Below are 72,089 nucleotides of genomic sequence, written 5' to 3'. Positions count from 1 at the left end.
ATGCAACAAGTGGTATGCCACATGGATCAGTGCTGGAGCCTCAACTTCTTACAATTTATATAAATGACTTGGATGATGGGAGCGACAGCTAAATTTGCTGATGACACAAATGTAGGTAGGGAAGTAAGTTGTTAAGAGGGCATACAATGGGACATAGATAAAGTGAATGGGTAAAGATCAGGCTCAACTGGAATTAAAAGAACACAGGAGTTATTCCCATTGTCCTGTGACATTTATCCCTTAGTTGACAACACAAAAACAAATATTTGGTCGTTATTAAATTTGTGGGAGCTTACTATGTGTAAATTGGCTGCTGTATTTCCTACATTGCAAAAATTAATACATTCCAAATGTAATTTGTTACCTGTTAGGCACTTTGATACATCCATATAAAGGTTCGCACAAACATTGGACTGCAAGTCTTTATTCCCTCGTGAGGAGAGATTAAATAGACAAGGCCTTATTCCATTGAGTTTAGAAGAATGAGACAAGATCTCATTGAAATATACAAAACTCTTAAAGCATCAGACAGGGTAGGTGCTGAGAAAATATTTCTCTACGATGGCATATCCAGCTTCTTGAATGTCACCGAGGCAAATAGAGAGTATTCTATCACTCTACTGACTTCTGCCTTGTAGGTGATGGACAAGTTTAGAAACTCAGGAAATGAATTATTTGATTAGGATTCCTAACATCTGACATTCACAGAAGAGGTCAGCATCTGGAAGATGAAAAATTTCTTCACTCAAAGAGTTGTAAATATTTGGCATTCTCTAACACAGAGAGACATAGATGTACAATCTTTGAAAATATTCAACACAGATAAGAGAATGATGTGATATGGAGTTAGTTCAAGAAGGTGATTTTAGGTTGATGACTGGCCATGATCTTAAATTGTGGTACAGGCCAGAGGGATCAAATGGCATGTTCTTCCTTCTGTATTTAGCTTTAAGACAGCTTTTCTCTTTGATAAAGCTTTTGGACACGTAAATTTAATTGTTTGGTCTGTGGTTGATCTTCGTCCATTTATACTTTGCCGAAAGGCCGGGGAAAGTTTTTTGGTGTTAATAGCGCTATGTAAATGTAAGTTGTTGTTCCACACTGTTAACCTGTTTTAACCTGAGCTACAGTATATTATCATGGCTATCAATTAATTATGCTTGAAGAATCAAAATTGTTTAACATTACAAAATGGGAAGTGTTATCAGTCTTTCAAGGGTCAAATCATGTGGAAATTGATAAATTCACGTACTTGATTGGACATGTCATGGATCTCGTCTTATTTTGTTTTAACTCCCAAATACAGAAGAACACATTAGGGAAAATACCCCAATCTTGCAAGAAATGCTTACAGAAGTACATTTCCTTCTAGTGGACTTGCCTTGTCACAGGCTAAGGTAGCAATCACCTTGCACAGTTAGGTATCCTGTTGTGCAAGCCAGAAAAAAATATTTGGACCAGTTTCATTTTCTTAAGGTGGTTTGCGAAGAAATTTGCAGTGTTTCTTGCCCTTGTTTATATCTGTTTATTTCCATTCTCCCGGAGATTGCATAGCTCACTCTGGGTGGGGTGATTTATGCCACTGCGTCATAAGGTTCCAGGTTCAAGTCCCACTCCAGGAGTTTTTTTATATTCGTTAACGGGATATGGGTATCATTGACTCAGCCAGCATTTATTGCCCATCCTTTGTTGCCCTTTTGGATGGTGAAGAGCTGCCTTCTTGCACAACTACAATCCATTTACTGTAGGAATCCCTGTTAGGGGAGGATTTTCAGGATTTTGACCCAGTGACACTGAAGGAACATTGATATATTTCCAAGCCAGGTTGGTGAGTGGCTTGGAGGGGAATTTGCCAGTGATGGTTTTCCCATAATCTGCTGCCCTTGTCCTTTAAGATGGTGGAGGTTGGGGATTTGGAAGAAGCTATCTAAAAAGTCTTGATGAATTTATGCAGTGCATTTCATAGAATGTACACACTGCTGCTACTGAGTGTCAGTGGTGGAAGGAGTGGATGCAGTGCCAATCAAGTGGGCTGAATTGTTCTAGATGACGTTGAGCTTTTTCAGTGTTGTTGGAGGTGCACTCACTCAGACAAGTGGCAAGTATTCCATCACACTACTGATTTGTGCCTGTAGACAATGGACAGGTTCGGAGACTCAGGATATGAGTTACTTTCCCAACCTCTGACCTGCTAGGACTTGTATTTCTTTGGCAGTCCTTTGGTATTGAGGATGATTTGCTTCCACTACATTCGATTAGTTCTAAGATGGCAATAATCTCAACGTGTGATTTGCATCCTGCCTCATACAGGGCAGTCAGTCCTTGAAGGTTGGGTGAAGTTGTTAAGGGACATGTGCACTCCCTCCAATATATTGCCTTCACTTCTGGATGCTCCCAAAGAATTGTCTCCATTAACCTTGTCCATTTAGTTTGGTCACGAGCCAGGAATTCTCATGAGTTGACAGAGATGTTTGACTACTTTTGTCCTCAAAGCATCCCTAAATTATTTACGTTTCTTTTTGGAATTATTTGGAAAAAAAAGGTTCTAAATAGAGCAGTTGCTGCGGCTGTGGTGTCACATATACAAGTGGCATTTGTGCCACCCTGGAGCTGGTTGAGAGTGATTAGTCGTATAATTCTGTTGGACTTCTTTTGGAAGATCTTGGAGAGGCAGCCTGCTTTGAGGTACCTTTTGAAGGTTGTCCAAGCTGTAGAAGAATAAAGGAGCACAGGGATTATTGCGCCTGGTAAACAGCTCAGATATGAGATCTCGGTCCTCAAATTCTCTTTCCCTCAGTCAGCCAAATGTTTAACTGCCACATAACTGTCAATATGTTTTCGATGAGAGACTTTTAACATATGAAAAATAGTCCATGTTTGCCAGAATCTCAAGTTGATTTGAATCGAAGTGGATTGGAAGGTTGTGCTGTGAGAGCTGGTTGCAAGGGGACTTCAGTTTTCTGTGGAGATCATGACTATATTGAGAAAAGAGACAAGTCTGATTGCAGTAATCTCCATGGAGCGTCCCTGCTGTCTGCCACAGTGCAGACCAGTGTAAGGACCTTCCTCAATTGCTTTCTGCCAGTAGCTGAAGAATTCCTTCCAGAGTTGTAATGTGGTTTTCATCCAGCAAGAGGAACTGCAGGTTTGATTGCCACTGTGTGACAAATCTACGAAAAACACAAGGAATAGCACCAACCGGTGATCATGACCTTTTGCAACCTCACAAAAGCCTTCAACGGTGAAGGTTTATAGAGTCATATATCGCAGAAGAGGCCTTTTGTTCCATCAAGTTTGGGGCAGCATGATGGCACAGGGACCCAGGTTTGATTCCAACCTCAGATGACTGCCTGTGAGAAGTATGCACATTCTCCCCATGTCTGCATGGGTTTCCGCCAGGTGCTCCAGTTTCCTCCCACAGTCCAAAGATGTGCTAAATTACTCAGTGTTCAGGGATGTGTAGATCAGGTATGTTAACCATGGGAAATGCAGGGTTACAAGAATAGGGTAAGGGGATTGGGGCATCCCCCAATCTCTTCAGTGGGTTGGTGTGGACTTGTTGGGCCAAATGGTCTGTTCCCATGTTGTGGAGATTCTATATTTAAAAAAAAGTAGTCTGCACCAACCAATCCACACTAATCCCAAATTCCAGCACTTGGCCAATAACCTTGAATGTTTCAAGTACTCATCCACTACCTTTTAAAGATTGAGGTTTTCCACCTTCACTACCCTCCCACGCAGTGCATTCCAGATTTTCACCACCTTTGGAGAGGAAACAATTTTTCCTCAAACACCCTCTAAACCTCCTGCCCTTCATCTAAAAATTATGCTCCCTTATGATTGACCCTTAAACGAACAGGAGCAGCTAGAAACATAGAAAATAGGAGCAGGAATAGGCCATTTGGCCCTTCAAGCCTGCTCCACTATCCAACTCAAAAGCCTAACCTTGTTTTTCCCCGTTATCCTTTGATCCCTTTAGCCCACATTTCTATGTCCAACTCCCTCTTGAAATTGTATGATGTTTTGACCTTAACTGCTTTCTGTGTCAGTGAGTACCACAGGCTGACCACCTCTGGGTGAAGAAATTTCTCGTCTCAGTTCTAAAAAATGGTTGATCCCAGAAACCTTAACTGTGACCCCTGGTTCTGGACTCCCCTGCGATCGGAAACATCCTTCCTGCACCTACACAGTCTAGTGCTGTTCGAATTTTATCGTTTCTACGAGATCCCCCTCATTCTCTGAACTCCAGCAAATATCACCCTAACCAATTCAACCTCTCCTCATACGTTATTCTTGCCATTCTCGGAATCAACGTGGTAAGCATTTGCTGCACTCCCTCTAATAGCAAGAGCACCCTTCGTTAGACAATGAGACCAAAACTGCACACAATATTCCAGGTGAGGTTTCACCAAGACCCTGTATAAGACATCTGTGCTCCTGTACTGGAATCCTCTCGCTGTGAAGATCAACTTACCTTTTGCCTTCTTCACCGCCTGCACGTTTACCTTCAGCGACTGGTGTACAAGGACACCCGGGTCCCTTTGCACATTTCCGTCTCTCAATTTATAGTCATTCAGATAATAATCTGCCTGCCAATTTTTGCTATCTGCCATTATGCTACATCTGCCATACATTTGCCCATTCACTCAACATGTCCAAATCACACTAAAGCATCTCTACATCCTCCCCACAGCTCACCCTCCCACCAATATTTATGTCATCTGCAAGTTTGAAGATGTTACATTTAGTTCCCTCATCCAAATCATTAATAAAAATTGTGAATAGTTGAGTCCTAGCATTAATCTGTGATACCCCACTACTCACTACCTTGCCATTCAGCAAAAGACACATTTATTCCGATTCTGTTTCCTCTCAGCCAGTTTTCTCTCCATCTCAAAATGTTATCTTCAATCCTGTGCCTTGATTTTACAAAGTAATCTCGTATGTGAAATTTGTCAGAAGCCTCTGAAACAACTGACCTGAGGATTGGGAGTTGTTTAGAACTCAAAGGAGGACAAAAAGATTGAGTAAGAAAGGGAAACTAGAGTACGAGCGTAAGCTTCTAAAAAGCCTCTGAAAGTCAAAATAAACCACATCCAATGACCTTCCCAAGCCATCAACTCTACTCGTTACATCCTCAAAGAATTTCATTAGATTTTTCAAGCACGATTTGCATTCATAAATCCATGATTGTTCTGTCTGATCCTGCCACTGATTTCCAAATACTCAACTACAAATGTGTTCTGGCATTTTCCCACTACCGACATCAGTCTGCTTGGACTATAACTCTTGGTTTTCTCTCAGTCTCGCATCTTATATAGAGGGGTTATGTTAGCTACTCTCCAATCTGTAGGAACTGTTCCAGTCTATTGAATCTTGGAACATGATCACCAATGCATTCATTATTCTGAGGGCTACTTTCTTATGTACACTTGGATGTAGACAATTGGGCCTGGGAATTTACCAGCCTTTAATTCCATCAATTTCGCCCAGGCCATTTCCTCACCAATATTGATTTTCTTTACTTCCACACTCTGACTAAACCCTGTGTTACTCAACATTTCTGGTGTTATTTGCATTCTCCTTTGAGAACACAGAACAAATATATGTATTTCAAATTCCCCAGTTTCTGACTGTAAGGGACCTATGTTTGTTTTCACCAATCTTTTTCTCATCACATACCTGTAGAAAATTTTGCAGTCAGTTACGTTCCCTGAAAGCTTACTCTCGTACTTTATTTTTCCCTTTCTTAATCAATCCTTTGTCCTCCTTTACTGAATTGTAAATTACTCCCACTCCTCAGGGCAGTGGTTTTTTTTTCTGGTCAACTTGTATGCTTCTTCCTTGGATCTAATGCTATCTCTAATTTCTCTTGTAAACCATAGTTTAGCCACCTTTCCTGTTTTACTTTCATGCCAGACAGGAATTAACAATTCTTGCAGTTCATCCACGTGCTTTTTGAACATTTGCTATTGCCTTTCCACTGTCATCCCTTTATGTTCCCCAATCTATCGTAGCCAACTTATTCCTCATACCATCATAACGTCCGCTATTTAGATTCAGGACCTTAGTTTCAAAATCAACATCACTGTCAGTCTTGATGAGGATTTCTATCATACCATGGTCACTCATCCCTGAGGGGCTTCACACAACTAGATTGCCAATTATTCCTCTCTCACTGCACAATACTCACTCTAGGATGAAGTCAGAAGTCAATGACACCAGGTTATAGCCCAACAGGTTCATTCGAAATCCTGATTTCAAATAAACCTGTTAGAATATAACCTGGTGTCATGTGACTTCTGACTTTGTCCGACCCCAGCATCTCCATATCATTCTAGAGCGACCTGTTCTCTCATTTGTTCCTGAACGTACTGGTCCAAAAAACCATCCTTACATACTCCAGGAATTCCCCCTCTACAGTATTGTTATGAATTTGATTTGCCCAATCTATCTGCAGATTAAAGTCACCCATAATTACATGTTCCTTTACTCCATGTGTCTTTAATTTTCTATTTAATGCCATTGTCTATCACCCCAACAGTTGGGGGGGGGGTCCTTATACAAACCCATGATTGTTCTTTGCCCCATGGTATTTCTCAGCTCTACCCATTCAGATTCCAAATCATCCTTCCTCACTGTTGCGTTAATTTTCTCTTTAACCATCAAATGCAATTCCACCACCTTCTTTTTGGGTGACCTTCCTAAGTACTGAATACCCCTTGATATTAAGTTCCCATTTATGGTCACCCTGCGGCATGTCTCCAAAATTCCAACCATATCATACCTGTTTTCATCAATTTGTGCGATTAATTCATCCACTTTATTGCAAATGTTCTGCACATTAAACACACAAATCATTAAGGTTTGTCTTTTTAATGTTACTTGTCCCGTTCCCATTATTTTTCACTGTGTCCTTGTTTGATCCTGGTCCTTGACTTCTTTGCCTATCACTTTTCTTATTCCCCTTTATCTTTTGTTCTTGTCCTTGATTCTCCTTTAGTCTAACAACTTGCATAGGCCCATGTCCTCATTACTTTATACACTGCAATCACATGCTTCCTCAGCTTTCTCTGCTTCAAAGAAATCAACGCAAAACTTTCCAGCCATTCTTCACAGCTAAATTGCTCAATCCCAGGCAACATACTGGTGAATCTCATCTTGTAAACTCCAGTGTAATCACATCCTTCCAAAAGTAAGCCGACCTGAACCGCACAGTTTTCTACCTGTGGCCTAGTCAAAGTTTTGTACAGCTCCAACATAACCTTCTTGCTCTTACAATCTTAAAGTCATACAGTCCCTACAGTGTGGAAACAGGCCATTCAGCCCAACAAGTTCATACCACCCCTCCGAAGAGCATCCCACCCAGGCCCCTTCCCCTATTCCTGTATTTCCCATGTCTAACCCACCTAACCTAAACATCCCTGGACACTACAGGCAATTTAGCATAGCCAATCCACCTACCCTGTACATCTTTGGACTGTGGGAGGAAACCAACGCAGACACGGGGAGAACGTGCAAACTCCACAGAGTCGCCTGAGGGTGGAATCGAATCCGGGTCCCTGGCACTGTGAGGCAGCGGTGCTAACCACTGAGCCACCGTGCCGCCCATGACTGAGAAAAGCAAGTGTCCCTATTAACCTGGTTCTGCTATCTTCAAGGATCTGTGGATAAGCATCAACATGTCTCTGTTCCTAGGGTGTTCCTTTCATTGAGTACTCACTTATCTTGTTACTTCTTCCATTACCTCACTTTTCAGGATTAAATTCCATCTGTCACTTATCTGACCACCCATCTATATCTTCCTGTAACCCAAAACCACCTTCTTCACTATTAACATCTTGCTAAACTTAGTTATCAGCAAACATACTTATCATCCTCCAAGCCCCCACCCCTCCCCACATTCTCATCTCTATCATTTATAATATCCTGAGCAATAAGGGAGTCTTCGAGGAAATGATGGGGAAATTACCTCCCAGTTTGTAGCAATTCTGCCAATTCAGAGACAACTCGCTATCAGAGTCAGACTCATGTGGTTTAAGATCTGAAGGAATCCAGAAGAGATTACTAATGGAAGGAAACCTATATTTAAACAAAGTACTGGAAATACCAATTTCAATGGAACTAGCAACCAAGGAAGCTCAACAACTAATCTCAAGCACGAGTTCACAAAATGGCAGCTGCGAGATGAGCACCAATGAAGAGTAAAACTGCAAACAGTGGGAAAACAGGTCACATAGTAGCACGTTTTTAATACAAAAATACTTTCTACAGAAACTGCAGTAATAAAAAGGCACATTGGACAGGCATGTTTGGGGAAGAAATTTTAACAATATACAGAAGTACAGAAACTGAAGAATGGGAAGAAATTTCAAATGGTACAAAAAAGGGGATGAGAAAAGTCCAGACTCAGCCCAAAGTGGAGCTGTTATTAAACATCCTAGCCATTGCTGGCAACACCAACCAATAGTGTCACTCTCTTATTGAATGGCAAACCAGTAAAATTGGAGGCGGATTCTTGATTGATCTGTTTGACACCTCAAACTGTACATCAGAAGCAGCTCATGGCCCTGCAACCTTCAAAAAACTGTACTAAGAACAGATACAGGCGAAGTAGTGCCTTTAAAGAGTTGTATCAGTGTGAATGTTCACTTACACAGTACGTCTGAGGATCTGTCCTTACACGTTGTCGAAGGAAGTTTCCAGCTTTATCGGGAAGAACACTGGAGAAAAATCAAACTTAACTAGGCTAAAAGTCCGCTACTTAAGAAATCTCACTATCAAATACTGGAACAATGACAAACTTCATTGCATATAGCAACCAAAATAACACCCCCTCAAATAAGCAAGCTAAGCCTCACAACTCAACTATTACCTGATTAATTATGGAATTTAGCTACGATTCCAACTAACATTGTTGGTCTGTGGACATCTAGGGTTCAATCCTTGTGCTGTGTGGTTCTCTAGAGTTCTGCTGAAGAATCCTGAAGTTGCATTCTGATAGGATTTTTCCAGCTTGTGAAGTTTCTGATGTGACATTAATGATGACCGTTTCAATTTATTCATCCACAACATTGATTACACTTCTGGAGTCATCAAGTCTGTAACTTGCCTTATCAGGAGTAACTCTTCTGCTCCTTGTCACACAGTATCAAACTGACTGCTTGGAACAGCTTGTCCTGTCATTAACCCCTTCACCTCAGGATATTCTTATTCAGGCAAGCTTAACTGCCCATTTGTCAGAAGACAGCAAGTTATCAAGCAATCGTTACCTCCTCTCACCCAGAGAACAGCTTTGTGTTGCTTTGACTCCTTCTTCCCAGCAATGGTTTATTAGCTTTTCATTTACTTTTAATTCCTTTATAATAATTTCTGCTTGTACCTTTCATCTCAGGAAACTATTTATTCCAGAAAATTATTACTAATTCTTTCAATGGTTAAATTTTGAAGTTTACAGAATCACAACAGGGACCGGGGGAGCATGGAAAAGATCTGTGAAATTGAAAATCTATGGTGAGAATCAAGGTGAGATCAGTGCTTAATGCAATTGGATTAAGGTCAGGGCTGAATTAACTGGTCAAGACAGAAGTCCTTGAAACGATACAAGAATGATAGAACCACATCTAACATACCAGAGATGAAGACAGATGAATTGGTACACATCTGCAATGATTTTAAGGTCACTATTTATCCAGCGTTGTGCTGAACAGAATCATTTACCTTTAAACCGATAATGTATTCATTGGACCACCCTTTTCAGTAAAAAGAGTCATACAACACAAACAGACGAAACAAAAACCAAAAGAACTGCGGATGTTGTAAAATCGGGAACAAAAACAGACATTTCTGGAAAAGCTCAGTAGGTTTGGCACCATCTATGAAGAAAAATCACTGTTTCGTGTCCAGTGACCCTTCCTCAGAACAGATCCTTTGGTCCAAACAGTCCATAACAACTAGTCGCACCTGCCTGCACTTGGCCCATATCCCTCCAAACATTTCTTATTCATGTACTTATCTAAACGTCTTTTAAACATTGTACCCGTACCCACATTCACCACTTCCTCTGGAAGATCATTCCACACACGAACCACTGTGTTAAAAAAAATTGCTCGTCTTTTTTAAAATCTTTCCTCTCACTGTAAAAATGCGCCACTTGGTCGTGAAATTCTCCAACCTAGGGAAAAGACACTGCCATTCACCTTATCTGTACCCTTCATGATTTTTATAAACCTTTGAGGTCAGCCCTCAACCTCCTGTGCTCCAGTGGGAAATGTCCCAGTTTATCCAGTCTCTCCTTATAACTCAAATCCTCCATTTCCCACAACATTCTCATAAATCTGTTCTAAACCTTCTCCAGCTTAATGATATCCTTCCTATAACAGGGTGACCAGGATACACCTCAGAACAGGCTTTACTAATGTCTTGTACAATCTCAACAATGTTCCAACTCTTATAATCAAAAAGTCAGAGCAATGAAGGCAAGTGTGCTTAACCACCCTATGTGTGACACAAATCACAAATAATGTGCCTGATCCCACATCTCTTAGCTCCACAATACGACCTAGGGCACTACCATTAATTATATAAGCCCTGCCCTTTTTTTTTTACAAAAATGCAATACCTCACACTTATCCAAGTTAAACTCCATCTGGCCCCTTCTGCCCATTCACCCAATTGATCAAGATTTTTTTGTAATCTTAGATAACCTTCTTCACTGTCCATTTTTCCACCAGCTTACCAACCATGCCTTTTATATTATCATCTAAATCACTTATATAATGATAAACAAAAAAGTGGACCCAACAGGGATCCCTGCAGAACACCACTGGTCACAGGCCTCCAATCTGAAAAACAACCTTCCCTCACTGTCTCCTGCTGTTAAGCCAATTTTGTATCCAATTGGCAAGCTCACTCTGAATCTCATGTGATTTAACTTTACTAATTAGTCAACCATGCAGAACCTTGTCAAAGGCTTTACTAAAATTCAAGTAAACAACATCTACTGCTTTGCCCTCAATCTTCTTGGTTACTTCCTCAACAAACTCAATCAAGTATGTGAAACATGATTTCTGTTGCACAAAGCTATGCTGACTATTCCTAATCATTCCTTACCTCTCCAAATGCATATAAATCCTATCTTTCAGAATCCTTCAATTTACGCACCACCGAAGTCAGACTCCAGTCTATCATTCCCAGGCTTCTCCTTACATCCCTTCTTGAAGGCACAATTTAGCGACTCTCCAGTCATCCAACACCTCACCCATAATTATAGATGATAGAAATATTTCTGCAGGAGGCTCTGCAATTTCCTAACTTCCCACAATGTCCTGGGATACACTACATTAGGTCCTGGAGATTTATCCACCTTTATATTTTCCAAGATTCCCAGTAAATCCCCTGGCTATGTATACTGTTTCCAAAACATCAACATTTATTCCCAAGTTCTCGAGCCTCTAATTCTTTCTCCATAGTAAAAAGTGATGCAAAGTATTCATTTAGTATCTCTCTCATATCCTCCTTGCCTTCCTGATCTCCCTCTTAAGAATGAACCCACATCCTGTATACTATTCAAGAGATTCATTTGAACCCAGTTGTCTATACCTAATATGATTTTTTTTATTCTTGATTATAACCTCAATTTCTTTATTCATCCATTATTCTCTAATCCCACTAGCCTTACCTTTCACTCTAACAGGAACATAATGATTCTGAACTCTCATTTTTGAAGGTGTCCCACTTACCAGACATCCCCTTACATGTGAATAGTCTACTCCAATCAATTTTTGGAAAGTTCTTGTCTCATCCCATTAGATTTTTCCTTACTCCAATTAAAAACTTGAATTTTAATGGAAGGCTTATCTTTTTCTGTAACTATATCAAAACAAATAGAATTATGATCACTAGACCTAAAGTGTTCCTCTATCACTTCACTTGCCGAGGTCAAGTTTTGCTCCTCCAGTAAGAACATTTACAGTTTGATAAAGAAAACTTTCTTGAACACATTTAAATTCTTCACCATCTAAACCTTTAACACTATGGTAGTTCCAGTCAATGTTTGGAAAAATTAAAATCACCTATTACAACATTATTCATAAACTCAAATCTCTCCACATTTGTTCCTCAATTTCCCTGACTATTGGGGCTCTAAAGTACAATCCCATCAAGGTGATCATTCCTTTTTATTTCTAATTTCAACAATTTTCACTCGATGATTTTTCAGAAATATATTCTCTAGTTACAGCAGTAATGCTATCCTTAATCAAAAACGCCACTTCCCCTCCTCTTTCTCTAGCATCTAAAAGCCGAAACATCAAGCTGCCAGTTATGTCCTCATCTCAGCCAGGTTTACGTAATAGCTATCACGTCCCAATCCCATGTGCCCAAACGTGCTGAGTTCAGACTTACCCAAGACCCTCTGCATTGAAAGAAATGCAATTCAATTCTCCAGAGTTATTTCATTCTTAGACTTGCTCTTACCTGTCTTTTTTATTTAACTTTTCAGATTCAAAACTATCCTCATTGATCGTTCTATTTACACTACTATTTAGGATCCCTCCATTCCCCTCTCCAATAGTTTAGTCAGAATTAGCAAATCTTCACATTAGGACATTTGTCCCTTTCCAGTACAGATGAAACCCATTCATTTTGGATAGATCTTTTTTGCCCCAGAAGAGATTCTAATGATCCAAGAACCTGAATCCCCGAATATTACACTTCTTCAGCCATTGATTTATCTCCTTTGTCCTTTTATTCTTTCCCTTATTCAAGCTTGGCACCAGGAGTAAGCCAGAAATTCACACTTTTCAGGTTCTGCTTTTTACCTAATCTCAATATTCACTCTGTAAAGCTTTAATCTTTCTCTTAACTACGTCATTCCAACCAATGAATACAATTTCCGGTTTTGCACCCTTCCCTTTAACAATAGGCTTCAAATGCTTTGGAGATGTCCTTAATCCTGGCACCAGGAAAGCAACATTCCATCCTAGATTGATACTCACCCACCACAGAATCTCCTGTCTGTGCCCTTGATGGGAGAGTCTCCTATAACAATTATCCTTTTAAATTGTTAAACCCCATCTAACACAAGACTCATTCTTACTGCTCAAGAGCTCACTGCTTCTATTTTCCTCAGAGACTATCCTTTTCAACAGCACCCAAAATGGAATCTGTTTGAGACAGCAATAGCCTGAGGAGACTTCTGAACTACCTTCTTACCTTTCCTGAGTCATCCATTTATCTGACTGATCCTACTGCGTAGTCACTTCTTCAGATCTACTAGCTATCTATAGTTTGTGTCCTCAATGATATAAAGCCTAAAAAGATTACAAGAGCACCTTATATATAAACTACCTTTCCTAAAGAACTAATAACTAAGCTTGCAATATCAAACAAATATTAAATAAAAATCAACCACTTAGCTGAACAATCAAATTTTTTTTAAAAAAATGACTCAATCATTGCAGACAGCTTTCAATCTTCTGATATTAAAAAAGGACTGGCTCCAGAGCTGCCCATGAGTAGGCCTCTCCAAGAGCTCCATAAACAACTGTTTTTAAAAAACTCCTCTCCATAGTTTAAAGAGAAAATCTCTTTACCAATGTTTGAAAAAAAAATCTCTTCTACGCATATAATTTTTGAAAACAAAACTTCATGATTTCAAGAAATCTCTGGTGATGTTTAAAAAACTCCCTTTGGTGATTTTTTAAAAAAATCTATTTAGTGATGCTAGAAAAGTCTTAGTGTACAGTTTTACAGAATAAGAAAACTGAGCTGTCCGTATGTAGGCCTCTCCAAAACTTCTATTAATAGAACTCTTAGGGAAAAAAAACATGCTTCTTATGCTACTGAAATGTAATAACTAAGAAATCTAGATGATGTGTAGGCCTTTCCAAAAATTCCGTTAACAATTCAGTTTGAAAAATATCACTTGACTATAAAAAAAATCAATAATAAAATTTATACTGCTAAAAAGTAATAGTTCTAGAAGTAAACCTAGAAATAAGCCTGCAATTTTAGGAGCAGCTACAAGATCTATGCTATTCTCAGTCCACCATTTTAGAATCCATTTTATCAAGCCTATCTCCAGATGAATGTAGATCCTTGGTCACAGAAATACTTGAATGTAACACAAAGAACTATTCAAATACAAGGGACTTCCTTTGGAATCACATCTGCACTTGCATTATTCCGAAGTGCCATAGATCAGATTTCAAATGAATGATTTTAAATGAATTAGGACAAGTGCAGTGTTACCTCGACATTAGTCACAGGGAGAAACAAACAGCAGTTTTACAACCTAGTTTGTCTTTTCTCACCCTGAAGGCACAATTTGAATTTGAAAAAGCTACCATTGAATATTTAGGCCACGTCATTGAGGTTAAGGAACTACACAAGTCACCTTCAAAAGTAAAAGACATAACTAAGGCACTGGTACCTAAAACTGTCAACCAATTATTACGGAAATTTTTGGAAAGGCCTACACATCTAGATTTCTTAGTTATTACATTTCAGTAGCATAAGCATGTTTTTATTCCCCCCAAGAGTTCTTTTAATAGAAGTTTTGGAGAGGCCTACATACGGACAGCTCAGTTTTCTTATTCTGTAAAACTATATACTAAGACTTTTCTAGCATCACTAAATAGATTTTTTTTTTAAAAAAAATCACCAAAGGGAGTTTTTTTAAACATCAGAGATTTCTTGAAATCATGAAGTTTTGTTTTCAAAAATTATATACTTAGAAGAGATTATTTTTCAGACATTGGTAAAGAGATTTTCTCTTTAAACTATGGAGAGGAGTTTTTTTTAAAAAAGTTGTTTATGGAGCTCTGAGAGGCCTACTCATGGGCAGCTCTGGAGACAGTCCTTTTTTAATATCAGAAGATTGAAAGCTGTCTGCAATGATCGAGTCATTTTTTAAAAAAAAAATTCGATTGCTCAGCTAAGTGGTTGATTTTTTATTTAATATTTGTTTGATATTGCAAGCTTAGTTATTAGTTCCTTAGGAAAGGTAGTTTATATATAAAGGTGCTCTTGTAATCTTTTTAGGCTTTATATCATTGAGGACACAAACTATAGATAGCTAGTAGATCTGAAGAAGTGACTACACAGTAGGATCAGTCAGATAAATGGATGACTCAGGAAAAGTAAGAAGGTAGTTCAGAAGTCTCCTCAGGCTATTGCTGTCTCAAACAGATTCCATTTTGGGTGCTGTTGAAAAGGATAGTCTCTGAGGAAAATAGAAGCAGTTAGCTCTTGAGCAGTAAGAATGAGTCTTGTGTTAGATGGGGTTTAACAATTTAAAAGGATAATTGTTATAGGAGACTCTCCCATCAAGGGCACAGACAGGAGATTTTGTGGTGGATGAGTATCAATCTAGGATGGAATGTTGTCCTTAATCCTGGCACCAGGAAAGCATCTCCAAAGCATTTGAAGCCTATTGTTAAAGGGAAGGGTGCAAAACGTCAGCCTTCCTGCTCCTCTGATGCTGCTTGGCCTGCTGTGTTCATCCAGCTCTACACCTTGTTATCTCTATAACCAATTATGTTTGTGCTTGCCAAATTACTATGGCAGGTTTGTCTCAAATCTTGCAACCATTCACAAAATGTCACTAATTAATGATGAAACATTGGAAATGAGAAGATCAATGTGAAAAGAGCCTTCACACAAGCCAAAGAGGCTTTAAAGTCCTGACCCATCTTGATCCAAAGTTACCTTTGTAACTAGTATGCCATGCATCACCAAATACAGTGGGAGCAGTCATTTCTCACATATTACCCAATGGTAAAAAGCCAACACTTTTGCAGATATATTTTTCAAAAATCTGCGAGCTGATGGCTATGATGAGTTGGCATGGAAAAGGAGTGGAGGCCTAGGGCAAGTCAACCTGGATTTTGTTGAATGGTGGGGCAAGCTTGACGGGCTAAATGATACATAGTCATGTCCTCAGTTCCCTTTGTCTTATTACTGAGTACAACTATATGGATTGCTCTTCAAAGGAGTAGGACTCTTCTGTGATGCATTTTTCTGTTTCTACAGAACATTACACAAATGCAAATTGTGTTTAGCAATAATTTTGCAAGAAATAATTATTTTCAATGTAGTTTTCTGTCAAATCAATGTTCTCAAACCATACCATGCCCAGACCCTCATGCCTTCAGGCCTTTATTTCCTCCCCTCATTACCTAACTATGAGGAAGTTAAAGCTAGTTCTCAGTCACTGTCAAGAACAAGATTTGAGCTTGTAGCTGCAGGTTTCCTTAAATGGCTTCTTCACATCACAAACTGGGCAGCTCATATACTTCATTATGGAAAAATACTATGCAATCATGTATGTTTTGTTTTGGTGAAGCCAAATATGTTGATTAACTTATCTAGAAATAGGTAGTGGATGATTAGAACTTAATCTGGAGGTAGCAGATTCTTCGCAAAATGGCCCGGAGTAGATATATTGAAAGAGAATTCAGTTGGAAGAAATGGTGAATATAGGAGACAAGAACAAGGAGTTGATTAGATTAGTTGATTGGTCACTTACAGAAATGAGAGAGAGATGTACAGGTTTTACTTTAAGAAACTGGGTAGCTATTTTCAGCAACAGATAGGAGCAGGGGCAGCATTGGTAATTGACTAGAACAAAAGCACTAGAAAAGAACAGGCAGCTTCTATTCTACCCTTCATGGGCCCAATCATCCCCCACACCAATCTCTTCAACCCATGCGTATTGCCTTTTGAGTGCGTAGGTATAGTTACCCCAACATTGTGGTATCACCAAACACTGCCTTTGCAATTACCACTCCCATTTCCATTATGTTACATGAAAGCCATCTGGACCAAGTGACTTACTGACTAACCATAACCAGCCTTTCTAGCACTTTTTCCTATTTATTTTCACCAGCTTCACAAATACTGGAAGTCTCTTCAAAAGTTCAACCACCTCTGGAAAAGTACTTTGTGCCATATAATCTAACTATGCTTTCTTTTATTATTCTGGTCTCTTAGTTAACAAAACAGCCAGAGGCAAGAGAAGTGCATTGTTGCTCGAGCTCCGCTACTCCACAAATCACAACAAAACAAAAAACTTTCCCAGTTACCAAAATGGCCAGTCAAGTACAGTCTCTGTAATACAGCTTAAATGGCCAGGTTTTATAATTTTTTTGGTTTAACAAAACGTAATTTATTCAAGAGACAGTAGGAACTGCAGATGCTGGAGAATCTGAGATAACAAGGTGTACAGCTGGATGAACACAGCAGGCCAAGCAGCAGAGGAGCAGGAAGGCTGACGTTTTGGGCCTAGACCCTTCTTCAGAGAAGGGTCTAGGCCCGAAATGTCAGCCTTCCTGCTCCTCTGATGCCGCTTGGCCTGCTCTGTTCATCCAACTCTACACCATAATTTATTCAAAGCAGCTGTGTTAGCTGGTTGACATTCGGCCAATGAGAGAGGTAAATGCTCACTATTTCAAACATACATTCCAGGAAATTGCTTTGTGAAATAAAAACTTTGGCCAATGGGCTATTCTTGAATGCAAAAGCATAAAAAAAGTTCCAAAGTCTGTCTCACCGATATTCTGTGTTTATGCCACCACGAGTCTATCAGATACAGCTTCCTCAGGAAAACCAACATTGAGAAGTTCTTCCAATTATTCTTTTGAAAGAACGAGGTTTCACCCTGAACTCAGCAGAAATGGGGAAAAAAAAATCAGCTCGTCAGCCCTTCCTTGCAGGCTTCTTGTCCACCACCTCCTTTCCTCCCCGCCCCCACCGAAGACCAGATACCAAAGCACTTTTCACCTAGTCATTGCTGAAACAGCACCAGCTAGGCAAAGCAGTTATCCCCAGACGTGCAATTTCTAGGAAGTCTGGTTTAAAAAAATCTCCCACAGCCATGGTGATCTTTCAACAACCTCCAGTAAACCACTCCAGGTATTGCCACAACACTTGAAATAAATCAATGTTTCCACAATCCTTCAAAACAAGTCGTACGAAATAAGAATCTAACAGTCCGGTAACTGTTAAACTGTTCTAAAAAGAAGGCAGTTTTCTGCAACTAAGCCAGTTGGCTCAGATACAGCATTGCAAATTAAACATTCAAAAGTCAGTCATTCTATGGTGTTCGACAAATCAGTTCAGCATCAATTTACCTATTTCCATTCTTATGGATTTTGCACTTCTGCTCCATCACCCAAGTCAAACCTTTTCTGAAAATAATAATGAAATCATACTATGCAATAGAGAAAAATATCAAATAGTGCCTTTGAATTGGAATAAAATGGATTTACTTATTATTTGCCCAAGGATAACTTTAAAAAAGCCAACACAGACAATTTGTTTGCAGTTTATTTTACAAATGCTTATGTTACTAACTTCTGTACACCAGAGAGCAGCTAAAAAAATCCAAGCCAAAGGCACCCAACTTAAATGAAATTTGAAATCGTCTACACAAATTGAAATTTTAAGATGCTTGGAATACAGCTGTTTGCAGGATTGCATTGCCTTAAATAAAGTTATCTACAAAATAAATGTCACTTATTAATTGCAGAAAACTGCACATTTTAAAAAGGTACAATGATCTCAAAACACAATACAGTTTTTTCCTTCAAGTTGTTTGAAAATCCAAAATGCATTTGACATAAATGTACATCTTGGCTATGTCATTCTTGATGTTTTGGCACAGGGCACTTAGCACTGTCCCATCATTCATTTCCAGTCAAACTGGTCACAGCCTTCTGCCCTGATTTATTTTTCCACAAAAACTAAAACGATTTAAAAAAAAAATAAAATACAAATGTATACAGCTTCTTTCTAGTGTTTAAAATTTTATAGATTTATGCTTTAGACCCAACAATAACCACTTGAAGTCTGGAGGGCAGGGAAGAAACCCAATTTCTTCAGCATCTGGAGTCAACAGCACTTTCCTTCAACAATTTGCTTTCATGAGACCTTGCCAAACTGAGTTCTAAAAGTACATGAATTATTAGTTCCCTTGAATCTCAGACACCGGTGTACAAGGATAAAAAGTAAATATACAGAAGAAATATTGGATATATCAGAAGAGGCTTCTTTGTTTTGAATTCTTCTCCAACCAGTAAGGAAGCAGCACTATAAGCAGCCCAGAATACCCCAAAGAGCTGGAAAAAAAAACAAAGATTTAACATGTTTGAATATCTTCAGTTCATTACACAGAATGAATGGGTTTGCATTCTCTGTTACACATAGTAAATTCCAAAGTGAGAAAAGGTACCAAAGGGAAAACCACTTCAAAATTCTACTCCACAAGTGATAGCGGGTATATCAGCACTCAAGGTGTACAAAACACCTTGGAGTGCAGGTTAATAGTTCCTAGAGAGTGGAGTTACATTTAGACAGGGTAGTGAACACAGCATTTTGTACACTTGCCTTTATTGGTCAGTGGATTGAGACGACAAGTTGGAAGGTTATTTTGCGGCTGTACAGGACATTGGCTAGGCCACTTTTAGAATACTGCATTCAACTCTGGCTTCTTCGCTTTCAGAAAGATGTTGTTAAGCTCGAAAGGGTTCAGAAAAGATTTACAAGGTTATTGCCAGGGTTGGATGGCTTGAGTTATCAGGAGAGGCTGAACGGGCTGGGGCTACTTTCCCTGGAATGTTGGGAGGCTGAGAGGTGACCTTCTAAGAGGTTTATAAAATGATGAGGTGCAAGGATAGGGTAAATAGGGAAGGTCTTTTCCCCAGGGTTTTGTGTGCGTGTGCGGCGGGGGAGCGTAGGTTTAAGGGAAGAGGGGCAAGATATAAAAGAGGACCCAAGACAACTTTTTCACCCAAAGGGTCTGACGGGTATAAGTACAAGGGCTATTGAATAGTTACTCAGGATTTTGACTATGTATTTAGAAGTCTAAATTTTCCTGAGTACCTGTCTTACTTAATTGCATCAGAACCCTACATATTCTCCAATTTAAATGAAGCCTTTAAAAGACTTTTAGTGTAGAGGAACTGCCCAGTGGAATTTTCAATTTTCCAGGCAATTCCTTGGGTGTCTGCTGCAACAGGGATTCCACTGGGTCCTCAGGTGTAGCTACCATTTACACTAAAATGACAACTGTCTGGCCAGTGGAAAATTTTGGCCATTGTGTTGACTTTAAAGGGTGAGAGACCGACTAATTGAATCCAGGTACTTAATTATTTTGATAAAAATGTTCTAACTGGTTTTAAAATGGTTACCCATCTACCAAATGCTTAAGCAGCTCATTCTATGCTTGGGCGGCTCAGTGGTTAGCACTGCAGTCTCACAGCACCAGGGACCCACGTTTGATTCCAACCTCAAGCAACTGTCTGTGTGGAGTTTCAACATTCTCCTTATGTCTGCCTGGGTTTCCTACAGGTGCTCCAGTTTCCTCCCATAGTCCAAAGATGTGCAGGCTGGGTGCACTGGCCATTGAAAAAGGCAGGGATAGGGTAGGGGTGTGGGATTGATGGGCTGAATGGCCTGCTTCCACACTGTGGGGATTCTATGGTTAGCAGGCAGTATATTCCCAATGAATTGGAGGGATTGAACTGGAGTATTGTTGTTGAGGAAGAAATCAAACCATTAAAAAATTAGCTGTGAAGAAACAAGACAAGTTGTTATTTGAAATCAGTACTTTAGCTATATTTTGTAAATACAGACTGGAATGATCCCAGAAAGAAGCTGGACAAAGGATAAATGAATTCAAGCTTCCAAGACATTAAGGCATAAGAAATGTAGAAAGTGAAATCCAGCACGGTCATAATTTGATGTATTACAGATAAAAGCAAGATTTAATACAATCATGGTAACCACCTCTTGCAGAAAAGGCTAATATTTTCAGCCAGGGATGCTTACCTTTATCGTCGTAGATAAAAGTTCAAAGGATCGAACCACCAAAAGCACTGGTACAATTACAATCAAAGGGAGTAGAGAATACCCAATCACTCCAAGAACCTGACCATATGCAACCTGTAAATTAGAATAGCCAAGTTATAAGATTTACATTTGTAATGATACAGATCGATATAACTGATCTCTAGATTTAAGAAAGCAGCACATATTAAGCAGTACTTACCTCACCACCAAGAACCCGAGCCAATAAGAAGATGGTTAATGATCCAAATATCCAGATTGTGATAATCCATGAAACTACCTAAACAATTAGTTACAAATTAAGATATAATAGTTTTAAAGTAAAACACTACAGATACTAGAAATCTGAAATATTAGTGAAGTATTTTTGGAGAAAACGCACTACTCAAGCTCTTGTTGCAGTTGCACTTATTCTGGCCAGTGGAGATATTCAACCACACCCCTGACATGGCCTTGTAGGTGATGAGAGTATTGAAATTCAAATGAGACACTCAGTACACATGCCAATTCAGCTTTTCATCTTCAAGGGCCACAAACCGAATGGAGTCAGAAATGGATTAATAATTCATTGGCACAACATATTTTATACAACACATCAGGACTGATTAAAGTTAACTCAGGAACTTCGACTGCATGTCAAATTAGTACATGATGGGGGAGGATAGTCAGCTCCCATAGGGAGACAGTAGCCTGGTGGTATTATTGCTGGTCTGTTAACCCAGCGAAACAAGTTCAAATCCTGCTGCGGCAGATGTTGAATTTGAATTCAATAAAAATATGGAATTAAAACTCTAATGATGACCATGAATCCACTGCTGATTGTTCGAAAAACCCATCTGGTTCACTAATGTCCTTTGGGGAAGGAAACTGCCATCCTTAACTGGTCTGGCCTACATGTGACCGCATGTGACTGCAACGTGGTTGACTCTTGATTGCCTTCTGGGCAATTAGGGATGGCCAATAAATGCTGGCCTAGCATCAATGCCCTCATCACATGAAAGGGTTAAAAAAAATTAGGCCATGGATGATCTAAGTGCACAAGCAAGAAGCAGTAGGCTATTCAGCAGCAAGACTGTTCCACCATTCAATACAATCAATCAATGCTGATATGCTTGAACATCAAATCTGCATTCTGAAATAGTAGGAACTGCAGATGCTGGAGAATCTGAGATAACAAGGTGCAGAGCTGGATGAACACAGCAGGCCAAGCAGGAGCAGAAAGGCTGACGTTTCGGGGTTCTCTTGTCTGTTATCAAGAAGTTTTCATTCCCTTAACGAGAACCTACCTACAGCTAAAAATATTCAATGTCTCTGCTTCCAAAACCTTTACATGGAGAGTTCAAAGACTCATGACCCTCAAAATTTCACCTCATTTGTTTTAAATGGGTGACCCCCGGTTCTAGATTTTCCCACAAAAGGAATTCCACCAAGGTCTATCAGGATCTTTAACTCCAGCATATACAAGCCTATCCTGTCCAATCTTTCCTCATAAGGAAATTTGCCAAGTGTTAGTCTGGCGAACTTCACTAAATTGCTTCCAATGCCTTTACATCCCTTCTTAAACAGGGTGTTCAGTACATCAGCAAATTTGGCACTTGTAACTTCCATCTCTTCATCCAAATAATTTATGAATTGTAAACAATGAGGACCCAGCAGCAATCCCTGCAGCATGCCACTATTTACTTCTTGCTAACCTGAGGATGACCCATGTATGCCAACTACATTGCTCAGACATTTGAAGGTAGAAATTAGGATGTTATGTTGAGAATGTACAGGACATTGGTGAGGCCTCTTCTGGGAGTAGTGTCCAGTTCTGGTCACCCTGTTATAGGAAGAATGTTATTAAGTTGGAGAGGGTTCAGAAGAGATATACCAGGATGTTGCCAGTATTGGAGGGTTTAAGTTATGAGGAGGGGCTGGATAGGCTGGGACCTTTTCGTCACTGGAGCATAGGAGGTTGAGAGGTGACTTTAAAAAGGCTCAAAATAGTGAGGCATATAGATAAGGTGAACAGGAGTCTTTTCCCTATGGTGAGGGATTCCAAGACTAGGGGGCATATTTTTAAGGTGAGGGGAGAAAATTTTGTAGAAAAGACATGAGGCAATTTTTTTTTGTTTTTTTTTTAAATTCCAGAACAGCTCGTGTGTGGAGTGAACTTCCAAAGGAAGTGGGGGATGCGGGTACAGTTATGATATTTGAAAGGCATTTAGACAAGTACATGAAAAAGAAATGTTTGGAGAGATATGGGCCAAGCACAGGCAGGTGGAATTAGTTTTAGTTTGGGATTATAGTCGGCATGGACTAGGCAGACAGAGGGGTTTGTTTCCGTGCTGTATAACTCTAAAACTGTTTTCTTCCTGTTAGCCGGACAATCATCTACGCATGCCAACTCCAATACTGTTACCTCTTATTTTCCACAGTAATCTTTGAAGTGACACTTATCAAATACCTTCTAGAAACATACGAAGAGTCCGTTCATGAGCTACCTTTTCGTGTGACCTCTTCAAAAGAACTCCAATAGATTGACCAAGCACGACTGACCTTTCACAAAACCATCCTGACTCTGCCAAAGTACCTTGAACTTCTAAGTGCCCTATTACATAATAGTAGCTTCTAACATTTTATCTATGACATATGTTAAGCTAAATGGCCCATGGTTTCCCATTTCTGTCTCCCTTCCTTTCTGAATAAAGGTGTTTCACTTGCAATTTTCCAATTAATGGAATCAAGGGTAATTTACCTGCTTTTGCTCCATATCCCTCGGGGCACTAACTTTAAAAAAACTCCTCAGTATTGAAGGATTAACTTAATCCAGTTTTTTCAGGAGTGAAAATTCCTAATTTAAACCCCACTGTGTGTGTAAAACTGCTTTCTGATTTCACCCCTAAATGATTTTGTTCTAATTTTAAAGATACTGCTCTCCTTGTTTTGGATTCCCTCACCGGAGGGAATCAAATGACCAACAGGTAGAGAAGTTACCAAATTCATTATTTTGCTCATGCATCCTCTTAATTACTGAAATCATAGGCCAAGCTCTCCATCAATGGCAGGAAAAATACAGTTAACGTTAGGCTTATCTGTTGCTTTACCTTCAACATACTTACTCTGAATTGTCCATATAGCGAGATCATTGAAAACAAAAGAACCACAGCCAGAGGCCCCCAGAAGTCAGGATTATCCCTCACGACTTGCCTATTGAATCCCAGCGATGGCATTGGCATTAACACACATCGGATTTTGTAGTAAATATCCTTTAAATCAATGTCTAATTCCTCTCTGCAGCATTAAAAGAAGGTTTAAGATTTAATAATAGAAATAACAGTTGGGAAATATTATGCTAAACATATCTTAAAATCAAAATACAGCCCAAGATTGATCTGAGGGGACCATGAACACTGATTCAAAAGCTGAGCATCAGACTACAAGGGAATCCCTAGGGCTTTCCTAACAATTCAAATGTTAAGCTGCAGTGAAGTGAAACACACTCATAAGAGTCTGAGGTTCAATGTCTAGTACATATTGTTCTCAATAGGGCAGCAACAACGTCAGTGCATAGCTAAAAATTAAATGAGAAGTCAGATGCTGCTACAAGAAAAGACTCTGCTGCAATGTCTATCTTTCCTTACCTTAAGTTCTCATGGCTTGTTGCTATTTATATTCCAGGCTAATAACTGGAAACAACAGACTGTTAGACAAACTACCAAAGTATAACTATTTAAATCATTCACCAGAATCTGTGCCTTGAGAAAGGGAGAAACTGGAAACACCATAATGAAGGGAGCTTTGCCATTAAACACATACTCTTATGCATATCATCCAATTTAGCAGCAAGCATATAGAGGTTTATCTCCAAATGGATAAGATCATTGTTTATCATAGAAAACCCACTTTTAAAAAATACATAATAAAAATCAAAAGAACTGCAGATGCTACAAGTCAGAAATAAAAACAAGTTGCTGGAAAAACTCAGCAGGTCTGGCATCATCTCTGAAAAGAAATCAGAGTTAACGTTTTGGATCCAGTGACTCTTCCTCAGAACTGATGGTAGCTAGGAAAATGTTGGTCTATGTGCAGAAAACAGGGTGTACATCCTCTTCTGAGGAAGGGTCACTGGACCCGAAATATTAACTGATTTCTTCTCACAGATGCTGCCAGATTTGTTGAGCTTTTCTGTTTGTTTTAAAAATTACATCTATAGCTATCAACAAAAAATGAATTTCAGATCAAATACTAGCTCCATTTTAAATGAAAATAATATTCAGTACTGCAGCAGATTTGGATATTTAAGTTTATAAGCCACAATCTTTTGCTCTGCCTCTATTCTCAGAACTGAAGGAAAAAATATACTGAGTTGACATTAACACTGCTTTAGAATTTTCACCAATTAAACAGTGTTAAATAACTTTAGATTGAAAAGTATATTTAAAAACTGGATCTTATGATACTATATTTGCGCTCTTTAGTTGTCACATGATTTACAGAAACATTCCCAAGTTCTTTAAAATGGATTGAGACTTTCAATGTAGGATCATACACGAGTGCCCTCACACTGAAGTAACAATTTTGGCAATCTATGATACACATGACCAGGACACCCATCATTAGGCAAGTGACTCAACTGAAGTATGCCAGAATTTCACAACATCTCAAATGGAAGCCCAAACAAAACTAGTCTGGTTGGACAATGCTCCTCCTCTCTTCCAGCCACCTTCTCAACAAAATCAAGAATGACATGATTACTCAGATAAGGGAAAGTCTGGATAAGGGATTGTCTTTTTGACAATCTAAATTCATTCCATTAAATACAAGACATTTTCCACTATTCATGGCTTGTGACTGGTCTACATTGTGTGCCTAATTATTACTTTGATTCTGCGTACAGCTTTCAGAGGTTTATTTCAATGCAGTATTGCGCATTCAGCCAGACATGCACACAAATGGAGCAACTCAGATAAATAATGCTAAAATAGACTGAAACTGGTTGTACACTGGGTTAGCACACTCACTTTATCATTCCAAATTGATGCTCAGTTACAAGTGATCTAATATTTCAAAATACTTTTTTACATGTTGGGTTATGTACATTTTATTATTCGTCTAGAGCTGCCATTGAGTAGGTGGCAATGGGCCTAAAGCCCTTTGGTGTTTGTGGAGAAGATTTCTACAATACAGGTTTTGTCAATATCCAGGCAATCTCAAATCACACACTCATCATGTTAATCATACACCTCCCAAGGAACTCTAATTGCGAGACAGACATACAGGAGTGGTTTGGTCTCTTCAGAATCATCTTCCTCAACTTCCAGAAGCCATCCATATCCCCTTCTCCTGAGGAATGCAGTTGCAGAGGCATCTTTTGTAGATTCAGTATCCATATTAAGTTTAACCTCTGGAGCAGCCATCGAACCACTGAGGTCTACAGAAAGATTAAACATCAGATGTAATCAAATAGAATTCATGAAGAAACTCATGGGAATGTAATGTTTAGTTTCATATTAACTGCTATCTTTTGAAATAGATGCCGCACTCCCTCATTTTGTCCTAACCAAACAGACTGCATTGATTCAAATCAAAACATTACAGAGCAATATTTCTAACACTTGACAGAGATTATCCCCACAAAAAGAAACTATCAGCTAACACACTTGTAATACATGAAATACAGGCTGCACACCTATATATTAGCTGGAAGATAATGATCTTCTGTCTAATAAAACTACACCCAATTCCTTCAAACATTCTGTTCTCCACTTTGTTTAGTCAAACCAGTCTTTAAAACCAAAGTGAGGAGCACTCATGAAAGTTTCACAATTCTTCACCTGGTGATCTTTGCCATTATATTATTCAGCCAATTTCCAGAATTTATTCTGCTGTCCTAGATTTTACTCATACACTTTTAATGGGATGCCAATTTCATAATTCTACAAATTCATTCACTCCAGACGTTAAATTTACTTCTCTGCTTTTTTTTCCCCCTGAATAGGAGTTATTCCTATTCCATATTCTTCAGGGAAACAATTAGAGAATTCTATCACTTCTATTTAGAATTACATTGTATAATCCAGCAGCGTCAACTGGGCCTCATGAAGATGAAATCATATCAGACAAATTTATTGGAATTCTTTGAGATGGTAACAAGCAGCATAGATAAATGGGAAACAGAAGATATCATATTTGGATTTTCACAAGGCATGTGATTCAGTACTGCACACAAGACTACTTAAGAGCCCACGGTGATGGGAGCAATATTGTAGTATGGATAGAGAATTGGCTAAAAAGTAGAAGACATGGTTGGGATAAAGAGGGCATTATCAGGACCTGTAATTAGTGGAGTGCCACGAGCAGTGCTAGAGCCACGGTGGCGGGGGGGGCGGAGAAGAAACAAGGAGGGAGGGCGTGCGCGCGCACACACACACACACACACACACACACACACACCACCCACCCCCCCCCCCCCCCCCCCCCCCCCAACATTGTGAAGTATATCGCCAAGTTTGCAGATGACACTAAACAGGTGGGAAGGCAAATGGCGAGAAAGGCTCTGTATTTTCTGCAGACTAAGTGATGGAGAAAAAAATTGGCAGATGGAATATATGTGGAAAAATGTGAATTTATGCACTTTGCCATTAAGAATACAGATGCTGAAAATCATTTAAATGGAGAAAGACTGCAGAAAGCAGCAGCACAGAGGGATTCAGGGATCCTTCGCATAAATCAAAAACAAAAGCATTCAAATTCAGGAACAGGTAAGGCAAATGGAATGTTAGCCTTTATTTCAATCATAACCAGGGAAGATGCAGAAATGGCTTTTCTTCCTGCTCCCCCCCCACCCCTCCCACAATTAACAGTGAAGTTTCTAAAACACCCACGCTTGGTCCCCTCCTTATTCTAATCTACATGCTGCCCACCAAGCAACACAACTTGGATATGTCATCCTCCATTTCTACTTTTGACAACTTTGGATGGTTATGCATTCCCATCTTCTGTGCTATTATACCTTGCCAATAATTTATCATTTACCTGAAGATCTATTGTGATGGTGGTTCAGCACTGTCCAATTCAAATTCTTGATTAGCTCCAAGAATGTGGCTACACTGGCACCAGGTGCACAAATTCTGAGAGAAAATGCTTTAATTCATTCACACTGTAGTGGTCGATGTACTTCTGTCTACATTTACCGAAACACCTATCCCCATTTTTACCAAAGATGTAAAACACTCTGACTAGGAAATATGGTACATTTACTTGTCTTATCGCTTTACTAAATGCATAAAAAAAGAATAAAATGCACATGAATACACAATGTAACTAAATAATGCAATCATATTCCCAATGACTATGCTAATTACTTTTTTTAATTGACCAAATGCAAGTGGCTGCATCTTATTCCCAGCGAGCAACAGATTGCCAGTGGCTAATGTAGTGGACAACACTGGGTTAGATTAATTGGAAATGTCAAAGCTAAAGCAACAAAATGCATTAGTTAGCATTATACAAACTTTGTCCTTCCTATGAAAGTATTAAATTGCACTCACAGTAAAATACAAACAATGAACAACTCCCAACTCTATTTGCATTCCAGATTTTTAGAATGGTCTCAAAAGCTGAGCATACTGTGATAGGTCCAGAACAGGCTCGAGTACACAGCATAAGCAATTAATACAATACAGAAACATTAATGAAAAAAACAGCTAACGTTTTGGGTCCGGTGACCCTTCCTCAGAACCCGGAACGTTAACTTTGTCGTTTCCTTCACAGATGCTGCCAGAGTTTTTCCAGCAACTTTGTTTTTGCTCTTGATTTACAGCATCCGCAGTTCTTTCAGCTTTTACAGAAATGTTAATTATTTATTTTAAAGCTTTAAACCTAATATGATTTTTGAACTAATGTTTCCTTGTTGCCTGGAATGGACTGAATTTTAAGATGACAAATTACCTCAGATATCGATCACTAATAATGACAATCAGAACAAAATTATTTTAATGACATGTCCAAACAGTGTATGGAATGTGTAAGGAAACAGGCCTGAATATTTGATCAGGTATGGACAAGGTTTACTTTTACCAATAAGAGTGAATTTAAGGAAAATCTGAGTGTCAGCAGCTGGCTGGAAAGAAACATGATGAGATTTAACTCTGCTTTAAGTTCTGGGATTGTACCAGATGTTCACATTTTTGTGGCAAAAGAGAACAATTTGCACTCCAGAGTTTCAAGAACTGTTATATAGGTATGATTAAATGCTTAAGGTATTGTACTGAGATAAATATTATTTTCACCGGCTCTTTTTTGTTCATTACTGTACTTTAAATAACACTATTCTGTGGTGTTTAGTCTGAGGTATTCAGCAGGCACTGGTTGGAACAAGTTATCAACATTTCTTTACTGCGGGAGATTGGATTTTCCAGATCAGGTTTGTTTTAATTCAAAATTTGATTCAAAAAAAGTGTAATTGTCTACCTACCGATAAAGCCACTTTTGCAACTTCGAGCAAATTATGTTTTCTTGAAGTCTTAATGAGAAATAGAACACTGCTGCTTAACTTCACCTTCCTTTTGGTTTCACAATACTCAAATTGATTTCCTCCTTTTATTACAAATGTACAAACTATCACATTGTCAAGTATTAAGTTAGTTGCAGACACTCAATGTTTACATTTAGTAGAATCTGAAACAAGTAGAGCTACTACCCGAGGTACTAGCAAACTGGCCAAGGGTCAACAAGATTGAAGAGGTAAACACGTGGCTCAAAGACTGATGTAGGAAAAATGGGTTTGAATTAATGGGACATTGGCATCAGTACTGGGGAAGGAGGGAGCTGTTCTGATGCGATGGACTCCACCTGAATCATGCTGGGACCAAAGTCCAGGTGAATTGCATAACGAGGATTGCAGATATGGCTTTACACTACATAGAGGGGAGGGGTGGGTTCAGTTGCATGAAAAATTATGGAAAAGGTTAAGGAGGTGGGGCTCAGAAGTTATTAATGTTTCCCAAATAACTAATATGACAGAGTATGGAAAGGGGCAGGAATCTAACTCCGTTACAGCAGACAAGGGGACAACTGTGAGAAAGGGGGAGGGATAGTAAATGCAGGACTGAGGGTTTTGTACTTAAACGAGTGCATAATACAAAATAAGGTAAGTGAGCTTGCAGCGCAGATTGAAATTAGGTGAGATATTGTGGGTACTGCAGAGTCATGGCTGCAAGGAGATCAAAGCTGGGAACTAAACATCCAAGCATACACATTCTATCCAAAGGACAGGCAGATGGACAGAGGGCAGGGTTGTCTTGTTAGTAAGAAATGATATTAAATTGATAGCAAAAAGAGAGTCAAAAGGTGTAGAATCTGAGAGTGTAAAACTGAAGAACCACAATGGAAGAAAGATCCTGATGGGTTATGTACAGGCCTCCTAATAGTAGTCAGGATGTGGAGCAGAAAACAATTCAGAAGATAGAAATGACATCATTTCAATAATCATGAGGGAGGTCAATATGCAGGTTGACTGGGAAAATCATATTGGTAGCAGGTAGAGCTGTACAGCAAGGCAGCAGACCCTTAGGTCCAACTTGTCCATGACTACAAAGTCTCACAAACTAAACTAGTCCCATTTGGCTGCATTTAACCCATATCCCTCTAAACCATTCCTTTTCATGTACCTGTCAAATGTCTTTTAAATGTTGTAACTATACCTACATCTACCACTTTCTCTGGCAGTACATTCCACACACGAACCACCTTATTCAAAAACGTTGCCCCTCTGGTCTCTCAAATCTATCTCCTCTCACCTTAAAATTATGCCCTCTAGTTTTAAATGCCCCAACTCTAGGGGAAAGACTTGACTATTCACCTTACCTATGCCTGTCATGATTTTATAAACCTCCACAGATCTCAAGGAAAGGAATTTGTGAATATCTACAAGAGGGTTTTTTAGAGCAGCACGTGATACAGCCCACAAGAAAACAGACAACTCTGGATTTGGTGATGTGTGATGAGGCAAACTTGATTAGAGTGCTTAAGGTAAAAGAACCACTAGTGTGAAGTGACCGTAATATGATAGAATTCACCCTGCAGTTCGAAGGGGAGAACCACGAATGAAATGTAACAGTATTACAATTGATTAAGCTAACTACAAAGGCATGAGGGAGAAGTTGGCCAGAATTTTTTGGAAGGGAAGCCTAGCAGGGAAGATAGTGGAGCAGCAATGGCAGGAGTTTCAGGAAGTAATTCGAGAGGCATAGCAGAAATGCATCCCAAGGAAGAAGAAACATACTAAGGCTGACAAATGAACTCAGGGACAACATAAAAGCAAAAGAAAATGCATACAGTATGGTGAAGACTAGTGAGAAGCCAGAGGTTTATGTAGCCTTTTAAAAACCAGAGGATAACTAACAAAGGTGGAAGTAGATGAAATGAGGCTAAACTAGCTAGATATTGCATGGATGTGCATGGTAAAATGGGGCTTCATCAAGGGGAGATCACGTCTGACAAATCTGTTAGCATTTGCTGAGGTGGTAACGAGCAAGTTAGACAAAGGAGAGCCAGCGGACATGATCTATTTGGATTTCCAAAAGACCTTTGACAAGGTGCCGCACAGGAGGCTGCTAAATAAGACAAGAGCCCACGGTGACCAGTGGAGTTTCACAGGGGTCAGTGTTGGGACCACAATTATTCATGTTATATATTAACAATGTGGATGAAGGAACTGAGGACATTATTGCCCAGTTTGCAATGATACAAAAGACAGTGGAAGGACAGGTAGTGTAGTGGAAGCAAAGAGGCTGCAGAAGGACTTAGACAGGCTAGAAGAGTGGGCAAAGAAGCTGCAGATGGAATCCAATATTGGAAAGTGTGATGTTATGCACTTTGGTAAGACAAATAAAGGCATTGACTATCTTCTAAAATGGGGAAAGGTTTGGGAAATATTAAATAAAAGGCTTAGGAATCTTTGTTCTGAATTCACTTAATGTTCACATGTAATGTCACTAGGTAGGAAAGCAAATGCAAGGTTGGCATTCATTTCAAGACAGCTAGAATTCAAGAGCAGAGATACACTGTTGAAGCTCTAAGAGGCTCTGGTTAGACTGCATTCGGAATATTGTGAGCAGTCTTGAGCCCGTATTTAAAGAATGTGCTGGCATTGAAGGTGGTCCAGAGGAGATTCAAAAGAATAACTGCAGGGATGAAGGGTTCGTCAAATGAGAAACAGTTGAAGACTTTGGGTCTATACTTGGAGTTTAGATGGATTGATGGCGGGGGGAGAATCTCATAGTATCTTGTCAGATTCAGAGAGGGCTCGATAGAGAGTACTTGGAGAAGATGTTTCCATAAGTCGGAGAGACTAGGACCTGAGGGCACAGCCTCAGAGTGAAGGGATGACTCTAGAATGGAGACGAGGAGGATTTCTGTCAGCCAGAGGTAGTTATCTGTGGAACTCAGCTTCCGCAGCATTCTGTGGCAATGAGTCATTGAATGTATTTAAGACGCATAGGTTCTTGATTGATAAAGGGGATCAAGAATTACAAGGAGAAAAGACAGGGCAACACGGTTGACAGCCATGATTGAATGGCAAAGCACACCTGATGGGCTGAATGGCCTAATTCTGTGCCTATGTCTTAAGCATCTTTATAAGGCCATACAATCATAATGTCATAAAAATATAATGTTTGTGCCATATCAGATACAATGTACAATGCAGCACAAACCTACAATGCGTCACTCTGGTGAACATTTAACTCAGTGGTCTGTAATGCATAGCAAAACTTCAGTAAAACAGCACTAGAAATTTAGGCAGCAGCTTTCCTGTTGTCTTTTCTTACCCAAGAAACCAGAATATCAGTAAAGTTTACTTCGGTGTGTATGCAAGGCTTTTTAGTTGTTCCTCTGAAACCAAGACACTTACACAACTCAATTTTATCCAAAAACTTTTGTCAATAGAGAATTTTAAGCTTCTGCAACACTGATGATTCAATTAGTCATAAATAGCATTATGTGATTTTGACAATGGTGCTCTCCATAGCACATTTGTTTCGATCTCTCTGCAGCTTTTGGAGGAACATGTACAGGAAGAGGTCATCCTCCTCCAACACCATCTTTACCATGTTACTTTTGGATGTCTAGACAATACCACCATCACTCCTTACCCACAATCAAATGATTACTTTGAACGCTAATAACACCCAGCTACCTCCATTTCTCACACACCTTCGAGTTATGTCAATCTACTCATTTGACACCTAATCATGAATAAGCTACTTCAGCCAAAATACAGACACACCAAAGGTATCAGCCTCTCCACAAACTCTAAATGTCACTACACTCTTTTAAAGGCTCTCCATAAATCCCACTCAAAGATCAAACTACTAAAACACAGCCTAACAGGATCCTCTTTTGGCCTATCAATTTTCGGTATACCCCACATGAAGCACCAGTCAGTGGTCATCGACATTAAAAGGTGCTGCGAAAATCACTAGTCCAGACAACAAGTCCAGAATGTCATCAGAAGTGAAAATCAACTGAGTAGCATTAAAACATAAAGACGGCAACTAGATGAAGTAGCGAGTAACCATTTGGGACCTGGGTTCAAATCCTGACTGGACTGACAAGAAACTGTGGCCAGTTTAGCAGCTCAGGAGGTTTTAAACAGCCCCGAAAGCGGATTCTCAGCATACTTCAAATGATTGAGGATGGGCCTACAGCGTAAAACTAAATTAATCAGAATTCAGGTAACTCAGAATGCAAAAGCCCTTTGCATTATCAGGAATGAAGGTGAGAGGGAGACAACTTTCCCCAAATTGTTAAAGAACCATTTTTTTCCTATTAAATAAAAGCCTCGGACTCCACCCACCCGGATTCTCATTTGTCGCCACCTAAACAGCAACAGTCTGTAAGGTTGGGCCTACCTTCACTGTCAGGCGAAGAGACGAAGGTGAAGTCCCCATTGTTGGGACTGAAATGCTGCCGCGGCAAATCGCCTCCGTGCGGGTTCATGCCGCCGGTGCCGCTGAAGCGGGTGGGGGTTGTAACCGGGCCGGGGGTCGAGCCCGCGCGAGCTTCTACCGTTAACCGTTCGCCACTCTCACGCAACACCACGACCGCCCCGAATACGTCACAGGGACACGGGCACCACGGACGAGAACACGACGCGCCTGCGCACAACCATCTTCCACGGGGCGCGGCCCGTGTAACATCACATGATATTCACCCCGCCCTCTCCAAAACCACAGCCGCCAGACTGCCAACGACATTCCAACAAAACCCTCTCCCATTGGATCACGCCAAAAACCAACCGGAATGTGCTATGCTCACCCGAATTTTTGGCGGGTAAACACCAGAGCGTCTTTAAATGTGTACTAACAGTGACATGATGGTGCTTTTGTATGAATCGTTTCTAATATCGAATAACAGATGGTGCCAGGAATGTTAACGAAGTTGTGGTCTGTATTGATGAAGTAGGTATCGCAAAAATGTACCAAACAAACTACTGGTCGTTTAATCAATTTAAATGATCCCTGTACGCTCGGCGATGTCAGCGCCTGTGGATGTGAGTCGGTGCCGGCCGGGGTCACGGCTGCGAATGTCTTCTTTTGTATTGCTAGATATTTCAAACTAATGTTCTTCACGGGGCTGAGTTTAATGGGAAATCGATCCGGCCCTCCTCCCACCCCGATCATTCATTTATCGTTTGATCCACCCAGAGGAGCCACTGGCTTCTGCAATATGGCCTATGGTTTCTGCTCCGATCATTTCCAACTGCATGGTGCAGGGCTGGATGAACACAGCAGGCCAAGCAGCATCATAGGAGCAAAGAGGCTGACGTTTCGGGCCTAGACCCTTCATCAGAAAAGGGGGAGGGGAAGGGGGTTTTGAAATAAATAGGGAGAGAGTGGGAGGCGGATAGAAGAGGGATAGAGGAGAGGATAGGTGGAGAGGAAACAAACAGGTCGAAGAGGCGGGGATGGAGCCAGGAAAGGTGAGTGTAGGTAGGGAGTTAGGAAGGGGATAGGTCAGTCCAGGGAGGACGGACAGGTCAAGGGGGCGGGATGAGGTTGGTCGGTAGGAGATGGAGGTGCGGCTTGAGGTGGGAGGAGGGGATAGGTGGGAGGAAGAACAGGTTAGGGAGGCAGGGACGAGCTGGACTGGTTTTGGGATGCGGTGGGGGAAGGGGAGATTTTGAAACTTGTGAAATCCACATTGATACCATTCGGCTGCAGGGTTCTCACCTATCCGCCTCCCACTCTCTCCCTATTTATTTCAAAACCCCCTTCCCCTCCCCCTTTTCTGATGAAGGGTCTAGGCCCGAAACGTCAGCCTCTCTGCTCCTATGATGCTGCTTGGCCTGCTGTGTTCATCCAGCCCTGCACCTTGTTGTCTCGGATTCTCCAGCATCTGCAGTTCCTACTATCTCCATTTCCAACTGCATCTTGCGTTTACATAAATCGCCACAAAAAACAAGCGCTTACCAGGTCGTTATGAAGTAAAATCGGACGCAGAATGAAATATTCAGTCAGTTTACCAAGAGCTAGATAGAAGAAGTGAATTTTAAAGAATGTTATAAAGAGAACATAAGCTGAGAGGTTCAGAAAGGGAATTCTAGAGGTTAGGGATGAAGGTATGGCCTTCTATGATGGCACGATTAAAACCTGGGATGCTCAAGGTAGCTTGAGTTGGTTGAGTGTAAATGTTTCTGGTTGTAGATTGCCTTTTTTATTGCCAAGCTGACCTTGTACCTTTTACTGGTGGAGTTTTGCCTCATTCCAATTATTGTCATGGCCCATTTAAAGACTCTTTACAAGCCCACTTGTATTTTACTTTGCGCATTATCATATCAAGATAGTGCAATAATTTAACGTAGGACAATTGGTGTATTGTTGCTAATGCCAGTGGATATAAAACGGTACAATAATGTGTTAAACGGTGGCTCGGATGACTGAATTAGTTTAAGCAATATGGCAGTATTTATCAATGCACTTGGAAAAAGCGGTTGTGGGAGCCACAATATAAAGTTTAGTGTAAAACCTTTGGAGAAGCATGTCAAATTTGATTTGGCACTTAAGTGGAAAACGAGTAATTATGATAGGTACATACGAAAGGAGAATTGTAAATAGAAACATTAAATGCTGGAAATATACAGTAGGGCAGGCAATATCTGTATTGAATCAGATTGTTAACTTTTTTTATAATGATCCTTCTAAAGTCCAGGTGTTTAAGAATAGATGTGCAGGTTATGTTTACCTCAACAGGCATGAAATTTAGTGAGACAGCAATGAGCTGTGACAGTCCCTGTGATCTTAAGTGTTCAGTTCAGAACGTCATGAAGCTGAATTAGACCAAAAATAAGTTATGTCAATTTCAGGGAGTTTAATTCTGGGTTTCATGTACTGCACCTTTCTGGTGCTGTGGTCACATTTTGATGCATTCAATCAGCATGGAACTACTTCCCACTCCCATCTGCACCTTATTTCAAGCCCAGCTGTGCACCTGCTCAATCATTGCCAGCCATGAATAGCACTTACACGGTTGATTTTTTTTTTTTATTGTGTACATGGGGTGGGGGAAGTCATGATCACAGTTACCTAATACGGGCAGTCAACAATTTGTAACCAATTTTTTAATGGTTTATCAGTTTTTAAGAAACAACAATTTAGATATGATAAACTAATTAGACAAAGAAAAGTATGTAACCATGACATTTGGGAATGGTTCACTGATAACAGAAGACAAAACAGGCTGTTGGCATGGAATGGTAAATGAAAATTATGAAAATTGCATCCTGCTCTCTAACTGAGATGTTAGGGAACTCTTCTCTGGGTCATTCTCCTCTTCCAGTCCACCTTCCTTCTGGATTAAACAACTGAGGACCCTCTGATGAGGAATATTGTTTAGCCTGTTCACTTGCTGACCTGCCTATTTCTAGAGGAAGGTAGCTTACACTATGTCACTCAATTTTCAGAATCCTTTTAGCCAATGGCCATGGGACAGCTAGTCATCTTGTCAAAATGTTAGTTTTCATTCCTCCAAAGAACCAAACCTTATTTTTCAAAACATTGCATTCATAAGAGGTAACAAGGTGTAGAGCTGGATGAACACAGCAGGCCAGGCAGCATCAGAGGAGCAGGAGAGCTGACGTTTCGAGTCTGGACCCTTCTTCAGAAAATTCATAAAAAGGTTGTGTGGCACCTGATAAATCTAGTAGACCATATTCAGACACATGTAGCACAAGCCATGTCACACAAGTACAGGAGATTTTAAGTGCAGTAGGATTCACGAACCCCTCCCAATCACCTGAGAAAGGCAACTTTGCATGTAAGAGCTTATTGGCAAATGCATACAGTTCAGGGTGAGAGAAAATCAGCAATGTAGCCTTGTGCAGCTTATGAGACTTTTGATTGTCTTTATGAATTGTGGCATGCAGGTGACACTTCACGCTGCCTGTGATTACTTTAGTTTCACAGAGATGTCTATGATCAATTTTTAATGACAGTCGAGATTGCTTTTGATCATGATTTATGTCCCACATTGTTGGTCACCACATGGATTTGACGTGCAGAATTTTATGATTACAGACATCGCTAACCTGTGCTATGTAAATATATGATTTATGTAATTGCCCCAGAAGAGCTTTGCATTGCTCAGAAGTAGAATCCATGTTCTCAGACTAGAAAACTTGTCTGACAGGAAACCAGCCAAAGTGACAGGTTTTTTTTTAGCATTTCCAATGCACATTTGCCATTTAGATGAGGATGAAAGGCAACATTGGTCAACTTTACAGAGTAAATCTGGCTCAGCCTTTTAATGTAGGTAACCAAGAAATAAGGCCCCTCACCCACCCCCCACCAAATGTTCATGTTGACTTTCTTCCTTGCACTCCATGTCGATCCCACCATTTCTGAGTTTTCACACATTTCTGCCGAACTCTTTCATTTTAAGTCTCCCGTCTTTGAACATTAGTTCCTGAACCCCAGGCATACAATTTAGGCATTCCAACTGTTGGCATGAGATCTGCATCAGTGAACAGATTTCCAGGGCTTACTGTGGTTCACCCCTGTGACCAGATTGGAAGAATAGCTCCAACTAATGAGTGACCAGATTTCTGAATGATCACCATGGAGCTTCCCGACTGCCAGACTGCTAACACCAGAGTGGTTGCACTGGACCTGCCAGACTGACTGTGACCCACTCTCCAGATTGTAATGATATGGCCTATACTCCAAGTAGCTGATCGTGTCCAAGCCCCTGGACTATGATTGGACACTGGCCTTGATCGACCGATGGGACTCCCTGATGGCTGATGGTCTCCCTTAAATTGACTGAGGACTTTGCAGTATCCAGTGCCTCCAAACACTTCTTGACATCACGTGGAGTGAAGCGAATTGGCTGAGGATTGGTATCCGTGAAGCTAGGGACCACTGGAGGAGGCTACAATGGATCATCCACTCAGCACTTCTGACTGAAGATTGATGCAAATGCTTCAGCCTTGTGTTTTGCACTGATGTGCTGGACTCTTCCAACTTGGAAGGGGATATTGTGGATCATCCTCCTCCAGTGAGTTGTTCAATTATCCATAACCATTCACAATGGAATGTTATGGGCTTCCAGAGCTTATATCTGATCTGTTGGTTGTGGCATACCTTAGCTTGACCACTCACTGCTTCTGGTAACTTAACCAGGTTGACACTTCATTTTTCCATATGCCTGAATCTGCACCTAACATCTCTCCTGCAATCTTCATTCAACCAAGGTTGATCCCCTGCCTTGATGATAGTGGTTGAGTGTGGGGTATGGCAGGCTATGAGATTACAGCTTGTGCTGGAGTAGAGTTCTGCTGCTGTTGATGGCCCACAGTGTGTCATGGATGCCTAGCCTTGAGTTTCTAGGTCTGTTTGATGTCTGTACTATTTAGCCAAGGTGGTAGTGCCACACAACACAATGGAGAATATTCTTGACGTGAAGGCCGGACTTAGTCTCCATAAGGGCTGTGCGGTAGTCACTCTTACCAATACTGTCATGGACAAATGCATTTGCAGCCGGCAGAATGGTAAGGATGAGGTCAAGTATCTTTACCCCTCTTGTTGGTTTCTTCACCACCTGCTGCACACCCAGTTTAGCAGCTATGTCTTTTAGGACCTGACCAGCTAAACCAAGAGCCTTTCTTAGTGGCCAACATTGAAATCCCTCATGCAGAGTACATTTAGTGCCCCTGCCACATTCAGTGTTTCCTCCAAGTATTGTTCTCACGGAGCAGTACTGATTTATCAGCTGAGGGAAGACTGTACATGGTAATTAGCAGAAGGTTTTCCGAAGCCATGAGGCTTGTACTTTGCTCCAGTCTAAATAAACTGCAAATTTGATATCACATACAACATTTGAGATTATGATTCTAATATTTATATTCAAATCATTTATGTACATGGCAGCCAACAATGATTCCGGTACAGACAGCATCCAATTTTCTGTCAATCTGAGAATCTTAATTCCCATTCTTTCTCTGTTTTGTAGCAGCTTTCAATTCATTCTGCTGCCTGGTCCAAATCTTTCCTCATTTTACCATTGTTGAAACTGTCGTTTATCAGCTTTTGTGACCTTATGAAAGTTTGTGTATACCACATTATTTCATTGTCCTTGTCTTCTTTTTGTGTTGCTTCAACAACTAATATGCTTAGTAAAAGTTTCCTTTCGGAAATATTTGTCGACATTTTATTGTATTCACTTCATATAAGTATTTTTTGTCTTGTTGTTTTACCAAGATTTTCCTCATGTATATGTCTTGCCACTGTCATGCATCAAACTAGATTAGGTGTGTCTCTTTAAAGATAAGAATTACTTTCAAACTCTTATTTTTAAAACTGTACTTTGATCACTACTACTCAACTGTTCTTTAATGCTTGCTTTTCTTATCTGCTCTGATTTATTTTCCATTTTGAAGTCTAGCAGTACGTCCTTGTTGAGCACCTTGCAAACTGTGTTAGCAAGGAGTCGTTTATATGCAGTAAATATTTCAACCCGGTTGGCTCCCTCCCTGTCAGTTTATTTGAGGATAATTGAAATCCCCATGAATATAATTGCCTTTTCCTCACCTATTTGCTGATATATTTCTTTCCACAGTTTGATTGTCTGCAATGTGATCACCAAATGACTTTTCATATTCTTCATTTTAGATGAATCATTATGTTTTGCATCAGCTGTGAGTTCCCAGGCAATATTACAGGAAGTGATGATTGAATCTGGGTTTTCGATCCCTTTAGAAAGCTGGAGGTCAGGGAAAGTTATTGCGCAAGTGGAGGACATAAATGAAGATAAATTCTTGAATGAAGATAAAGATGCAGGCAACTTCATGCACTGGGATCAAGGTGGTCCTAGAAAGGGATGAAGCAATAATATGGGAAATGACCAACTGACCTGTCTACTGTGGGTGAGGCAATAAAGGATATTTTGGAAGCTTTGAAAAGTAATACCCTGAGATTAGGTGCAGTACAGATGGAAGTCTGGAAGATGGAACTAGAGTCTTCAGAAGTAGCTGTTTGGTAATAAATACAACTGCAGGAACTGATTGGCATGTAATAAATGACAGTAGCAGAAGAAACAAAGAAAAAGCGAAGGGCAAGGAAGACTCTTTGAACTGCACAAAAATGAAAAGGAATGGAAGTTTGAAACTAAATTAATAAAATTCTCTCTAAACAAGAATGAGACTAGACTCGAAGTGTTGCTTTCACAGCTGATGCCAGACCTCCTGTGTTGCTGCAGCATTTTCTGTTTATTTCAGATTTCCAGCACCTGCTTTTGCATTTATTATAATAAAATTCTCTTAACTTGAGCATAAGCAGGAAGTAATACCATCATAGTTGTTAACATAATAGGAAAAGAAATCGCACTAAAGATCCAAATAGAATGAGACCAAGGAATATTCAACATGTGCTTGTTAGGCAGTGTTGTTTTAACTTGTATTTAAAAGATTCATCAACATTGGTTTAAATGTCAATACTGGAATATGTGCAAGGCCCACAGTGGGGCTTGAAAACTGCAACCTTCCGACTCAGAGTCAAGGGTTTGATTAACTGAACCAAGCCTGCTCCTCCTTTTTAACATACTGAAAGCACATTTGAAAATTGGTAAGTAGCACAGATTGTGGGTTTACTTGACTGTTAATTCAGACTGTGTCTATTTTGCAACTATGTTTTGGAGTCTCAGTACTTTACCACTAAAGACAACTGTTTATACTGCAGCCACTTTTAGTATTGTAAAAACCTCAATAACCTGCACTCAGTTCAAAAGAATGATCAAATATTTATAATGACTAGATTGGACTTAGTCATAGTCATTTTAACTTTTACTGGTATTCACATTATAGTCCATGCATTTTAGCCTACAAGTACTAATGAAAACTTTAATCCTTAGACAGGAATAAAAGCAGACCATGGGGATTCAAGGGTTGCTGCAGTTTGTTAAGGAAGCCTCAGAGCCAATTCATATCAAGAAGTACAAAGGACAGACTGTTGCATTGGATATGTACTGCTGGCTGCACAAAGGGGCTTTTGCATGTGCTGATAAATTAGCACAAGGAGAGCAGACTGATCAGTAAGTTCCTTTTACCTTCTTTTAACTCGAGTCATTTTGTTTACTTCACCATGAAATATTTACAGCTGAATTTTTTTGCATTTTTTTTTTTAGTTTGTTTGATAAATATTATTGGTTAAATAAAGCACCCAATGCCATGTGATGCAAATGACTAAAAAATGAACTTTTGCCCACATGCAAATATATAAGATTTCTAATTAGAGAAACCATTTTATAAGTTATTTCCCCTTGAAATGCTAGCCACTCACAGCTGCGAGGAAACAAAACTCATTTCAATATTAATGGTAAGGGGAGATGTAGAATTTATAAACTATCAGTTTAACAAAATGCCACATTATTCTTATTTTAATAAATGTAGTTGAAAGGTATGAGACTCCTGAGTGCAATATGCTTAAGTAGTCTTATTCTAGTTCCTAGTAAGTCTGTAGCACACAAATGCTTATATGTCATCATAAAATTGACTATTACCCAGAGAAGCAATAAAAATAAAAGTATTGTGCATTCTTCTGTGCTATACATGACAGTGGTATGCTTTAAAATTGTAGAGATGTACAGCATGGAAATAGACCCTTTGGTCCAACCCGTCCATGCCGACCAGATACCCCAAAATAAATCTAGTCCTATTTGCCAGCATTTGGTCCATGTCCCTCTAAATCCTTCCTATTCATATACCCAACCACTTGTCTTTTAAATGTAGTAATTGTACCCGCCTCCACCACTTCGTCTGGCAGCTCATTCCATACATGCACCATCCTCTGCATGAAAAAGATGCCTCTTACGTCCCTTTAAAATCTTTCCCCTCTCACCTTAAACTTATGCCCTCTAGTTTTGGACTCCCGCACCCTGGGGGAAAAGACCTTGCCTATTTACCCTATCCATGCCACTCATCATTTTATAAATCTCTCTAATGTCACCCCTCAGCCTCTGACACTCCAGGGAAAATAGCCCCAGTCTATTCAACCTCTCCCTATAGCTCAAATCCTCTAACCCTGGCAAGGTTGATGTAAATCTTTTCTTAACCCTTTCAAGTTTCACAACATCCTTCCCATAGCAGGGAGACCAGAACAGCATGCAGTATTCCAAAAGTGGCCTAACCAATGTCATGTACAGCCGCAGCTTGACCTTCCAACTCCTATACTCGATGCACTGACCAATAAAGGCAAGCATACCAAATGCCTTCTTCACTATCCAATCTACCTGTGACTCCACTTTCAAGGAACTATGAACCTGCACTCCAAGGCCTTTGTTCATAAACCACTCCCCAGGACCTTCACATTAAGTGTATAAGTCCTCCTCTGATTTGCCTTTCCAAAATGGAGCGCTTCACATTTATCTAAATTAAACTCCATCTGCTACTCCTCGGCCCATTGGCCCATCTGATCAAGGTCTTGTTATACTCTGAGGTAGCCTTCTTCACTGTCCACTGCACCTCCAATTTTGGTGTCACCTGCAAACCCTTGCTAACCATACCTCCTGTGTTCACATCCAAATCATTTATGTAAGTGACAAAATGCAGTGGACCCAGCACAGAACCTTGTGGCACAATACTGGTCACAGGCCTCCTGTCCGAAAAGCAACTCTCTATCGCCGCCCTCTGTCTTCTACCTTCGAGCCAGTTCTGTATCCAAATGGCTAGTTCTCCCTGTATTCCATGTGATCTAACCTTGTTAACCAGTCTACCATGAGGAACTTTGTCTAACGCCTTACTGAAGTCCACATAGATTACGTCCACCGCTCTACCCTCAATCCTCTTCGTTACTTCTTCAAAAAAATCAGTTGAATTAGTGAGACACAATTTCCCATGCACAAAGCCATGTTGACTATCCCTAATCACCCCATTCCTTTCCAAATACATAGAAATCGTGTCTCTCAGTATTCCCTCCAATAACATAACTTGTAACATTGTCTGTTTTTATTAACTGACAGGCTGGACAGCATTCATATGGAGATAAACAGTTAACATTTCACGTCAATGATCTTTGATCAAAATGATGTGCTTTAAGTTGCTTGCAAATATAAGTTTTAAGATTTGTATTTCATTTAAACAGCTTGGGTATTTTTTATTTGTGATTTTTTTTTCTCTAATACTTCTAAATTTGTGTTTTGTTTCAGATATGTTAATTATTGTATGAAATTTGTTGAAATGTTGGACTCATTTGGAGTCAAGCCAGTCTTGGTTTTTGATGGATGCACTTTACCTTCTAAAAAAGCAGTTGAAAAAGCTCGAAGATTGTAAGTAGTAAATGTCTACAGTGAGATTAGGGTTTTTGTGGTTTCAGAGACTTTCTTCTTATGTTTAGTAATGATAACTTGGAGAAAGTAGAGTCCAGGAGTTTCACTTTATTGTTTTATTTAACAGGCTGCATTTAAAAAATAAGTATAACTGGCTACATTTCTTAAAAATAACAAAACTCTGTATTAAAATGTTATTATTGTTTTCAATTGATGTGCTGTAGAAATTACTCAATATTCCTGAGGGCTGGATTATTGAGCATTAAATTGAGGTAAAGTTCTTTTGCGCTAGCTATGCAATATAATGTCAGTTTCTTACTCTCAGCAATAATCTGCTGTTATGTACTGCTGTTCTAATTTGTGTGACTTGTCTGTGCAGCTGTTCATGCGTGTGGTTAAGACACATTTATGCTTCGGTGGTTTTCTGCCTTACAGACGTAGGCAAGCAAACTTGCAGAAAGGAAAGCAGTACCTTCGCGAAGGAAAGACAAAAGAAGCTAGAGAGTGTTTTGCTCGTTCTGTCAACATAACATCTGCCATGGCTCATGAAGTCATAAAAGCAAGTGATTACATGTTTCCTTTCTGCTTCTGTAACTTCTACATAGAACTCAATTTGTAAGTTCAGAATTTTGTTTCTATCCTAGTGATTTTCAGGCCATTGTTTGGATCTTTCTAAAATACTGCGCAAATTCCCAGCTCTACATCACAAAGAATGTACATCATAGAAATGGGCTCCTTAGCCCAATGGTCCATGTCAGTATTTGTGCATCATCCAAGCCTCTTGCCTCTCCAATCTAATTCTGATGGCTTATTCCTCTATTCTTTTCTCCCTCATGGGCATATCTAGCTTTGTATTGAAGGCATCCGTGTTCTTCACTACAATAGCATACGTGCTCCCTCTGGTAGAACAGTACACCTTTCCCTGCTCTCTGGATCAAGACATTTCTGATTTCTTTATTAAAATTTATTAAAACAAGAATTTTTTTTTAGGAGATCCATTTCATTCCTGAATCTGATCTGTTCAGGAAGACAATTGATCTAAGATTTGGTAATGGGAAGGAAATCATCCTAGGTTTCCATTTCAGCCATTGTCTTTTGGTTTTGCAATAGCATTTTATATTGTCTTCCATTAAGGATTGCTGTGCAAAGGGAAATAAATAAGGCAATTTGCTTCAAAGGAAAGAACAGTTTCTTTCATTTTTTGTACTAACACAGGCAGCAAGAATGCGGGGAATGGATTGTATTGTAGCACCATATGAGGCAGATGCTCAATTGGCTTACTTAAACAAGATTGGCATTGCACAAGCAGTTATAACGGAAGATTCAGATCTCTTGGCATTTGGATGTAAAAAGGTAAATAGTGTTATAAGCGTTTTTTTGTTCTTTCAAATGAATGCTTTTATTACTATAATTTTTTAAAATAAGGTTTGAATAGTTTGACATCAGTAAAATTGTTATTTTAAGCAGAACATAAGTTGGATTGGTATTTTTCAGACAGAATTATTAATCTTTTTTTTTAAATCCCTGCCCTCTTACCATTTTGTTAAGAGTATATTTCTTGTTTTTATGCAGCTATTTCCTCATCTTCAGCTGAAATTGGCTATTTTAATACAGATATCGGATCAGACATTACATCTCCTGGTTGGCGATAGCTTAGTCCCCCACCTGACAAATAATTGAGATGACCCATTTTAACTTGACGTTCGAGTGAGATTGTAAAAGTTCTTTGAACTTGACTGTAGGAGTCACCCTATTACAACCTAAGTTATGGTTGCTTGAATTCATTTTGCAAACACCCATACCACAAGCAGTGGAAGACAACTTTCTGCAAATTGGTATTGCAATTTAAATACTGGAGTTGAAATGAATAGAAGATAACTTGTCATGTTTTCGTTGCACCTTTAGGTTGTACTGAAAGTGGACAAGAATGGGAATGGCATAGAAATTGACAGAGCTCAGTTTGGCAGATGTAAACAGCTCGGCAATGTTTTCACTGAAGAGAAGTTCAGATATATGTGTATTTTGTCAGGGTGCGATTATTTGGCATCCATTCATGGAATTGGCTTAGCTAAAGCATGCAAGCTTCTTCGGATTGCAAACAATCCAGATATCATTACGGTGGGTCTATGAGCTTATGCTTATTATACACTTAAGTAACAAAATAACCTACAGAAGAATGAGCAAGCATGAGTTAATTCAGGAAAATAAGGCAATAATTCTGAAGTTGCCTTTAAGGTTTATTAATGCAGAATATTTATTGGAAAACCTGCCCTGTATAAAGGAAATATTGGAACTTGTCTAGGCCACTGACTGCAACAGATGTGTCAATAATCATCATGAAGATCACTGTGACTTTGGAGGAGAAATTTTTCTTAAAAATAACAAAATGCAGTTCATGCAGATTCTCTACGGCTTTTGCTGAAGTTACAGCAGGAAGTCCTAGAACTTCTTCCCCATTCTCCCAGATGGACAAATTTGCACAGTGTTAATTGTTTTTGTTGATGCATGGAGTTTGATTTCTTATTCTTACTTTGCTATTTTCAAAATACAAAATGGTGTGAGTCTCCAAGTTCTATCATTGCTTTCACTGAATCTTTGGAGAGTCACACCATTTTGTATTTTGAAAATAGCAAAGTAAGAATAAGAAACTAAACTCCATGTATCAATAAAAACAATTAACACTGTACAAATGTGTCCATCAGGGAGAATTGAGAAGAAGTTCTATGACTTCCTGCTGTAACTTCAGCAAAAGCCCTAGAGAATCTGCATGAACTGCATTTTGTTTTTAAGAAAAATTTCTCCTCCAAAGTCACATTGATCTTCATAATGATAGTGAAGGACCTGCTTCATGTCTCCAAGTCCAGATGATGTGTGGCCTGGTGGGAGTATTGCAATTGGTGGTGCTCCAATGCATCTGCTCCCCTTGTCCTTCTAACTGGTAGTAGGATTTGGTTCGGAAAGTGCTGTCTGAAGAGAAGGTTCCCAAATTACAGTTGTACATCTTGTAGATGCCACTGTTCATCAGTGGTGAAGAGAGTGAACGTTGAAGGTAGTGGATGGGCTGCCAAACAAGTGGGCTGCTTTTTCCCAGATGGTGAAAAACATTGAGTTGCTAGAGGTGCACCTGTACAAGCAAGTGGAGAGTATTCCATCACACTCCTGACTTGGGCCTTGAAGTTGATAAACCAGCATTGGGAGACAGGAGATGAGTAACTCGCAGCAGAATTCCTAATGAAATAAATCTTCATTTCTATTGTTAGAATTGAATTATAGTTTTATTTAAGAGTACATTTTACTGGAAGTTATTTTGGACAATTTTGACTCTTAAAAAATAATGCCTGTTTCTGCCATGCTTTCTTTTCATCACAGGTTATTAAGAAAATGGGGCAATATCTGAAGACAACTTTAACTGTTACAGAAGAATATATAGATGGATTCATTCGGGCAAATAACACATTTCTATATCAATTGGTCTTTGATCCATTGAAACGGAAACTTGTTCCTTTAAACGCTTACTCAGACAATGTTGATCCAGAAACACTTGACTATGCTGGGCGGTATCCTTTACATAGTTCGGAATTTGTTCTAATTCGCAAAGCTTGTCAATTAGCTTAACCAGTTTTTTTTTTAAACAATTTGTTTATTTGTATGATTTTAAAGGGGGACAGAGGGAAGTGGTGTGAAAAAGACAAAGGAAAACAGGGATTGCTCAAGAGCATAACAAAAATTAGTGGGTTTATTAAGTCTTTCTGTAGATGATGGAATGTGGCTTTGTCTGCATCTTTTGGGCAATGGGCTGCACTATGTCTGGGTCATTTGATGGATTACACAGTACAACCAGGAATTTTTGCCCAAAGTGCAGAACTTCCTCACAGCATCAAATAATCCAATTTAAAATTTGACAAAATGGTTTTTTAAAAAATTGAATTTAAAGTTGACGTGTAGTAGTGGAAATTTATTTACAAATGTTTGCATGGAACATAATTTGCTGCTGTTGGCTTTGACTTATTCTGAAGTAACTTGTATAATGACTAATTTTTGCAGAGTGCTGCAGCTGCTTGTGGGTGTAGTAAAACAATTTGTAGCGTTGCATATAATGTCACGCAAGTTGTGTTCCAGTTAAAGACATAAGCGAATCCTATTGCACAAAAATCTCTTAGAAAAAAACAGCAGGGTTTAATTCGTCTCCACTGATCATTTTTGTAAATTTTAACCAGTTTGAGTCAAGGTTTGCAGTGAAAGTGAAGATAGTTTTTCAGCAGAAATGATTAATCTGTCTTAATTTGCTGCTGACAAACTACTGACTGCAATGAATACAATGCAATCCCACCTGTCAAAATGAATTTATTCAAATCTGTTAGAATGGCACTTTTGATGGGGTGGGAGAATAGAGAAGGAATACATGCATCTAATTTCTGTTATTGGGAAAATTGTCCCTAATTCAGTCAGGGGTGGAATATTGGAACATTTGCTTAATAAAAATTTGCTTAACTCAGATTTAAAATTAACAAGTGGTCCTGCATCCATTGCCATTTGTGGAGGAGAATTCCAAAAGTCTACCATCCTTTGTATGTAGGGATGCTTCCTAACATTTCTCCTGAATGATCTGGCCCTAATATTTAGACCATGCCTAGTTCTGGAATCTCCAACCAGTGAAAATTGTTTATCTACCCTGTCTTTTCCTGTTATTATCTTGAAGATGTTGATCAGATCATCCCCTAATATTCTAAATTCTGGAGAAGACAGGCCTAATTGTATAATCTCTCATCATTACATAACCCCTGACGTCCAGGTCCATTCTTGTAAACCTGCGTTCTCTCCCTCTAAGAGTATCGTATCTTTACTAAGGACATTTGGTGTTGCTCACTTACTTACACCTGGTATCAGGGTTCCACTTACCCTTGAGCTCCCAGAAATTTGGTGGTGGGATTGCATTGTATCCATTGCAGTCAGTAGTTTGTCAGCAGCAAATTAAGACAGATTAATCATTTCTGCTGAAAAACTACCTTCACTTTCACTGCAAACCTTGACTCAAACTGGTTAAAATTTACGAAAATGATCGGTGGAGACGAATGAAACTTGCATAGTGTCCTGAGCCTGCCACTACCACTGTTAGGTGTCCCTGCAATCCTTTGTGTTGGGGCTCATGAAGTACATTGAAGGCTGAGATAGACATCTTTAATTAGTATGGGGAAAAGACAGGAAAATGGAGTCAAGCGTTGTCAACTCCACTGCTCAATGAGATCATGGCTGAGCTGATTCGTTGGGTTGAATGGCTACTTCTACATCCTATGGAAATAGCATATCAAATATGCATCGATGGTATGCTTTACTATATCATCTGTTGACTTAATAAAAACTATTTTTCTTTGGACCATTCATTGTGCATTTTATTTGTGCCATCCTTTTATTTGGGAGCTAAAGTAGGTTTACATATTAGGCATTGTTGGATAAACAATATTGTATTATAGCTTAGAATAGTTCTTTTCCCCATTGATGGTTTGTCGTTTATATTTTGCACCTTAACCCAGCTACTTGTAGACATTTTGGTGATGAGAAGGCTCTTCATATAGCTCTCGGAAATATAGATGTCAGTACTTTGGAAACCAGAGATGATTACAACCCATGTAGTTTCCAGGTAATGTGCAACTGACATAATGATTTCAAGTTGCATGTGTCAATTTTAACAATTTCTATAAAGTCAACTTAATATGCTGTTTCAGAGATAGTAGGAACTGCAGATGCTGGACAATCTGAGATAAGGGTCTGGTCCCGAAACGTCAGCCTTCCTGCTCCTCTGATGCTGCTTGGCCTGCTGTGTTCATCCAGCTCTACATCTTGTTATCTCTTAATATGCTGTTTACAGTTTAATTATTATATATGATATCCTTTACAATTCTCTTGTGAATAAAAGGGGAAACATTGTGAGAAGTTACTAAGACAAAATGCCCATTTTAATTAGTTCCTGTGTCTCTGCTTTGGGATAGGAGTAGGTAATCCAGATGTCGAAACTAATACAGATGCTAATCCGTACATGCCCATGCCAAGAAAAGGATTGCCAAGTACATGCAGTGACTAGCCAGTGTTGATATTCTCAGCTCAGGTGCATTTAAAATCAGGTTCTAAATTAATTTTGTTTTTGTTCAGGAATATATTTAAAATGAATGATGAAATTCTGTCACTTTAATCAAACACCATTTTGTTTTAAGATCTGGGTTTCAATCGTTTTAGTTTATGCTGTAAAAGATTACATATCTGATGTTTTAACTTGAAATAGATGGATCTATGTTTGCTATTTTGCCCTCAAGCACCCCAGAAAAAACAGGTTGTTTCATTGCTGTTTATGGGATTTTGATAAATTTATTAAGGAGTTATGACAGCGGTAGTTACACTTCAAGAAGTTTGAGGTTGGTGGTGGAACACTTGTAGGGTGCCCAATGGTCATGAAAAGTACAGTGTAATTTCAGACTAAATAAAAAATTATATATCACTTTTTGTTCCAAGACTCCAGCAAAAATTACTCTTGGACAGAATGACAAAGAAGTGACGAAGCAGAAACTGCCACACATGCTTAGTATTTGGAGTAAAGAGTACAGGCCTTCTGAAAATCAACTTTTGGTCCCAAAGGCACAAATATCACCAGAAAAACCCTGCACAAGGGGTAAAGAGAAAGTTATCAACATTAAAAGATTAAAACTTCCCAATAGAGAGATGATGGCTAAAAGACCAAGAGAAGGTAACAAAGATTTGACTTGTTCCTTTTCTATTTTGTAGTAGTATGTAAGAATTTGTATTCTATAATGAAGCTCAGCAGGAAAAGTCTTGTCAAGGAATAAACAAATTGGGAAAAGGACAATCAGTAGAGTGTAAACTAGTAATGTTTATTGGATAATAAAGATTGGTGCTTTCCATTAATCATATGGCTCAATATACAAGTTGTATATTTGTCAGGACTGTCTTTTCCCGAGGATCCTGAGAACTCTGGAGTCTTTTTTTCAATTTCTTGAACCTGTTTTCTGAACCAACCTAGTTCTAACCGACTTGTATGATCATATGCAGCTTTTAGACTTCAACTCTAGTAGTTGCTTTTTCACTTTCAATGGATCAATAATAACTGGCCAGCTCTACATCTTCCCCTAAATAAATGTTTACTTGTGACCAAAGCCCGCATTGTCCCTCATCCTTCTGAAGATTTCATTGATGTTGAAAACCTAACTTTCCGCTGGTAATAGCTAGCCCCTGACTGAAACTACTCTTGGCCAAATCACTGAAGTAACTAGATCACACTGGGTGCCTCCAGCCACTCCTCTGCCACGTTCTCATCTTTTGAGCACCTCAGGTTATTCCACCTCACTCAACTTTAAAATTATGTCTCCACGTTGAGCTCCGCATTCAGAAAAAGACAGACTAGATAAAGATACACTATTTTCACTGGCTGGGGATTCTAGAACTGGGGGGCATAGTCTGAGAGTTAGGGCCAGACCATGAAGGAGAGATGTCAGGAAGCATTTCTACACACAAAGGTTGGTAGGGATTTGGAGCTCTCTTCCACAAATGGAAATGGATGCAAAATCAGTTGTTAATTTTAAATCTGAGATAGATACATTTTTGTTAAGCAAAGATATCAAGGGATATGGGCCAAAGGCAGGCATATGTAGACAGACCACAGGTCAGCCATGATCTCATTGAATGGTGGAACAGGCTCAAGGGGCTGAATAGTCTACTCCTGTACCTGTGAGAAATGCTATCTTCCAGCAGCCTATGCTCTGAATGACACTCCATCCTTAATATCAATTTCATATGTGACTTGGTTTGCTATTTCCTCTGGTCTCTCTAAAACTACTGTCCTGATTACAGAGCCATCTTAGCACATGTCCCTAGATCCTTGATCATCAATCTTCCTATTTTCTGTTTGACTTAGCAGAGTCATTTTCCACAGAGTTGTTTTCAGCTGTGGTTCCAATACGCAAGTATCTAACCTTTTTAACCTTCTATTCACCTCAATGCTTCTGCAGCTGATGATTTTTAACTATCCCTTGCCCTAGCCTCCAGAAAAGCACCCTGCTTGTTCCAAGGAAACAGCCTAAATTTTTGCAGTCTCAAGGTACATGCTAGTGCATGTCTGATGTAACCATCATCACTGACCACCAGACCATATCAGGCACCATTTGAGCCTTGCTGTTGTTTGCAAAAAGCCAGTACAGGATCAATCTTGGAAAGCAAAGAATACTCTTGGTTGGGTGGGGGGTCTTTTCCTCTGAAATTGAAATTTCTAACCTCAAGATTTAATTTCTTATGTGGTAATGCATTGAAATGGATTTTTCTACAAACTACTGTTCTGTGATCAAGAAGATTTCTAAGATGAAGCACTGTTGTGTTGACATGGTTACAGTAGTGGTAATATTCCAATGATAGTAAATGAAGATATCAGTCACATACTTGTTTAACAGTGTGATTCTGAGTTACTGTTTATTTAATTTAAATCCATAATCTAGGTATGTTTTTGATTTCTAACTATATACATTAGCATTGTCTTAAAGGTAGTTTTTGTTTTTGGTTACCAGATGAAGGTCTTTCGGATGGAGACTTGCTAAGTCAGTACTCCTTTCCAAGTAGCAAAAAACAAGTTGTTGAAAAGTGCCTATCACCACAATCTCCTTCAGAAGAGGAACAACACTCATTAGTGAGCCACTCGGTCAAGGATGAAAATCCAAGGTCTCATCATAAGATGCGGAATCGGTTTGCTACCATTTTGCAAAAGAGAAATCAAGATTCAGGTGCCATTGTTGTTCCTGGAACCAGAAGCCGGTAAAGTGATTAGTTTTTGTTTTCGTTGAAAGCTGTTTTCGTGTCATTAATCCAGACCCTGTGGCTGATCTTTATGTAATCAATGCATTGTTCTGAGGGCAGTTCTGTAACAAGATAGTTTGCAGGTACATAATTCAGAAGTGTACTTTAGGACAAGGAAGGATACCAGTCTTTTTGTTTTCTGTAAAAACATCCGTAATTTTCCATAAATTAAGGTTATTTTCTTGAGTGCAACCTCTGGTTACTACTGGTCACTCTGAGACATATAGGCCCAGGGGAATAAAAGCCAGTAGTTGCTTGAAACTCCCTTCCTAAGTTTCTTCATTTGTGTAGTTGTGCCAGCCTGACTAAATTCTCTTGACTTATGCTAAAGTCCCTTTAATTAGAACTTTTAGGTTAGACTAAATGGGCACACAATCCCACCATTCCCACATAACTGTTCAGAGAAGCCAGGTTTGCTCTGATCAAGAGCAGCCATTGAGTGCACTGTTCAGAGAGACAAAGTCCAAATTTGGAAATGGTCCCACTGTTTTGGCAAGTACTAAAATTCTGCTCATTATTTCTCACAGATATTAACCCTATTATGCAACATTAGTTAGAATTAGGTGGACTGTGAATAATCTGTAATATACTTGATATTGGGTAAAAAAAAAGCTGAGAAAATATTTTCCAAAGCTTAGATTGATCTCTTGTTAATAATCCAAACAGTTAATCTTTCTCTTTTTACCTCCCTAAGAAATGAAATGAATGTTTCCATTTTGAATATTTTCAATGTATTCCTGTTGTAATTCAGTTTGCTAATTTTGTGATTTTGTTATGCAGTCAGTAAACTAAATGATTCGGCCTTTAATTTTCAGATACGCAATTAACTTAAAGACAGCTGTTTTTAAAAAAAACAGAAGCTTGTTACTGTATTGTTCATATAGCTTTTATCAAATGTATTTAGATTTATATCTTAGATCCATATTTTCCTCTTTGTGAAATGTTATCTTTGGACATCACTTCACTTTGCATTTGATTTTTCTCCCATATTTCTTTTGTAGGTTCTTCTGTAGTCCCAAAGAAACTTGTGTTTCATCTGATCAAAACACTGGAACCAAAGCATTATCTGATGCAACAGAAAGATGCAAGGATTTGAACTCAATTAGTTGTTTTAATAGCGAGGAAAATGACATCTTTACAAATATAAAGAAAAATGGATGTGAACTTTTGAACACCAGTCCTAAAGCCAATACGGCTCGCTCAGATTTGAATTTAGTGGCCAGAAAAAATATAAGTGCTTTCAGTTGGTCTGGAGATCTGGGAGAAAAATCAAGAAAGCCCAATCCTGCTGCTGGTTTATCTGTATTGCAGCAATTCTGCAGAAAGGTGGAATCTTCACCTGTAAGTGGAGATATTGACAGAAAAGTACAAAGCAATCAGAGTGCAATCGAGAACAAGCCAAGCCTTCTAGAACTATGTGAGGAATCCATAGATGATGACTCTGAAATGATGGCCTGCCCACAATCTCCTCTTGGTGTTAGTTCTTCTCTGGACAGTTCATACAGTGGTTTTGATTCCTTGGGCTCTTCTCAAATGTCGCGGAATTCTGACTTGGATGTAAGATGCTTTGTGCTTACATTAGATTAAGAATTTAATTGAAATGAGAAATTACATCAGTTTGTCTAATAATGCACTTATCATTGTTCCTCTTTTATGAAAGGAAACCAGTAACAAAGCAACATCATGTGATCAGGTTTGCAGTCCTGTCACTCTGCCAGAATTACCTGAAAAAGTGATTGTAACTGTAAAGCACAGGGTAAATGTACTGTTTCTTTCTTACTTTCCAGACCCATATAATCATTCTTTGGCGAACAGGTTTATTTCCAATTTTATAAAAATTTTAAATGATAGAATTTGAAAGCTCTTGAAAAGTAGTCTAGCTTGCATATGTTCTCACTGGTGGGAAGGGATGCCAAAATCCACTCCAAAGTCCAATCCCCTGAAGACATTCTCTCTTGAATTCTTCAGTCACTTTTTAGCTGATTATTCCAGTGTCGTGTACATTGAACAGATTACTCTGTTTGATACTGTGATCTGAAGGACATCTTTTTACTCGTTAGAGATGGTGATGGAGAAATTTGGGCTGAAAATGTATGTTTCTTTCTATTCTTTTTAAGAAGAGGTAAATTGTAATTCTCCCGGGGAGAAGTTTACTTATTTGGTAGCCGATGCTTAAACAGATATATTTTGCCCTTAATTCTTGGTTGTAGCATTTCTTTTAATGCAAATCTGTGACCAGAGGTGGATTTAACTATAACTGTAGATTTACCAAATGCACGTTTTGTTTAGGTTCCTGGGTTGCAAAAGCTGAGCCCTGGATCTTTAAGAATGTCCACTAAACTGAAGCTTCCAGGACCAGCCAAAGCCAGTGGTTTAAACAAAAGGTCACTGTCACTACAGAAAAGGACATTTACCTCAAATAATGAGAACACACCTGAACTGCAAGCAACCATCCGCGATTTATGGCAGAAATTTGGATTTAAGGGGTAAGTACTGCTAGCTGAAATGCTGCTTGTTTTAGGACATTGCCTCTTTCATGCTTGCATTTCCTGTCTGTTAAGACTGAGCCATGATACATGATTTGATCTTATAGACTGGCATGACAGCCAAGAGCTGTGTGCATCCTATAAAACCTTGATGAAATGAATAAATTAATGGGGCACTTTTCAGAGGAGGAATAAAAAAGAAGAATGAATAATTGAAGGAGAGACTTGCTTTCTAATGGCAAAACTTGCTTTTATTGAGAGCTTCCCGTGTAATGGTGGTTTGCGACTGACGTTGGTGACTGCTTACTTCTGTTTTTATTCATTTGGCTCCAATCATTAAGAAGAAAACTATGAATCTGAATCTGGGGTGTAGCCTCTTCTGGTCCATTCTGTGGATGAGGTGCTTTGATAACTACATGATCTAAATCTTGTGTACAATTGACATGTAGTAAATGTGTTGGCTATCAGCATGGTTAGCAGTAAGTAATCCTCACTTTCGTCATGCCACCAATTTCTCCACTCTCTAGCAATGTGAGCTCTCCGGTCCAGCTAGGTGAAATGTATCTAATATGCACCTGGCTTCTTTGTCCTAAAATTACAATAAATTAATGTACTCGACCTGGAGTTTTGGATGATCTAATGTTGCAAATTACACATTTTTGTGTTCTCATCCTGCCTGATTTGAGTTGAACTTTGTAGTTAACTGGTTCGGCCCCATATTTCAATCCTGCTGATGAACTTTGTTTGTTTGCTGCAAGAGTCTGTACGACTGCTGGTTGATAGGGCTTTCATGATTTTTGTGATGTCAAAGTTTTCTTCACTTGGTTTCTTGGACTACACTAGTTTTAGAATATGCAAGAAGCTTTATACAACTGGAAGATGAAACTGTTCTACTGTATCATTGTTTCTACCCTACAACACCTACTGCAAATGTGTGTACATCAAAAGTGTACACGTATTTCAGCTGCTCCTACTTGCTTGTAAACTACAGTCGCTCAGTAATTTTGTGAAGCCTCTGTACTTTTTCACTGTTTCCCCTTCATTTTCTGTTAAATTTCAACATGGAAAATCAGGCAGGGCAGATGACTGAGGTGTCAGTGTGGGAGCACTTCGCTGCCAGTGACCACAATTCTAGTAGTTTTAAAATAGTGATGGAAAAGGATAGATCAGATCTAAAAGTTAAAGTTCTAAATTGGAGGAAGATCAATTTTGATGATATTAGGTAAGAACTTTCAAAAGTTGATTGGGAGCAAATGTTTGCAGGTAAAGAGACATCTAGAAAATGGAAAGGCTTCCAAAATGAGGTAATGAAAGTCCAGAGATAGTATGTTCCTGTTGGGGTGAACGGCGAGGCTGGTGGATGTAAGGAATACTGGATGACTAGAGATGTTGAGGTTTTGGTCAGGAAAAAGAAAGAACTATATGTCAGGTATAGACAGCAGGGATCACGTGAATCCCTAGAAGAGTATAAAGGCAGTAGGAATATATTTAAGAGGGAAATCAGAAGGGCAAAGGGGACATGAGATAGGGTTAAGTAAAATCCAAAAGGATTCCACAAATACATGAAGGACAAAAGGGTAACTAGGGAGAGGAGTGTGAAGTGGCAGATAGAGTTTAATTTAGATTAATGTGAGGTGTTGTATTTTGGAAAGGCAAATCAGTGCAGGACTTATACACTTGATGGTAAGGTCTTGGGGAGTGTTGCAGAACAAAGAGACCTTGGAAAGGAGGTTCATAGTTCCTTGAAAGTGGAGTTGCAGTTAGATAGGATAGTGAAGAAGGCGTTTGGTATGCTTGCTTTTATTGGTCTGTGCATTGAGTATAAGAGCTGGGAGGTCATGTCCTGTACAGCTGCAACATTGGTTAGGCCTCTTCTGGAATATTGCATGCAATTCAGGTCTCCCTGCTATAGAATGGAAATTGTGAAACTTGGAAGGGTTCAGAAAAGATTTACAAGGATGTTGCCAGGGTTGGACGGTTTGAGCTATAGCGAGAGGCTGAATAGGGTGGTGGTATTTTCTCTGGAACTTTGGAGGGTGAGGAGTCACCTTGCAGAAGTTTATAAAATCATGAGGGGCATGGATAGGATTAATAGACCAGGTCTTTTTCCCGTGGTGGGAGAGTCCAAAACCAGAGGGCGTAGGTTTAAGGTGAGGGGGGGGATAGATTTAAAAGCAACCTAAGGGGCAACTTTTTTCATGCAGAGGGTGGTGCATGGAATGAGCTTCCAGAGGAAGTGGTGGAGGTGGGTACAATTACAACAATTATGGCTGGGTATATGACTAGGAAGGGCTTAGAGGAATGTGAGCCAAAAGGTGGCAAATGGAACTAAATTTATTTAGGTTGTCTGGTCAGCATGGATGAGTTGGACTGAAAGGTCTGTTTATGTGCTGTATGACTCTGACTCTATCTCAGCTTTCAGAAAATTGAAACTAAATATATCCTTTCCATTGGAAATAGTGCAGTTTTTCAGCAAATACTAAGAAATTTTCAAATTCGGGCCATGATAAATTATATAGACAAAGTTATATGTACGCATTTATTTCTCTATTTCAGTTTCTAACAAAAGATTTTTGTTCTTCATAGGGAGTCCAGGAAGCTTCAATCGAGTCAAAAATCTCACCCAATGTCTCCTGTAAAGGACAACTTGCAAATATTGACCCCAGAGACTGATCAAAGTATTTTATTGAAATCAGAATGTTGTTCTGTTCAAAGGGCCATACAGTGGTGAGGAAATCCATGAAGATATTTAAACTAGTTTCAATTTAACTAGGAATATTTAACCATAATGAATTTTTTTTATTTTAGCCAGGATAAAAATATAAAGTTGGTGTAGATCGCAAGGTGCCACATATCTGCCACTGGTAGAAAATATGCTGGAGATGTGTAATAGCAGTTATTAATATGAAATCTTTTACAATGTATTTTAATGACTGAATTGACTGAAGACTTGAATGTTACTGTTTTGAACACAGCCTTGTGAAAGGGGGAAACTGGTTGGGGGAGCAGGTAAATCTGTTCAACAGCCTCCCCTCAAGTTACCCCTGTTGAGCCCCACATTCCCTCCCCACTGAGAGACCCCTTGACTTACCTGGTGCGGGACCCCAGGACTACTCCAGGTGGCTTTGCTGCCACTACATAGCTGCTGGCCAATCTACCCAAATTAAGGGTATTGAGGGGCAACCATCCTCTGTGGGGATGAGTCACTGCTAACTCTTTGGGTGAAGGCACAGGAAACTCTGGCACCCATTAACTTCCGTACTTGAACACATAACCTGGATAAGCATTTTTAGGTGGAACATTAAACCAAGATTTGTCTACTTTCTTGGGTCAATATAAAACACTGTACAGTACTATTTTGAGGACATGCAGCCCGGTGTTGTGACCAATATTACTTCCTCAATCAATATCATCTAAATGCAATTACCCAATCATTGTCATTGCTGTTTTTGGAATCTTGTTGTGCCCTAACCGACTACCTAACTGACTACCACTTTATTTGCATTATAACTGTAACTTTAAAAAAAAAAAATCACATCTGGAAAAGGTTTTCATACATCACAAGTTTGAAAAATCCAGTATATAAATGCAAGTCTTTCTGCAATAAGAGCAAGGCAGCTAAGCAACCCAATTTAGGATGTGTTTTTCAAGATGCCACCGGAGGGGAAATATTTCCAGTAATACGCACAGTCTGTCACAGATAATGGTAAATGCTGCTAAGTTGCCAATATTTGGAGTGAGGGATTGTCCATACTACTTGTGGAGTTTACACAGTCATTCCCACTGCTGCTAGTGCTCCAAATTTTTCCCTAGGATGTGAATAGGCTAGATTCTGAGCAATGGCAGTCTGATCACATTGCATCAGTTGGAAAAGCCCTATAAAATGTGCCACTTGTTATTTTACTCCAGTTAAAGTGAACGTGATCGTGTGAAATAGATCTTTAAATATTTTACAGAAGAGAAATGGATTCATGCACAGGACAGCAGTTTTTTTCAGAAATTGACTTTCTTGTATTTTCATACAAGGAGTCAGTTTTGTATCTACAGTAGTTCATTGACTTGGTAAAATATTCTGAAAATAAAATCCTGAAACACATTGTGTTTGATTTTATTACAAACACACATACACTGTACAATGTCTATTCTGTTGTGTTCCTTGGCCTTGTTTACAAGGTGTTCTAAGAAATTTCAAAAACTAAATACTGAATAATCATGATTTTCACAGAAGAGTCAACAGTCACTGTTCAATGTCAAGTCTTGCTAACATTCTAAAAATGAGTTAATAACAATAAAACTTGGCCTTTCAGTCATCGTAAAGCAGTGAATCTGAAGAACTTAATGATATGGCATATGGTAGTAATTAAAGATCTACAAAAGACCAGTGTCAGGAAAAGGTTGTGGGGGGAGGGGAGGATTCTTTTAGGTTTGGTGGGCTTTTGGATACTAACTGGCAATGTCTGACAGAAAGCACAAAAGTGATAAAAGAACAGGATTCACTGCAGGGTCAGAAAAGAGTCTTAAGTGAGTTGATCTTTATCTGGAAGAGAAAAAGAGGCCAGCTAGGAGAGCAGAGCCTGGAGAAGAAAACATTATAGATGAAGCTGAGGTAAAAGCAGAAATGGGCAATATAATGAAGTTCAGATTCCGTGTTCTTTGTTTTGGACTGCATATGGAGTTGGCTCCTCAATATGGAATTGAATAGCATGCTAAGATGTTGAACAGAAATCTAGCCTGAGATAAGGTTAGACTTAATGGAAAGGATAGAAGGTTTGGGATGAACGATTGAAGACAATGGCTTTGGTTTCCATTATGTTTAACCGGAAACAATTGTGTCTTATCTAAGTAAGTTGGTGGACAAGCAATCACATGTATGTGGAGATAGTAGAGGGGTAAACTGGTTGTACATGTGCCTGGCTCAATGTCTTTTTTTTGTTGATTTCACCCTGGGATCACAAATGGGGAAGGGATCAAGAATTAATGTTTGGAGAGATGCTGTTACTAATTGTTTAGGGAAGACAAAGTAGTCCTGTTGATCTGTGATTAGTCAAGTTGAAGGCTGGAAAGAAGTTGAGGAAAAATTCAGCATGGTCAGAAAGAATGTTTGTAGCTGATTAAAGCTATTTTGGTGCTGTAACAAAAAGTTAGATTGTAATATGGGGTTTCTTTAAAAAATGGATGTAAATTTTGGTGGTCACAACATTCATGTGGTTCACAAAATGGTCTAGGATCAATTTCTTGAAGCACGATAGTATAATGTGAAGGTTTTTTTTCCTGCCTGTGTCAACATGTGCAAGAGTACTAATTAGTCTTTTGCTCACTAAATTGTTCCTTGTAAATAGCAATGGTGAATTAAATTATTTCCTATATAAAAGCTCTCTGTAGAAATGATCTAAAATGGTATGAGTTACAATGTTCTTCCTCAAAGTGGAAAATGTAAGCCACTCCTACCTTGCCAGCTTCTGGAGGCAATCTAGTTTCTTTAAGTGCAGTGGATGCTAGAGAACTGAAATATAAATAGAGATGGAGAAACTCAGCATGTCTGGCTGCATTTGTGAACAGAGTTTATCTGCAGATGCTGGATCTGTTGAGCTTCTCCAGCACTTTGGAAGAAATTTAAAACGTTGTGTTGCACTTATCTGGAGATGGTCCTATGCTCCAAATAATGTCACTTTCCAGGATTTTTTAAAAGTTGCAGCAAATGTGGGTGTCAATAATTACTTCTCCCTATTAATAAACATGGCCAAATGCTTTACAAAAAAATGCTTGAAATATGCAGACATTTCAAATTGAAACTTGTAATAAAATTTATTGCTATAAATTTTAGTTTTACTTCAGATTTGCAATTTGTGATCCTTGCTAATGTAAGGTCAGATGGCCAAAAACTTGGTCAAAGAGCAAGGTTTTAATAAATGTCTTAAAAGAGGGAAGTGAGGCAGAGAGTATAAGAATAGTAGTTTGGAACTTTAGGGCCTAGGTATAACCAACCAGATCTAGAAAATTAATGCAGATAACTGAGAGGGTTTTGGTGCATGAGATTACAGAGGGACAGGCATATCAATGGGAGGCTTTACAAATTTGGATGAAAATGTAAGGGTTGAAGATTTCATTTAATCAGGACCCAGTTGAGATCAATGAGTACAGCTGCACTAGGTAACAGGACATGCTGAGAGATGAGGCAGAATTTTGGATGATCTCCAGTGTGCAAAGGGTAAAATATGGGATACCAGCCAGGAGTGCATTGGAATAATTGGGTCTGGAGGTAGCAAAAGCAAAAATGTGTTTTTCAACAACATTAGCTATGACTGGTGATATTTCAGAGATGGAAATAGGCAGTCTTAACGATAGTCCAAATGAGAATTCAAATGCTCACCTCTGATTAAATGTGAACAGACTAGCTTTATCTGTGACTTATTCGTGAGAGGGATAGATGCGGTAGCTAGAAATGACAGGAACCAAAGCCGGTTTTCCCATTGTTTAATTGGATGAAATTTTGGCTCGTGCAGTCTTGAGTGTTAGGTGAGGTCTGATCATTTAGCAACAGGGAGGAGTTGAGAGCTGGCAAGGTAGGACACTATGGATTTGAAAACTCATGGTCTGGATGATGTTGCCAATTGAGCTCAAAGCTTTAACTTTGTTTCACTCAACAGATGTTGCAAGAACTGTTGACTTTCCCCATGCCTTGTTTTTATTTTGGATTTCCAGCATCTGATGTACTTTGGCAACATCATCCGGAGCCATAATAAAAGTAAAGGACAGTTGGTGGATGGGAAGTAGGAAGGTGGGGCAAGGATACAGTTATTTAATCTAAAATGTTCACAAAAAATGCAACAACAGCAACACAATCACACTTCATAATCTTCAAGTTTCCCTGTTGTTTTAATTTAAAATGCCAGCAGATGGTGCAGATATATTTCTTAAAAGATTTGCCTATAAATGTTCCTTTGAGGCACCAGTACATAGCTTGGTGATCCTTGGGCTCCAGGTCCACAGCACCACCTGCTGTTGGGAGTAGGGTATTCAATTCTAAACTTCTCAAAATTTGACATTGAATTTGATTTTTGATGTGAAGCCAGTGTATGTGAACCTTTCATTTCAAGAAGTGCTACCTAAATGCAAACGTTATTACAATACTTGTCCGAGATCAAGGATGCTGGACCATTGATTTCTTATCGGACTTGGTTATGGTTTGGTGACCAAGGGGCAATGGGCAAAGCTGGAGTCGAACAGTAGTAAAACAGGCAAGGCAAAAGCCACATTTGCCACTGCTGTATTTTTAGGTTGAGTATGGATTTGTGTAAGTAAGTGTGTCTTGACGTGCTCTGTAGCTGTACAGATGTAACCACCCCCAGTGTTGATTAGACAGCCCTTGATAATGTGTTTTGAATAACCTTTAGCCTCCGCATTGCAATGTCAACTTCTATAAACAGAAGGATGAACGTTACTATTAAATTGTGTCTCGGGTATAAACTGACATGAATGTATTTCTTCATGGACAAACAAAAACAACAAAGTTACTACTTCTGCACTATACTTTGAAATAGCAGTTGGCACATAAATCGTGATTTTCACCTTGTGAAATGTTTGGTTGCAGCACAAAACTTAAGTAATGTTTTTTTTTAAAAAATTCAACAATTTGTCAAAGTTTTGCACCTTGCATTCGACAGGACATTTGATACTTAAGAATTGTCCTCATAAGTGCAAGATGAAAAGCTTAGACAAAATATGCTGTTTTTCAACAATATTCCCAGTGAAATGACCGGAAGTTACATAATCATATGATACAATATGGATGACATAGAGCTCTGCAGTGGAATTGCCCCTACCTCTGAGCCAGGAGATTTGGATTCAAGTCGTTGACTCTGGCAACTATCTGAGACTGAACAAGATTCTCAAGTCAGTATCTAGTCAACTCCGAAATAAGTCTCCAAACACATCACTTTCACATTACAAAGCAGTTTACTTCATCCCTAACTTTGGCGTCTCCAACCCTGCCTCAGCTCATCTATGTTCTTGTTACTTCTTGACTTGACTCATGCATTTTAATGCTGACTTGGTATACTTAGTATTTTCCATCTTTCATAAACCTTAGCTTGTTGCCAATATCTTGCATGCCCAATTTCCTGTCACCCATCACACCTCTGAACTCCTGGAAATACGTTCTTCCAATTAAACTACGCTTCTATTTAAAATTTCTCATCCTAGTTTTCAGATTCTTCTATTGCTTTGCTCATCCCCACTTCTGTAGATTCCTCCACCTCTACAACCTTCCAAGATGTATGTTCTCCTCCAATTATGGTCCTTTGCTCATTCTCTATTTTTCAGAACATGAATAGACCTGCCCTGCTATTTAGTACAATTATGGGCTGATATATTCAATGCCTGTCATTCACCTATCCCCACCATCCTGTACACCACTGGTAATAAGAAATCTATTAATCTCTGCAATAAACATACTCAAAGAGGGAGCTTTCATAGGCCTCTGTGATAGAAAATAAATATCGATCACTCCTCCACTGGATGCGATCTGTTCTTCAAGCTGTAGAATCTCCTCCCTAAATCTTTCCTTTCCTATCTCCTGCTTTTTAAAATCAAAACCCTCACCCAGTTTTTGGCCATTCACCATTCATATGGTCATAGATGGCTTGGGGTCAAATTATGTTGTATCATATGACTTATATAATATGTTATCACATATGAATAAACCCACCACACAGAGGAGTAACCGCTGAGGACCTATGATGAATGAAAGCATCCATGGACATCGTTCTCTCATTCTAAACTCCTTTGCTCATCCATGTAGCTTTGATCTCCCAAAGTGTCAACAACCCCTTTGAATTCGTTCTGAATTGGCTAAGGCCTCTGTATGGCTACAACATCAGTGGGGCTGCCAAGACCATCCAGGCTGCAGCTTTGGTCAGTCCAGCAATGGCATGTTATCAAGCATTGTCCACCAACTTGAAGGTAGACTTCAGGAACTCTATCTAGCCACTGACAATGCTATGATTTCGCACTGTAATCATATTCTAGTGCTCAATAAACAACATAATAATCCTGAGAGGAGAAGAATATTGTTCATGGATATTTTAAAGCAGAAAGGAGACCTTTCAACCCACCTTGTGGGATCAGCCTTATTTAGTGGTATGAAATGGTAAACATAATCCATCAATCAACACTGTGCCCATGCATTGCCACCTATATTGAGAACAGTGTTAGGTTCCACTAATTGCTCAGCCCATTGTTATATAATGCCCTGCTATTCAATGGTCCTTCTAAGAACAAATGATCTTCCTTGATATCTAGCAGTTGAAATTGCTTTTGGGGGGATTGGGATGGGAGGGCCAATCTAAAATGAGTGGTAGTGCATCAGCAGCTTGTTTTGTGCACTACCCAATTTTATTAACAGTGCTTAAACAGACTGTTGATGTGATATCACTGCTTTGCATCAAGTTGGTTGGCAAAGCCGAGTGACTACCATATTTGCAAGATCAGCAACTCACCATCAAAGGAAGGCTTGGCAGTTCATTTCAGAGTAAAGGTAAGAATCAATCTCATTACTGCAGAGTCAATGCATATTAGACTATATATATATTAGCATAGTAAGTGCTATGTAAATGCATCCATGTAAATTGAAACAGGTGGCTGCTGGAGGACTGGGGCTGTTATTTTGCAGTCATAGTGGGTGACTCCAAAGAGAAACCCTGATACCACAGCAGCACATCAGGTAGAATTACAGAATTGTGGATTACAGTACCGGGAAGCCAAAGCAATGATTTCATCGTGTACATTGCTCAATACTTCACCATAGCCCAGCAAAGGTGCTCAGAATGTTTACTTGGCAGTGACATGTCATGCAACTTCACAATAAACATGAAGCAGGATGTAGAGGCAATTCATGATGTAACAAAATAGGAGAAGGAACTGGCAAAGTTTTCAACTTGCTCTTCTCTTAGGCGTCCCATGTTGGCAAGGACAATTTGCTTCCACACCAGAAATTAGTTCTCGGTTGACTTAAGAGTCCATGCACAACCAGCAGTCTCAGGTTACAGGTGGTGGTTGTGAGGATGGGATGCCTGGATTGCTGTGCATTCCTTTCTTTATTGATGCTTCACTTCAGCTTGCTATCAGCAATGAGTCTTGAGGTGTGCAGATCAGTCACAGATGCTTTTCTTCAGCTTTGGGCAATCTTGGAACAAGGTTTCCCAGGTGTTGATGGGAATCCTGTGCTTTCTTTTCCTGGGGGCTTTGTGAGTGTCCTTGAAGCATTTCCTCTACCCTCTTGGGGCTTACTTGCTGTACTGAAGCTCCAAGTAGAGCACGTTTCAGGAGTGTCAGGTCATGCATATGAACAATGTGGCCTGCCCAGAGTTGCTGATTGATAATGGCCAATGCTTCACTGTTGGCCAAACTGAAAACGCTTACATTGGTGCACCTATCCTGGCAATGAATTTGCAGCATCTTACAGAGATAACACTGTTGGTACTTCTCCTGGGTTTTGAGGTACCTGCTGTAAAAGTCCATATCTCTAAGTCATATAGCAGGGCAAGTTATCAATATTGCTCTATAAATCATCAGCTTAGACCACATGTGAGATGCACGTTCTCAGGTGACTGAAGGCTGTACTTGTACCCTGAAGGCAGTGTTGGACCTTGTTGTGGAAAGTGGTCCAAGATGTCTAAGGCCTTGTCATTGTTGGTGATAACTGTTGGGCAGTGCAGTGTGGTAACAGCAAGTTTTTACAGGGTCTTTGTCTCATGAACGTTCAGTTTAAGGCCCATGCTTTTGTAAACCTCGGTGAAGATGTTGACAAGGGCTTGGAGCTCGGCACACGCAGACGTAATCAGTGTATGCATACTGTAGTTCAATGACACAGGACGAGATGATGTTGAAACTGGCCTGCAAGTGGCGGATGTTGAACAAGTTCCCATTCCTTCTATTGATTCACTCCACTCCAGGTCAACAAAGATTGGGAAGAGTATTATAGCAGTGACATAACCTTGCTTGACTCTGGTCCAAACTTGAATTGGATCTGTTACTCAGGAACACTGCTTACATGCCATCATGGAACAGGCACAGGATGGAGACAACTTTTGGTGCAGCTGAACAGAAGAAGGCACTCCATAATCCCCCACGGTTGACAATTCTCAGGTGACTGATCTAGAGAAATGCAAGAATCGTTCAAATTTCGAACAAAGACGTTGCTCAAATGTACTGTTTTCACTTCTCCGGCTAAATGTACTTACTTGGCATTTTATAGCTATCATCCTTCTAACTCTGACCTTGTAGCTACACGTGGACAGCCTCTTTAATGCATAAATACTTTGGGCAATTTGGCAACTTCAGAATTCCAGAGTTCCAATTACCTTATGAATTTAGTTTCCCTTAAGCTGAAGTTATATTCCTGCTACATATGAATCATGAAATTAAACATTTTCCCAAAAAGCATGATTAAAATATATAGATGAATTTAATTATCTTTGTCCATTCCATTTTTCCAGCATTTGTCATTAAATTCAGTTGGTAACAAACTATAAAAGCGTCAGAGCTTCAAAATCTGTACTGTTTATCATTTAACTAAGTTGCAAATGGCTGTCAATCACAGAAATATATCCAGATTGGAGGTACAGGAAGGAGACTTTCTGTATGCATATAAAGACAAATCAGTATTGACACATCTCACTCTTCAACGTTGAATTAACCTTAAGTATGAACATGTCATCAACAATCATCGATCTTGAACATTAGTTATATAAAGTTTCATTTTCGGTTGGAACATTGACATTAATATTATGGTGTAGCTGAAATTTGATTTGCGTATTAATAAGCATGTTATAAGGTCTTGGCTTTGTGTTGAAATATTGGCCTTCCAATAAAAAGCAACTTGCATTGAGATAGTGCCTTTAACATATAATAAAACGTATTTAAGCATTTCAAAGAAGTTTTATCTGTTATGTGTAGGTGCCTTCAAACTTGAAGTAGTCAAATATACATTAGGACATCCAACCTTCTGGTCTAACCAGAAGAGTCTTTTTGAGTAAACTGTATGAAATTTATTGCATTACTGCAAATATTTACAGATTACATGATTAAGACCTTCATTACGACAAAGACTTTGGAGCACACTAGCCCCAGGTCTGTCTCCTGGAAGCTCTTCGCTTTAGCTGAGGAAATCCCCACAACATCATCACAGAGGGTGGTGCTTAATGTGCTCAATAATGTAGTTACCCTTTCAGACACATATACAACATCATCAAAATAAAATTTGACACCAAGCCACGTGTTAAGACAGATTACCAAAAGCAGTAAATAATAAACTCTGGGGAAAAAAAACAGAAGTTGCTGGAAAAACTCAGCAGGTCTGGCAGCATCTGTGAAGAAAAAGTCAGAGGTAATGTTTCAGGTCCGGTGACCCTTCCTCAGAATTAGAACTCTGAATACTAAACTCTGTTCCCTAGCAACCAACTCCATACCTCCTGCTGGAAACAGTATGAGATTATGCCAGTCTGTTCACATCTTTAGTGTCACATGCAATTTCAAGATGAGCTTCAAATCTTGTAATCAGTTCATCACTAAGACTGCCTGTTTCTAGTTTTTGTATCAAGACTCATTCTCCTATCACCCCTGTGCTTGACCATTGGTTCCTGATTGAATGATGTTGCATTCTTGACACATGATTCCTCCATGGCCTCACTGTTACATTTCTCTGTAATCTCCTCCAGCCCACAAACTCTCAGATATCTGTTCTCTAATTTTGGTCTCCTCTCCATCCCCAATTTCATTTAATTTGTTTGAATCCAATGTCTTTAATATGCAGCATGCAACTCTCTGCCACTCTACCATACTTTTGTCCTTTAAGACATTCTTTAATATGTACCATGTTGACCAAGCTTTAGGTCATCTGACCTAATATCTCTTGTGTGGCTTAGTGACATATTTTGTTTTGTAATGCTTAGGCAAAGCATGATGGGAGATTATATTATTAAAGGTGCTATATAATTCTAAGTTGTTGTTGAGGTAATTTAGTAACAATGTCTTTAGTAAGAAGAAGGGACAGAGCTACAAAACTGTAGGGAGGGAATTCCAGATTTTAAAGTCTAGGCAGCTGAAAGCCTGGCCACCAATGGTGATGGAAATAGGTGGTGCACAAAAGATACCAAAGCCGTAGGAATGCAGAATTGTGGGGCTGGACAATAGTGAAGAGCGAGGCCATGGGGATTTGAAAATCAGGGTAAAAACTTTTAAATGAAGATGTTGTCAAATTGAGAGCTGGTCAAGGTCAGAAAGCAACGTTGTAATAGATGACTGGGGCTTGTGGATTCTGAGGAAGGGTCACTCAACCTGAAATATTAACTCTGATTTCTCTCCACAGATGCTGCCAAACTTGCTGAGGTTTTCAAGCAGTTTCTGTTTTTGTTTCAAATTTATGAGGGATGAATGCCTTCCAGAGTGAGTCAGAATTATCAAGTCTAGCAGTAACAAAGACATGGATGAGGATTTCAGATGCAGATGTTTCAGGTGACGACAGAGATGTGAGGTTTAAAGTTAACTTTTGAGTCGGATATGACACTAAGGTTGTGTGGTTGCGAGGTAAGGTTGAGTCAGTCTCAAGTAATTACCTGAGACAGAGATGGAGTTGATGGTGATGAAAAAATGATGGCAGGGACCAAAGACAGTGAACGGAGTTTTTAACCACTAACAGGAGCAGGCAGAGCAGTGTCCACATGTGGAATTTTGCACCCCAGCTGGTGTGCAGATGTCCTGGTTCTATCCAGCCCTGGCCTATTTTCTGGAAGGTGGGTGGGGGGTGGACTGGAATGGTAGGGCAATTGACCTGCAAGCAGCAGGCTATTGACACTATGAACGGCTCAGTAAGAGAGATTGGTCTCAGAAAATCCTCTAAGTTCTAATTAAGTCTCTACAGGTGGTGGTGCAGGTAGCCAACTGATAGCAGACCCAGAGGGCTAGCTTTCCAAAGTAGACTTGGGGGCTATCAATGTCTGCCTGGGATGCACTGCTGCCCAAGTCCACCTTAAGTCCACCTCCAGTTCTGAGGAAGGGTCACCGGACCTGAAACATTAACTCTGACTTTTTCTTCACAGATGCTGCCAGACTTGGTGAGCTTTTCCAGTAACTTCTGTTTTTGTTCTGTTTTGTAAGAGCTTCTCCTCTCCCCACCACCCCCCCCCCCCCCCCAAGACCCTGACCATAATGATGACCTGTTCCAAAGGCCATTTTTACTTTTGGATGCACCTTTCCTGGCCTCACCTATCCTGCTGCAGCTTTCAAGCAGGAGGGCCTCCTAATGGCTCTCCAGATTCAGCAGTCCTCCTGTCATTATCACCTCTCTCCAGCCATTCAGGGAAAATCACAGGGAATGCCTGTTCTCCATACAGTGTATACCTCAGACCCCATTTGAGTCTGACAGCAGAGGAATTCATTTGTCCACAGGCAAAATACCCCTGAAAGCTCTTTTTCCCCAAAGTACCAAAAGCATCAATTAAGAGAATATAACTTTCAACTGAGTCACAGTGAGCTTCATTTGCAGCTGTAGTATCAGTTTGCCTTTGTTGGATCCAGAGAATCCAATGCAGGGTTTGTTGGGCAGGTCTGTTGTGTATGGACGTTCTCTGAAACATTGAAATGTAATACATGTTGAGGGCTGGGCACACTCCAGACAGTCAGTTCCTTTCAATCTGACACAATAGGCTGAATTATTGGACCCACTCAATGTCAAGAACAGAGCCGGGAGGGCCCCGAAAATATCAGTGTTGGGCACTATGCCAAATTCCAGACACTGATCTAGGTGTCAACAGAAATCATCAAGGTAGAGAGAGGGTGTGACAAGAATCCCATTCTCTTAATGGAAGCAACTTAAAAGCTTGTTAAGAGCTTGTCAAGATTTGAGATGTGAATTTTTTTCAAGGGCCAAACAGCATGCCCACACCCTCAGAAAGAGAACATCTGGAAACAGAGAGAGAGAGAGACGTGGGTACAGTTTCAGGAGCCAGTGAGGACTGTTCCAGAGTATCAGCCTAGCCTAAGAAGAGATTGTGCAGGGAAACGAGGGTCACAGCATTTGGTAAGGTGGTGCCCTTGGAGCTGTCCGTGTGGCAGGGACAGTGGATTCTCAGCACCTGGGATTTGAATGGTGACTGGAGTGCAATTGGAAAGGCTACCAAGGATAATAAAGTAGCCACTTGCCCAAAAGAAGGGTTCCAGCTGGCAAAAGGGACACAGATGTCAGATTTTGGGCACAGTAGTGATGAGGGGCAGCGTCCTCCACAGGAAAGGCAGGATGCTGGACATCAGAAGTCCATAGGAGAAGGAAGGAAGGACAGGAAAGCAACTGAGATCAAGCTCTCAACAGAGAATCCACCACCAAAGATGGAGCTTTCCTGAGATGCCTGAGAACCAGTGTTGCAGGAGACTGCAACATTGCAGGCAGATAGATGCACCTTAGAATACTAAGTACAATGCCAGGCTAGGCTGTCAAAGTTACTGTGGCTTTGAATTTCCTTACTTATGGCTCCTGCCAAAGTTTAGCTGCTGACCTTAGTAGCATCTCAAAAATAGATGCACACCACAACCTCTTGCTGGTCACTGATGCCCTCTTAGCCAGAGCTAGACAGTACATTCAGTTAATGACAGTCTGACACTTCAGGCAGTACTTGGCCTTGCAGTGAAAAGGACATTGGGTTATAGGTGCATCGCCGGATTTTCCTTGGCGCAGGGTATCATCGATCAAATCTATATGGCTGCCAAAGCACCTAATAACTGATAAGTGGATGGCATCAATACGAAAGGCTTCCACTTCCCTAATGTTCAACTGACCTGTGACCAAAAGTTTCTTCCAGGTGTGTGCTAACTTTCCTTGTAGCCGCCATGACTCTTTCATCTTCTTTCAATCCAAGCAGCTTCAGATCTTTAACTTGTATGTTGGTGGATCCTAGGGGACAAGAGAATTCCCTTGAAGAGATGTCTATTGACCTACTGTGTACAATGTAGTCAGTAGGACAACAACATAGGACTTCTGAAGATATGATTCCCAGGCATGGACCCATCATGTGGTTCATGTTTATCTTCCTGAAAGGGTCTTGTTCATTTGCAGTGATCTTCAGCACTCTCTATGATATAACCCTCCGAGGACCTGGGTGCCAAACTGTCCAGAGTTTCTGGGACTATCCTGTAATTTGACCCTTTGTACCATATCCTGGGTCAAGCCTTCCTGGGATGTGTTTTACCCAGATATCCATGTCATCATTTGTCTCTTCTGTGCATGAATAGGGCCCATTTATTCTCATGACTGTCCTGGGGGTGACTGGGGTTGGGCAGGATCTGGGCCATCAGGTGGGAGCTTTGGAAACTGTGTGAGCTGTGGGCCTGCCCCCTTCCCCATACTCTGACCCTTCAGGCAGTACTTGGTACCCCATTGACCATTCACAGGATCTAGGCAGCACCTTACCACCCCCTATTCTTACAGGTACTCTTCCTGTGCCAAAATCAACTCTTTGCTGGAGCTGGTCATCCTACTGTGGACCTGGGGGATGATGAGGGACTGAATGAAGTTAGCTTATCAGGAGATAAGGGGCAGCTGACACTGAACTGGGAGGAGGCCCTACTCCATAGCAAGGCAGTCTCCTGCCATCCTCTGGGAAGAGGACTCCCTCCCCATCCTTCATGGTCACCAGCATTAGACATAGGTCTGCATCAATGAAGTGAGGAGTGTTCAGGCTTTTGCTTCGCCTATGACTATGTCACTTTACACTCACCCAGTGACAAGCTTTGTAGCAAGCTGCAGATCTCCCCTTTAGGATAACCAACAGCCTCAGAGATGAGTCACATGTTAAATCTGACCATTTTCAGTTTGCCCACCCCACCCAACTGGCTCAAAGCAAAGGATACCCATCTCCACAGGAGCTTTAATCAGTTTCTCACCAGAGGAGGTTTTCGATCCAAAAAGAAACCTCATTTCCTCTGACACAACCTGTCCATCTTCTCACCCACCTATCCGCTCCTCCCATCCCACTGACAAACCCCCAACATTCCCTACCTGCACTCACCTATCACCATATCACCTACCTTCCCCAGCCCCACCCTCCCCTC

At 39.8% G+C, this 72,089-nt stretch overlaps 2 protein-coding genes across 5 annotated transcripts; one reads left to right on the top strand and one right to left on the bottom strand.

Annotated features, from left to right (window-relative positions):
• Positions 1-18,316: 18,316 nt before the first annotated feature.
• yipf4 (Yip1 domain family, member 4) lies at positions 18,317-34,018 on the bottom strand. The gene is made up of 6 exons (XM_020532444.2): positions 33,750-34,018; positions 26,113-26,266; positions 23,955-24,126; positions 21,053-21,130; positions 20,833-20,946; positions 18,317-19,121 (listed from the first exon to the last, which is right to left on the bottom strand). Exons 1-6 carry the CDS (start codon positions 33,835-33,837, stop codon positions 18,984-18,986), a joined length of 744 nt encoding a protein of 247 aa, XP_020388033.1. The 5' UTR covers positions 33,838-34,018; the 3' UTR covers positions 18,317-18,983.
• A 74-nt stretch (positions 34,019-34,092) lies between these two features.
• Positions 34,093-59,129, top strand: exo1 (exonuclease 1). 4 transcript variants are annotated; one of them, XM_020532410.2, is made up of 14 exons: positions 34,093-34,298; positions 41,242-41,421; positions 43,534-43,653; positions 44,089-44,212; positions 44,869-45,006; positions 45,559-45,771; positions 47,023-47,210; positions 49,195-49,291; positions 50,158-50,389; positions 52,218-52,461; positions 53,505-54,060; positions 54,164-54,259; positions 54,793-54,989; positions 57,576-59,128. In XM_020532410.2, the coding sequence occupies exons 2-14, from the start codon at positions 41,261-41,263 to the stop codon at positions 57,718-57,720; spliced, it is 2,511 nt and encodes an 836-aa protein (XP_020387999.2). In that variant the 5' UTR covers positions 34,093-34,298; positions 41,242-41,260; the 3' UTR covers positions 57,721-59,128. The 4 variants fall into 4 exon arrangements, with proteins under 4 accessions (XP_020387999.2, XP_048456834.1, XP_048456832.1 ...); XM_048600875.1 differs by lacking the exon at positions 34,093-34,298 and adding an exon at positions 34,787-34,819 and having other exon boundaries at positions 57,576-59,129; XM_048600876.1 differs by lacking the exon at positions 34,093-34,298 and adding an exon at positions 40,838-40,955 and having other exon boundaries at positions 57,576-59,129.
• Positions 59,130-72,089: the final 12,960 nt, after the last annotated feature.

This window comes from Rhincodon typus, chromosome 9 (genome assembly GCF_021869965.1).
Source record: "Rhincodon typus isolate 14 chromosome 9, sRhiTyp1.1, whole genome shotgun sequence".
NCBI lineage: Eukaryota > Metazoa > Chordata > Chondrichthyes > Orectolobiformes > Rhincodontidae > Rhincodon > Rhincodon typus.
Note: the sequence above shows the minus strand (reverse complement) of the source record. Positions and strands in the feature narration are given on the sequence as shown.

Coding starts and splice junctions, on each gene's coding strand:
- yipf4 (XM_020532444.2), bottom strand. CDS start 33,837: ATGAACCCGCACGGAGGCGATTTGCCGCGGCAGCATTTCAGTCCCAAC. Junction 24,127..26,112: donor GAAGAGACCAAACCACTCCT/GTATGTCTGTCT, acceptor TTAATGCTGCAG/AGAGGAATTAGACATTGATT. Junction 21,131..23,954: donor CGCTATATGGACAATTCAGA/GTAAGTATGTTG, acceptor CTAATTGTTTAG/GTAGTTTCATGGATTATCAC.
- exo1 (XM_048600875.1), top strand. CDS start 41,261: ATGGGGATTCAAGGGTTGCTGCAGTTTGTTAAGGAAGCCTCAGAGCCA. Junction 41,422..43,533: donor CAAGGAGAGCAGACTGATCA/GTAAGTTCCTTT, acceptor GTTTTGTTTCAG/ATATGTTAATTATTGTATGA. Junction 50,390..52,217: donor GGCTAAAAGACCAAGAGAAG/GTAACAAAGATT, acceptor TTTGGTTACCAG/ATGAAGGTCTTTCGGATGGA.